General features: G+C 34.3%; 5 protein-coding genes, 1 long non-coding RNA gene and 1 pseudogene across 6 annotated transcripts; 3 read left to right on the top strand and 4 right to left on the bottom strand.

Moving 5' to 3' along the window:
• The first annotated feature begins 5930 nt into the window (after positions 1–5930).
• On the top strand, positions 5931–7382 carry LOC115972927. Its single transcript, XR_004087571.1, has 3 exons — positions 5931–5961; positions 6464–6517; positions 7350–7382. It is a non-coding gene; the product is annotated as an uncharacterized LOC115972927 (long non-coding RNA).
• Positions 7383–10479: 3097 nt separating this feature from the next.
• On the bottom strand, positions 10480–11321 carry LOC115972968 (protein RSI-1-like). Its single transcript, XM_031093184.1, has 3 exons — positions 11167–11321; positions 10977–10998; positions 10480–10853 (listed from the first exon to the last, which is right to left on the bottom strand). The coding sequence occupies exons 1-3, from the start codon at positions 11242–11244 to the stop codon at positions 10672–10674; spliced, it is 282 nt and encodes a 93-aa protein (XP_030949044.1). The 5' UTR covers positions 11245–11321; the 3' UTR covers positions 10480–10671.
• A 12210-nt stretch (positions 11322–23531) lies between these two features.
• On the bottom strand, positions 23532–30688 carry LOC115972954 (transmembrane protein 214-like). The gene is made up of 10 exons (XM_031093170.1): positions 29896–30688; positions 29625–29762; positions 28979–29167; positions 25904–26041; positions 25655–25776; positions 25381–25513; positions 25167–25296; positions 24979–25058; positions 24736–24870; positions 23532–24178 (listed from the first exon to the last, which is right to left on the bottom strand). Exons 1-10 carry the CDS (start codon positions 30430–30432, stop codon positions 23954–23956), a joined length of 1827 nt encoding a protein of 608 aa, XP_030949030.1. The 5' UTR covers positions 30433–30688; the 3' UTR covers positions 23532–23953.
• Positions 30689–42526: 11838 nt separating this feature from the next.
• LOC115972953 lies at positions 42527–47664 on the top strand. Its single transcript, XM_031093169.1, has 5 exons — positions 42527–42592; positions 43887–43987; positions 46319–46400; positions 46503–46576; positions 47400–47664. Exons 1-5 carry the CDS (start codon positions 42551–42553, stop codon positions 47599–47601), a joined length of 501 nt encoding a protein of 166 aa, XP_030949029.1. The 5' UTR covers positions 42527–42550; the 3' UTR covers positions 47602–47664.
• A 5746-nt stretch (positions 47665–53410) lies between these two features.
• Positions 53411–54269, bottom strand: LOC115972951. The gene has a single exon (XM_031093167.1). The coding sequence runs from the start codon at positions 54191–54193 to the stop codon at positions 53411–53413; it is 783 nt and encodes a 260-aa protein (XP_030949027.1). The 5' UTR covers positions 54194–54269.
• Positions 54270–63558: 9289 nt separating this feature from the next.
• Positions 63559–71174, top strand: LOC115972971 (pentatricopeptide repeat-containing protein At1g66345, mitochondrial-like). The gene is made up of 3 exons (XM_031093187.1): positions 63559–63644; positions 68745–68893; positions 68972–71174. Exon 3 carries the CDS (start codon positions 69018–69020, stop codon positions 70668–70670), a length of 1653 nt encoding a protein of 550 aa, XP_030949047.1. The 5' UTR covers positions 63559–63644; positions 68745–68893; positions 68972–69017; the 3' UTR covers positions 70671–71174.
• On the bottom strand, positions 64796–68524 carry LOC115972950 (annotated as a pseudogene).
• Positions 71175–72089: the final 915 nt, after the last annotated feature.

Raw genomic sequence — 72089 nt, 5'->3', positions numbered from 1 at the left:
TAAAATCCATATTGCAAAACACTTTCCACAAGTTTGATCACGATCAACTCGGGTTTGACCAATTATCTGATTGTTCAATCATGATCAATTCAAGTTCATATCAAAGATATTTGAATTCAATTTTAAAATGACTACTCAAGAGATCATATCAGACTTAAAATGAGCACTATGTCACGAAAATACTAAAAAAAGTGCTCAACACTTTGTCAGTTTTGAGAATAGGTGTTCATAAGTTTGATAATAATTTAATCTTGATTAAATTATAATAATAAAAACCATCAATTGGCCCAAAGAATGAGTCATTGGAAATATCTCATGATGAATCCAAGTTTGGCATACTTGGATCGGAAAATTTTCCACTTGAACAAAAAGAATTTGCAAAAATATCAAAATAAAATCTGTGAATAAAAACTTGATTTTGACAGTATATCCAAAGCATCTAGAGGGTGTTTGGTCATTGATTTCAAAACATATTGTTTAGTGTTTAAACACTAAACACTATTGTTCAAAAATAAAATAAAAATATGTTTGGTAGACCATTCCAGAATAGGGGTGTTTGAAAAATATTGTTCAAAACATATGTTTAAAATAATGGTTTTTGAAATCACCTTCAGGCTGATTTTAAACAACAAAAACTAGTGCTGAGTGGCACTTTCGTAATTAGATTGAACAGTATTATAAGTCCACCGGTCAGCTTTTTGAAAGAATGGGTCCATCGGTCAACAAAAACTACTCTCTCACCCACACAGACAGGCGGGACAGCAACCTAGTAGCATTTAAAAAATATTTTATATTTATTTTGTACTTTGCTGATTTAAAAAATATTTATTTTGTATTTTGTTCAGCTTTTTTTTTACCATCTAACACACACATACCAAACACATATTTTATATTTTTGAACACTGAAACATGTAATTTAAACCATGATACCAAACACATTTTTTTGTTTTATAAACACTAAAAACATGTATTTCAATAACATTTTTTAAACTACAATTTTCACATCTTTTTAAACAACAATTTTTGAACACTATAACCAAACGGGCCCCTAGTTTGCCAAACATGAAAATCGGAACCAGAAAGTGGATATCTTTAGAAAATATACGTCATGATATTTTCAACGAAGCCTCACTTGAACAAACATACGTGGAAAAGACAGAAAAGTAAAGTCACTAAGGCTGTGTTTGTTTCATGTAAGTGATTTTCCGGAAAATACTTATTTTCCGGAAATGCTATTTTTCGGAAAGGAAAATATTTTTAAGTGTTTGGTTGCATTACGGAAAATGTTGTGAAAAATATTTTCTGGTGTTTGATTGTATGGAGGAAAATGTTATTTTCCTACAAACTCCGCCAAACTCACGGCAGCAAACTCCGGCAATTAAAAGCCACAACCACCAAAACACCGCCTCCCCAACAACACCAAAAATCAAAATCATACAGAACACCAAAACACAAATAAAACCCAGAAAAAAAAAAATCATATTCCGGTCAAATTGAGAGAAGAAGGAAGAGAGGGAGGACGATCGGTTTTGGGGTGCGACCATCGCGATCGGGGACGACGAATCGGTGCTGCGACTGCGGCGATCAGGGACGACGAATCTGGGTTCGCGATCGGGGACGACGAAGGGTGCGATTCGAATGGCGACGGCGCGATCTCGCGATCGACGCTTCGCGAGATCGCGCCGTCGATCGCGATCAACGGCGCGAGATCGCGATCGACGCGTCGCGAGATCGCGATCGACGCGTCGCGAGATCGCGCCGTCGATCGCGATCTCGGTCGAAGGCGAGATCGCGATCAACTGCGCGATCTCGCGACGGCGCGATCTTCGCGCAGGTGCGTTTGAATCGACTTTCTCTCGCTCGTTCGCCGGATCGGAGCTCTGGGTGTGAGGTTCGATCGCGGTTTGGGGTGCGTTTGAATCGACTCTCTCTCGCTCGTTCGCCGATCGGAGCTCTGGGTGTGAGGTTCGATCGCGGTTTGTTCTTTCTCTCTCGCTCGCGTGTTGTGTTTCCTGTTTTTTCTCTCCCTCTCTCTGCGTTTTGCAAGCCACGGAAATGAATTGAAGTGAAAATCAAGACAGAAATTCATTTCCGTGGTCAAGGCTTCAAATTTTGGTCAACAGGAATTCGATTTCCGGAAAATAACGTTTTCCGTCACAGCCAAACGCTTCATTTTCCGGAAATTGATTTCCGAAATTCGTTTGAAGTCGAATCAAACGCAGCCTAAGATAGGAAAATTTTTGCAAAACCCAAGAAAATTGAGTAGAGGTGCTCTCTTTGTATTTGGATTTTTCACGGCTCATGAAAACTGGATCCAAAATGTTGGTACTTTCTTGAAGTAGAAGTGACTATCTACATCCCGGAAGAAACGACATCTTAAGATTAGGTCCAAATTTTGGGGAAATGGACATTTGTCCCTAATTTACAAACTATGAAGTAAAATGCTTATATTTTGAAACTATTTAGTAAAATGCTCTTATTTTTGAAACTCAATTTTAACAAAATCAAGTTCTATGTAAAACTCGATATCCCTAAAATTGAGTTTTATGTATATTTTTAAGTAAAACTCGACATTAGCAATGTCAAGTTCCTCTTAAATTTTCAAAAAAATTTAAGTGACAAAATATGCATAGAACTCGACATTGTCACCTATAACTTGATTTAAAACATGGGCATTTTGTTGCATAGTTTGCAAATTAGAGACAAATGCTCATTTTCCCCCCAGATTTTAAGATAACGCTCGTACAAAATTTATAAAAATCAACTTTGAGGACCCATTTCATTTGAACCAGCCAACATTCCAAGACTATTAACTTTTTGCACAATGCACTAAATGAAATAAATTCGGGTCCTTTGAAAAGTATGCTGTATGAAGAACTTCATGTGGAAAGAAGCACATGACACATTCCTTAGAACTCTCTCCATTTAAGCTTTTGCCTCACCAAAATTTATGTCAAAGTATTACTAATTAATTGTTGTCATGTTTTAATGGGATAAATGCATTTATTATCATTTATTAATTGTCAACAAACACATATAACTAGAAACCTCATATAGGAGAGCATGAGGTTTTATCATGTGACACATTCCTTAGAAATTTCTTCATTTAACTTTCCACCTCACCAAACTTTGCATTTATGTCAAAGTATTACTAATTAATTGTCACGTTTTAATGGGATAAATGTATTTATTATCATATACTAATTACACACATACACATATATATGGGTTGAGTTCAAGTTACACATGGAGTAACTTTAAACAATATTACACTACTCAATATTTTTTAATTGGATGCAAATTTTGACAAATTCACCGTTCGATTATATTATCTTCGTATATTATCTATACTTGCAAAATTTCAAGGTGATCAAAGATTAATAGTCATGTCATCAATCAATTGTTTAAATTCAAGTTTTTGTAATTAAAAATAATGTATAAAAGATGAATTTATAGATTGAATGGTAAACAACATCCAATAGACATGAAAATTGGCATGAATGTTAAAAACATATAGATCATCGAATTCAATGGTAGGATTTTCAAAATATGAATTTTATAACAAGTTATTAGGTGGTGTAACATTACTTAGAGTTACACTAATTATAACTTGAACCTAATCCTATATATATATATATATATAGAGAGAGAGAGAGAGAGAGAGAGAGAGAGAGAGAGAGAGAGAGAGAGAGATGGATTCAAGTTACACCTAGTGTAATTCTTTTAAATTTACACATTTTTTACACCGTAGATTCATAAGAGATCTAACGGCTAAAAAAAATCATTAAATGTTGTTAGTTTCCACCTCATTCATAATTAATACTAGCATTTTCTCTCTCACCTTATTTATTGTTTTTCACTTGATTAAAGGGCATACTGTCATTTTTAACAACTTGCATTTCTATACTTGAAAAAAAAAAAAAAAACTAAAAAAAACTAAAAAAAAAAAAAACTATACGAAACATTGTCCATTTGTCTCAGAGTAAGCCTTTGACGTATTGGGTACACCCTGCTAAGCTCATTTGCATTCTATGACTAAGAACATAAAAACAAACCTTTTTATGTGTGAATCTCATAGCCATTTAGAAGTTCAAGTCCAAGGCTTACAAAGTTACAATACCAATAGTCAAAATTGCTTTATCTAATTGAGTTCCATTTCAATAGATCACAAGGATTTTATAAATATGTTAACTCTTGGGTTTTTAAAACTTTGGGTAGTGATCAGAGCTGGAAACATAGCAAAGTATGATGTCGGTGACGAAAGTTAGGATAATGCGCACTACAGGCAGCCCACTCCTCCTCTAACTATATGACACGCATTCCGAAAGACATTCCTCTTTTCCTTGGTTATGGAGGAAAGGACATGCTTTCTAATGTAAATGACGTGCAACTCTATTATATATATATATATATATAGAGAGAGAGAGAGAGAGAGAGAGCTCTTTCGTATCCCATACATACATAATCAACTCTATTATATAATTGAAAATATTTTTATTATAAGACTAGTTAAGGATATAAAAGTAAAGTTAAAAATTTTAAATTGAAGTTGAAATTTAATAAAATTAGGACACACATTTTATGCTAAAGAAAGAATGGGTTCCATGCTAGTGACTCTCTCAAAACCAACTTTGATGGGGCAATTTTTGAGGATTCTGATGAAGTGGGTATCAGAGTGGTGATTCAAAATTGTCACGACAATGTTATGGCGGCCTTGTCAGAAAAAATTTCAAAGTCTTCTTCTGCGGTTATCCTGAAATTTAATAAAATTAGGACACATTTCACAAGCGCCAAACTACACTGTTTGAAACTCACAAGATACTTCCTGGCTTATTCAGCAATTATATCCAGAGGCACAATCGATTCATTTATGCATTTAGAGAGAAATAAGTAATTATTTGTCTAATCACTCAAGCAACAAGTTCAAAATTTTTAATTATTTTAATGTTAAATATCTATGTTTCCTCTTTATTCTATTTTTTTTTTAAGCAATGTTTCCTCTTTCTAATCTATATATAAAATAATAGGTGAAGCAGAGAGAAACTCAAATTGCAATTTCAAATTAGATCTCTAATTTTGTGCCACGTGTCCAGATTACAATTTCAAATTAGAACTCTAATTGTGTGACATCTGTCTTTCCTCAATCTGTCTAAAATTAAGTGGGATCAGATTACGCTGTGCTCTTTTTTTTTTTTTTTGGGTGAATAAAACATTCTGCTCTTCACACCTGCGTAGTGCAGAAGCCAATGAGATGAAATTAATAACACATTAAACACTCATGCTTTGGGAATCAGTAGTACCAATCTAAATCCATTGGACCTGCTTCGTGATAATACAACTATGAAGCATGTATAAAAACACAAACCCATCTCTCTATGGTCAGGTTCTCTCTCTCTCTCTTACATTCATTACCCTTAATAAGTAATCTAAAAAAAGAGATTGGAGAAGATTTTTTTTACCAGCCATACAATTTCGGAGGTTTTTTCTTCAAACAAATGGCCATCATATTACAAAATGACCCACCATAAAACTACAACTCTGAGGGTTTTTTTTTTTTTTTAAATAAATTTTTTAAGCTACGAAAATTTCAATCACTAATAGAGATTGAAGATTCAAAAGCGTGGATGGATATTTTGGATAAACATCCTCACCAAGGTTCATCTTTCTATGTAATTTTTCCATTTAGTTTTGATTCCCTTAATTGATATAGTGATGGGTTTGTGTTTATGCGCCTACATTGAGTCAATATTAACATTTTTTGAAATCCTTTGGTCCTTGCTTGATGATTGACTTCTCTTGCAGATATCATTCTTGCACAAAGATGGCTTTCAACCTATTTGGTGTGACATCCTTTGAATAGTAAGCCTCCTCCTCTACCTTTTGTAGATTTTACTGAAAACAATATTTAGCACATGGGAAGAATCTAACATCTTCCGGTCAAGCCGCCAAAAACCTTTATCGGTATTTTTTTTTTTTTTTAATATTACTTTAAACGTTTAAGTTCTTAAAATTTTCTATTGCATGTTAACAATGTTCTATTCAATTTTTATCTATTTTAGATTAGTTCTATGACAGATTTTGTTTGATCCACTTCAATCTTTGTTTCCAGAGATTCCAATCAAGAAAAAAGAAAACCATTTGTTTCCAGTTATGCTAAACCGACCTTTTTGATTTCTGATTTTTCTAAACAAAGAAGCAGGAGTATGAAGCCGACTAAAAAGAGTTCCCTCTAATTTTTATGTGTTACTATTCTTTCTTTGACTTTTTTCCCCCAAATATAAAGTTAAATTAGTTCCGTTATATGTTTTCAACTTTTACAATTGCAGTTGGATTTTGATTCCAGTAATTAGGTTTAAGAAAATCAAAATTATGATGTGACTATTTTTTAAAAATTATTTTGGTAATCGGTTTTTTTGAATTCTTCTCTTTTTGGATTTAAATCATTCAAATTCTTTTTCTACAGAAATGAATTGGAATATTTCTACAATCTAGAGTCTCTAATCTAATCAAAGCAAAGGTACTAATTTCTTTTCCTAATATTCTTTTCCATTATGGTTTGCTGTCAATTCAGGAATTTAGATTCATAACCCTTTTTGTTTGTTAAAATCAAGGAAAACCCTTCACAATATGAAAATCTTGCTTCAGTTTTAATGGCCTCTTACCTGTGTGTGTGTGTTTTTTTTTTTTTTTTTTTTTTTTTTTTTTTTTTAAGGGTGAGTGAAATTGTAGGATTTTGAAATCTGATAGTATAACTTTCTTTATACTAAGTTTATTACTTTGTAGATTTTGGTTGGTATTTTTTTAAAATAGACTTTTTATGTCTTGATTTGGTTGTTTTTGATGTTTCGTTTTAATGGGTTTAAATTGTGAAATCTAAAAGTATAATGTTCTTTGTACAAAGTTGATTACTTTGTAGGTTGTGGCAAAGATTAATTTTATAAGAGTTACCTAAGCTTTGGTTTCAGTATTTGGTCTTTTGGCCTTCAATCCAGCCACTTTCCCTTACCCTTTCAGCCAATTATATATCATACTCAAGCATTACTCCTTCGATGCCATTCTACTTGGAACGTTTTATCTCCTTCTCATAGCTACTTTCCCTGACTCAATTGGAGCATGCTTTGGTCACATTGATTTCACCTTCTAATTCAAGGTTTGATTATTTTCTATTCTATAGAGTTTAATTTGTTTGTCTCTCTGCCAATCACCCCCTTTTCTCAAAAAAATTTGCTGTTGCAGTGGTGGACCTAACTAACAAACTTTTTATTACATGCACGAAAATTGTTTGATAGAATACCTGAATGTTTTCTTCTTTTTGTAGAATCTAACTTTGTAAAATTTCCATTTTGCAGGTCCATTACGTGGACATGTTTATTTCTTCCTACAGTATATAAAAGATTTGGTAAGGCCCAACAATTTAGCTCCGGGTGTTCTTCCTTTTTTTCAATTTTGTATCAACTTATTTTTTATCTTATTTTTATGTAATGTACTTTTATGTTAAAAAGTAGGAGCAAGCGTGGGCAAGTTAGAAAAGCTAAGGTCTTTCTCCCTTTAGTTGATTATATGGACACTCATTTGCTTGGACTCAAGCTTAATGTCTAACAAGCAGTTCACACACCAATTCATGTTCCCTGTTTTAGAGATAACCAATATGAAAATTGATTTGCAATTTTCTGTCAACCCATTTTATGTATAGCGTTAGATAAAAGCTATTTTATTCTTGGTCTCAAGTTTTTAAATAGTTCTTTGAATTGTCTATATAAAATATTTTTGTAAAAATGCTCTCTAATTTTATAAAGAACATTCTGGTTTGCTTGATCAGAGTTGGGATATATGTAGTCTGATTTTAATCTAACAAGCATAGGTTAGAGGTTTGTGATGATGCCTTCTTTGTTCTTAGTGTCCGTCTATTATTTTCTTTGGAAAGTAGAGGAGACATCTAGGCTACAGGGATTAGTCTTTTGTGACAAGGACCAATTATAAGGCACCTAAATGAATTTATGTGCTTCAAGTTGAAGACACCACAAAGTTGAAGACCAAAATGAATCTGGTGAAGGTTGTGAAACAGTTGATGCCTTATAAGTTGTAACTTAACAAATTTTATCCTAGAGTGATGATGCCTTCATTTTTCTCTATGTGTGTTTAATTTGATATCCTTATTGGGCACATTATTACTAGAGGTATATTACTAGAGGCATAAGCACAAGTCTAATGATGGTTTCCTGATCATTGTCATAGCTTTTGTCTAGATGAAAAGTAGTTTTCTTTTTTCTTAATATGCATGTATTTTAATGCGTTTCTACTTTTAAGTTCCTGCTTTGTATTTGCCTTTGAGAGGCATTGAGTAGAGTTCAATATTGTAGTTACTTTGAATTTAGTGACGGTATTAACTTGACATTTGATTACTTTTGTCCAACATTTAGTTGATCTATTCTAATATTATTTATTCACCTTTGTCTTTGGATATCAGAGCACATTGAAGATGCTACTCTTTACCTTGATGCTGCATCTATATAAAGTTTCCAATTTGTTGGGGCATTCCATGTGTTGCTGGACCTGGGAGTTTGTGTTGTTTGCAATTTAGAGAGCATGTGTTTTGTTGACGCAGTAAGCTAATAGTGTCATGTATATCTTGAAATATCTTTTATTGCTTCTTTCAATCTTCTATGGGTAAGATTAAATGACTTCACATGTGAACATTTCATAAATAGATATGTTTGTATCAATATGTGTGTGTGGCGTACATGCTTGCAGGTGTCTCAGCTTTTGTAGCTAACTTATTCAAGCCATGTCAAGCATGTTGTAATTTACTAATTTGAATTTGCTTTGAATCCTAGGTGGTAGTTTGGAACTAAAAATCTGATGCTGGAAGGAAAATAGTGGTCATCATCTCAACATATGTTTGTTAAGCAAGATTTGTAGGTAAGTACTACCTGATATCTCATCAGTCTTTCGTCTACCACTTGAGCCAAGGCCCAATTGCAACATCTTACCTACTATTTTTTATTGTTATTTTTGGTGAAGTGTAGTTACTTTTTTTCCCCTTTGGATAAATTAGTCAATTGTAAGTATTACATTACTATATTTCAATATATATTGTTGTCATTGTTGAACGCATTACTAGGACTTTACTCTAAATATAACTTTGTGTTTCTAGATACTTAATTTCTGAAATGATGCAAAATTAAGTAAATGTTACATGTGTTTTACATGCAAGCCTCCTACAGCTTATTATTGTTTGGTCTACAGGTGTGTTTTGAGGATAGTAGGTAGGTTATATTAAAAACTAAATAAAAAATATTAAGGATTAATATAACTAACTAGATAAGGCCTTGGGGAGAGATGGAGAGACACAAAAATGTTGTAGATTGTTAAATGAAATGCACTGTTTCATTATTACTAAAATAAAAGACTTGAGATTAACAAAACATTTGTAAGAGAATGAAAGAGAAAAATCTAAGAGACCGCTACCAGCATCATGTAGGTGTTTGTAATGTGAAATACACATTTTATATCAAATTTTATTCTATAATATTCCTCCAAAGATTTTCTTTGTCTTCTTCTCATTACTTCAATAGAATAATTATAATGGGTATTTATATGCAATTTATAATTGTTTCTTCTTATGATGAACTCATTATTAATAAAGTTCTCTAAAAATTATACTATAAAACGCAATATTTTAGAAATGTATGGTTTTAAAAAAATGTAAATTAATACCATGTATAATTTGAATCTCTTCTAAAAATTTTAATTGTACATGTGCATATGCACGGGGCCACGTACTAGTGAGATATACTATAATTGAAGTTGATTTTTAAAATATACTTGGATTATATAATAATTTCTTACAAAAAATTTTCAAAATGTAGTATGCATTGTGCGAGATATTGGCTAATAAAAATTGAGGATGGAAATAAGTTTGTTTTAGAGACATTGATCAATAGGAGAATGTCCTATTTTGTACGTATTTTATGTGGAGTTTGAGATATATTTTTACTATGTTATCCCCAAGTTTTTTTTCCCTATTAAACATATTCTAGTAATATTTTTGAACTACATAAAAATCCAGTCCAAAAAGGAGAATCCTGTTAGAAGAGTGTCCAATTTTTTAGGCATTTTACATAGAGTTGGAGATAGTTTTGTCCCTATTAAACATGGGGTCTAAAGAGTATTTTTAAACCACATAAAAATCTAGTCCAAAAAGGGAAATCCTGTTATAGATAGTATAGATTGGTTGATTAACAGGTTCCCTAAGTGCATTTGTTAATTAAACATTTTAGGAAAATTATGATACTATTTTTATGGAAAATATAAAAAGTTGTCGCAATTTTTTTCCCCATAAAAAGTTTCTAAAATTATTCTTAAATCAATACTCTTATAGAGTCCATTGTCTTTCCACGTAAAGGTATGCTAGGTCCAAATGTCATAGAGAAATAATTAATTAAGTCTTTTATAAAAAAAAAAAAGCGAATATAAAAATGAGGTGGCAACCAGGTATACATCTTGCAATAGTGCCCCCTTCACAACAGATGATGGGAACAAAAACTACATCACTATATGGGTAAAGATCTACTACCATACAGATCTTAGGTAGCATAGATTTTCTCTGCAAGAGAACAATTGTGCCATTACTGCTATCCGATTATGCTATTACTATCGTGTAAAAGAATTTCAAGGGCACTTGGGTCCTCCTTCCTTGGTCTTCCAGTTATTGTAGCAAGGGCAAACTTGCTTGTTGCCATAAGTGCCAGGAGGAACACAGAGGCACTTGGAGCAGCACTTTAGGCAGAAAAACATGCATGGCTTCTTGTGTGAAGTTGCAGAGCAACGATAGGTACACTTTGGCTTGCAATCTGTATGTCACAATTAGAGAATTACTGTTCATCAGATCACTTAAAATCATGTACTTCTTCATAAGAATAACAAAATTAGTAGAATGTGTTTCATTTGAGCACAAGAACTGTACAAATATGTACCTGAAGGACGAAGCTTTGTAGCCTGTTTCATGAAATATATACACATTAGAATTTGACACAAGCATAAACCATTTAGAGTAACAAAATATGAAAAACAAGAGGCTGTGTACGGACACACAAGTATGCAAATAACTAAAAACGTGAGTTAAAGACATGATTTCAAAAAACAAAAGCGAGAAAATTGTTGTACCTCAGCAATATCAGAGAATGTGATTAAGAGAAGTAAAGAAACCAGCAACAAGAGAGAGGTGTACGGACGTCCTGCCATATCTATATTAGAGGCTGCTTAAACTCTAGTGCTAAACTAATGAAGTAATAATTTTCTCACAAAGCACAATGAGAGATGTTGAAGCAATGAAATTATAAAGGATATTTATAAGGGATATTTGGGAATGATGAATCTGCAATTAAGGAAAGGAATAGAAGTATAGAACGCGTTATTTGAGGCGTGAAATTGGGGTGATTTGTGTGGGCACCTAAAATCCCATGTGGGGGGTCCTAGAAATATTGTGCGTTATATGCGGCGTGTTTGTCTTGTTTCTTTGGTTTGCTTTTGTCAACTTTAACGTGTTATTACTGTCCTTTCAACTAATTTCTTTCCTTTCTTGATTCTCTAAAAAAAAGTTTTTTTTCTTAATTTCTTTTAGAAATGTGCTATGTCCGTAATATATTTACAACAAATCATAAGTGGTTAGTTATTATTACTTACAAATATCAATTTATAAGCTTAATATAATGGGACTTGTAATATCTTAATCATTTTCGAACCCTTTATTAATATTACTTTATTATATACTAATTACAACACATTAATCACACACACACAAAAATTATAATAAACCAATGAACATACTGTGTTGAAGGTAGTTAAAGAGTAGTGCTGGAAGTTTGGTTGAAAATGAGTTTAGATTAGGTTTTTTCTTTTAAATTTTTTTTTTTTTTTCATCTGTTTAATTAAGAACAGGTTTTTTAAAAAAATTATATTTTTTAATCGTTTTTCAACAAATAAAAAATTCAGATTTCAGAGAAAAATAAAATAAAAATTCTAAACGTGACTCTCTCTATGTGCTGTCTCTTTTTAATTTAATTTTTGCGTGTGCGAGGTTTGTTACTTGTTTAACTTTTTTAATAGTATGTGATGTGAATGTGATCTGTGTATCTTATGTTCGACGTCGTACGGTTGCTATGACATGTGAGGGAACATGGCCTTCAATCCTCATGATTGTATATCACTCACCCACTAATATTGTAATCATAATAAAATGATAATTAAGTTTCTTTTTTTGGGTAGAAAATGATAATAAAGTTGGGTAGCGACCGCAACACCTTTGTACTTCCCCGTATTTTTTTTCTTTTTTTTTTACTTATCACGGGATCGTGTACTATTATTGGATTTTTATTCATGTCAGAATCATTCAAGAGGCTAATAAAAAATTTGGAGGTGATTACTTAACATTAAATTGGCCAATTAAAAAAGTCTATCATGAAGAAAAATTTGGCAAATGTGCCAATGAAAGTGTCAATGTCAACTAGCTACAAACCACAAAGAGACTTGATTGATTTACTTGAATGGAAAAATCTTTCAATGTAAAAACTAAACAATAGGATCAACAAAGATAGTTTTGACTTTTGTCACGGAAATGCAAGATATAAGCTTCTTATTTTGAATTTTTGGTAATACATAAATCCATGTTTCTTTTCTTCTTTCTCTCTCTCTTTATTTTTTGGGCAGATCGTTGTCGTCTAAATTTTATGGGTCTACTTGACATTGAGATTTTTCTAGTTTCTATAACCAGCTCAAGTCTAATGTTTCACGAGAACAATCAATGTTTTCCTAAGAAAGCGACAACACACTTTTTGCTTATAAACGCACTTGTTTCCAAATATGCTTATAAGCAATCCCTTCCGTTTGGAGCATAATCAGGGAATTATGAAGCTTGAAAAGAGGCAGACAAAAGCATATAGCAAAACCTGTTGAGGTGCACGGCACATAGAAGTCCAGCCCACATGGAATCCTATTTCATATAGAAATAGGTGCACCAATTGCACACAAGAAGTCAAAGACTTCTATTCCTAATTATATTAGGAATGTTAGGTGGCAAAAGCTTTTTTATAAAGCTTGTCTATGTAGGTTGAGAGAGAGAGAGAGAGAGAGAGAGAGAGAGAGAGAGAGAGAGAGAGAGAGAGAGAGAGAGAGAGAGAGAGAGAGAGAGAGAGAGAGAGAGAGAGAGAGAGAGAGAGAGAGAGAGAGAGAGAGAGAGAATAGTAGTTTTGAAGCCGACTGAAGGAAAAAAAAACAATGCTTTGTGCGGCACTAAGGGAAAAATGAAAATGTGATTTTTCTTTTGCTCAAGACACACAAGGAAGATAAATTGGGGTTTTTCTCTAGAACAATTATTCGGCTGCTACAATCACAAAGAATTGAAGTATTCAATGTGAAAGATCTTGCTACCGACTTTTGTGGCGAGGTTTTATTTGTTTCTAAAGGTATTATTGTATGTTCCCAATTCATTGTGAACTCAAGTTTTGGATGTAACTTGAGTGTTGTAATCTCTATTTTATTATAGTGGATTGATCAAATTTGCCCCATGGTTTTTCCCTCTATACTAGAGGGTTTTCCACGTAATTTCTTGGTGTTCGTGTTGATTGATTTTTTTATCGCTTCCATAGATTTCTATTTTCTCTGTTGCTTGGGTTGTATTTAATTTAATTCACACATAGACGAGAATTTATCCCAACAAGTGGTATCAGAGCTCAGGTTGTTGGACGTGATTTTAAATGGAAAATATGAATATGAGCACTATGATTAAACTCTTGGCATCAAATTATTCAATTTGGAAGCCAATGATGAAAGATGTCCTTTACTGTAAGGATTTGCATGACTCTATTGAGGGTGATAGTGTTAAGCCAAGCAAGATGTCTGATAAAGACTAGGAGAAGTTAAATAGAAAGACCATTGGATGTATTAGACAATGCATCGATGTGAGTGTGTTTCATCATGTATCTCAAGAGACTAATGCAGAAGCTCTTTGGGAAAAAATTGAAGGGTCTCTATGAAAGAAAGACAACTCAAAATAAAGCTTTTGTGGCTAGAAAGCTTGTGAATTTGAAGATTAAGGAAGGGGGATCCATTGCTGAACATTTGAGTGAGTTCCAAGACTTGGTGAATTAGATGGTTACAATGAAGCTGATAATTGATGATAGGCTTCAAGCTTTATTACTTCTGAATTCCTTACCTGACAGTTGGGAGACTTTGGTAGTATCACTTAGTAACTCTGCTCCAAATGGTGTGCTACAACTTGCAATGGTCAAGGATAGCTTGTTCAATGAAGAAATAAGAAGAAAAGACATGGGCAAGGATAATGCACGGTCTCTTGTCAAAGAAAACAAAGGGAGGAATGAGATTAGAAATTCTAAGGGGCATGGTAAATTCAAAAGTCAATCAGAATCGAAAGGAAAATTCAAGTGTTTCTACAATGACGAAGAAGGTCACATAAGAAGAAACTGCAAGGCTTGGAAGAATAAACCGAAAGATGAGAAAAATCAAAATAAGGTGGAGGAACTGAATACCACTACTACCTCGACAATTGAAGATGTGGTGCTCTCTATAGAAGATGATGAATGCTGCAATGTTTCACATCCTTATGTTGAATGGGTGATTAACTCAGCTGCTTCCTATCATGTCACTCCAAGAAAGGAGCTCTTTACTTCATACAAAGCAAGAGACTTTTGAAAGGTGAAGATGGGCAATAACAGTTATGCTGACATTGCGGGAATTGGAGATGTTTGTGTTGAGACTAACACTGGATACACCTTGGCATTGAAGGATGTGCGACATGTGCCTGATATGCATTTGAATATGATTTCTACCCATATTCTAGATAAAGAAGGCTATGGCAACTATTTTGGAGATGGTAAATGGAGACTCTCCAAAGGATCATTAGTGCTTGCTAGAGGGAAGATTTGTTGTACACTTTACAAGACACAAGTAAAAGTGTGCAAAAATGTTGTTAGTGCAACTTAGGAAGATTCTACGCCTAACTTGTGGCATAGACGACTGGCTCACATGAGTGAAAAGGGGTTGTAGATTTTGGCAAAGAAGTCTCTCATTCCTTTTTCCAAATGTATGTCACTTAAACCTTGTGATTATTGTTTATTTGGAAAAAAAAATAGAGTGTCTTTTCACATTCCCTCTACTAGAAAGCCCACTGTGTTAGATCTCGTTTATTTTGATATATGTGGTCCCATTGATGTGGAGTCCTTAGGTGGTAATAGGTATTTTGTTACTTTTATTGATGATGCTTCACGAAAGGTGTGGGTGTATTTTTTGAAAACTAAAGAGCAGTTATTTAAGCACTTCAAGAAATTCCATGCCATGGCGGAAAGAGAGAAAGGGAAGCCTTTGAAGTGTCTCTGTACTGACAACGGAGTTGAATATATGTCTAATGAGTTCAAGAGTTACTGCTCCGACAAAGGTATTAGACATGAGAAAACAGTTCCCAGTACCTCACAACAAAATGGTGTGGTAAAAAGGATGAATCGCACTATTGTTAAAAAGGTTAGATGTATATTAAGAATGGCTAATCTGCCTAAGTCATTCTAGTGTGAAGCTATTCAAACTGCGTGCTACCTAATTAATCGATCTCCATTAATTCCATTGGAGTTTGATATTCCAAAGAGAGTTTGTACTAGGAAAGATGCTTATTACTCTCACTTGAAGGTATTTGGGTGCAAGGCATTTGCACATGTGCCTAAGGAACAAAGATTGAAGTTTGATAGCAAAGCCACTCCTTGTATATTTTTTAGATATGGAGATGCAGAATTTGGCTACAAGTTATGGGATCCTGAGAAAAAGAAGATGATCAAAAGTCGAGATGTGATTTTTCATGAGAATGAAAATTTGGCAAACCTTGAGAAAACTGAAAAGACAAAGGATGTTATTGTAGGTGTTCCCGACCTTACACCTACCTCTTCTTCCTCCAATCATGCCATAAATAGGGAAGAGGTGCAAGATGAGAATCTTGGTGATGAATCAATAGCAATCGATGGTGATGAGCCAGTAGGAGTTGATGGTGATGATGCTTAAGATATTGAAGATGTTGAATAGGAGGAGCAGCCTGTTCCACTAGAGATGGAAGAATCTCAAGTGAGGAGGTCTACTAGGAAGCGTCATCCATCGACTAGATATCCCTCTTCTGAGTATATTTTGCTTACTGATGAGGGGGAGCCAGAATGTTTTCAAGAAGTTGAGTCTTATAAGGACAAGCATAGCTGGATGAAGGCTATGCATGCATAAGACTTATAAAAATTCATCTCTTCTTGCGCAAGAAGAGATGAATTCTTTGCACAAGAATAAGACTTATGAGTTGGTTGTGACCAAAGAGAAGCTTGACCTTTGTGCTGAAGCAGCCGGCATGAATTCTAACTGAAGAGTTGGGATGAAGATCTCTTTCATTGATGGGTTGGAAGGGGAGATTGTTGGGATGCACGGCACCTAGAAGTCCAACCCACATAGAATCCTATTTCATATAGAAATAGGTGTATCAATTACACAAGAAGTCAAAAACTTCTATTCCTAATTATGTTAGGAATGTCAGGTTGCAAAAGCTTTTATATAAAGCTTGTATATGTGGGTTTCATGAGAGAGAGAGAGAGAGAGAGAGAGAGAGAGAGAGAGAGAGAGAGAGAGAGAGAGAGAGAGAGAGTTTTGAAGCCGATTGAAGGAAAAAGAATAGTGCTTTGTGCGGCATCAAGGGAAAAAAGAAAATGTGATTTTTCTTTTGCTCAAAACACACAAGAAAAATAAATTGGGGTTTTTCTCTAAAACAATTATTTGGGAGCTACAATCATAGAGAATTGAAGTATTCAATGTGGAAGATCTTGCTACCAGCTTTTGTGGTGAGGTTGTATTTGTTTCTAGAGGTATTATGGTATTTTCCCAATTTATTGTGAACTTAGGTTTTGGGTATAACTTGAGCGTTGTAATCTCTATTTTATTATAGTGGATTGATCGGATTTTCCCCGTGGTTTTTCCCTCTACACTGGAGGGTTTTCCACGTAACTTATTGGTGTTCGTGTTGGTTGATTTTTTTATCGCTTCCATAGATTTCTATTTTCTTTGTTGCTTGGGTTGTACTAAATTTAATTCACACATAGACGGGGATTTATCGCAACATAACCAGTAGCCTAACTCCAGTCCTAAAGGATAATTGTTTCTTCGAAAATATCAAACAATTTTAGGAAAAATGAAAAGAACAGAATTATCTGTTTCTTGTTTAATTTACTTATTCACACACAAGACATTGTTGGGATTAATCACCCTCTTCCACTTGTTATAAGCATAAACAAATAAATAAAAATTATGCAGTCCCACACCCATTACACGTGCTAGTTATCAAAACTTCATAAGAGTTTAAGCTATAGAGACATGGTTGATGCTACCTATAGTATGGAGATGAATAAAAAGTTTTTGAAATTTTGTAAGATTTAGATATGGAGCCTCTTTCAAATATACTAATGGTGACTTATATCAACTATTAGAGATGCAAACAGAAAATGCCTACAACTGTTAGCCAACAAAATAGATTTCCTCTTCTACAGCTGTTAGCCAACAAAACGGATTTCCTCTTCTACCAAGCTTTGAAACCTCAAACTTTAGCTCTCTCTTTACGTTATTTATGTTGGAAAAATATAGCTATGAAGAACAAGTTTTGATTCTACAGCAGAAAATTCAAAAATTAGCAATTAATAGGAAAAATTTTAAAAAAATATTTTAGAAAGATCTCACAAAAGTATAGAATCACATAATGGCATTGTCCATAAAAGTTTACTTGTGCCGCCTAGAGTAGACTTAGGTGGGAATGGGTCTCTTGGCCAAACAACCCCCAGAATTAGAAATGGATGCACTCCCAACCACAAAGAACCAAAAATAACCTTAGGGTATGTTTCGTAGACTATAATAAGCACTGTAATATAATAATTATTTATATGGTTTAGCTATTCAGTAGTTTGGTTATATTTTTATTACAGGGAATAATCATTCCTTATAAATAGTTATTCATATGTATTAATTTCTAAAATTAATACATTTCCAAATAAACAAACTTTCCATATGCACATAACAATTATGAAAAAAATAATTTAAAAAAAAAAAACTAATCTCTCTTTCAAAAATAAAAAATATTATTTTTTAGAAAATATAATTATATAAGTAAGATGTTTCCTAAAATAAATCTTAAGTTTGATTTAAAATGTTTTCATTCAATTGTCTCCAAGGTTCTATTATTGTGTTGTCACCAAACAATTGAATAGTAATAAGTATTACATTACAACGTCTTGTATTCCTTATAATACCTATTCTTATTCCTATGTAATTACCATTCCAATCTACCAAACGTGCTCTTATATTTGCCTTTCCTTAAACCCAAAACCATAAGTAGAAAAATCTATGGGAGAAGAAGAAGAAGAAGAGCAAAATAGAGAGGCAGGGAGTGAGAGCAGAGCAAAGAACTTAAGAGAAATAAGAGATTTGTTAGGGTTATGAAAGCCAAAGGAGAGGGCTACATCGAACGGTTGCTTTGCATTCCAACAGGCCAAAGCCCAATGGCCACTAAGCATAACAAATGACCAACAGGCTAAAAAGAAAGAAAGAAAAAATGAGAGGGCTGGACCAAATGGTCATTGTGCACTCCAACGGGCCAAACTCCAACGTCCACTAAGCACAATAAATGCCCAGCAGGCTGAAAATAAATTCAACAATAGAAACCCTAAAAATTAGCAATGGAAAAAATTTAAAGAGAGCGTTTAAAAAGATCTCACAATGTTATAGAATCACACAATAACGTTGTCCTTAAAGGGTTATTTGTGCCACCCAAAGTACAAAACTCGATGTGAGTGGCTTTCATGGCTGAACAACCCCCGAGGATTAGACTATAGCAACAATTTTTAAGATGCATGCACTCCCATTCACAAAAAACCAAGAACAACCTTATATTTGTCTTTTTGTAAACCCAAAACCAAGAGTAGAAAAATGTATGGGAGAAGAAAAAGAAGAGCAGAGGAGTAGAACAAAGAGTGAGAGCAAAGCAAAGAGCTTAACAAAAATAAGAGGTTTGTTAGGATTATAAAAGCCAAAGGAGAGGGCCAGACCAAACAATCACTATGCACTCCAATGAGCCAAAGCCCAACGGCCATTGAGCACAACAAATGCCCAACGGGATAAAAAGAAAGAGAGAAAAAAGGATATGGTTGGACTAATCAATCATTGTGCACTAGAACGACCCAAAGCACAATGGTCACTGAGCATAATAAATGCCCAACAGACAAAAAATAAATTCAATAATAGCAATAGCAAAAATTTAAAGAGGGAGTTTAGAAAGATCTCACAAAATTATAGAATTACGCAATAGCATTGTCCTCAAAGGATGATTTGTGCTACCCGAGTAAAACTCAATGCAAATAGGTCTTTTAGCAGAACAACTCCCTAGGATTAAACTATAGTAACAATCTTTGAGATGGATGCACTCCCAACCATGAAGAACCAAGAACAATCTCATATTTGCCTTTCCTTAAACGTAAAACCAAGAGCAAAAAAAATTTGTGGGAAAAGAAGAAGAAGAACAGAGGAGCATAATAGAACAGCAGAGAGTGAGAGCAAAGCAGAGAGTTTAAGAGAAATAAGAGACTTGCTAGTGTTATAAAAGCAAAGGAGAGGGCTAGACTGAACAATCACTGTGCACTTCAACAAGCCAAAGCCCAACGGCCACTAAGCATAATAAATGTCCAATTGACTGAAAAGAAAGAAAGAAAAAGGAGATGACTGGGTCAAATGGTCAGTGTGCACTCCAGTGGGCCAAAGCCCAACAGCAACTAAGCATAATAAATGCCCAAGATGAAAAGAAATTCAACAATAGAAACCCTAAAAATTATCAATATCAAAAATGTAAAGAGAGAGTTAGAAATATCTTACAAAGCTAAATCAAGCAATGCTATTGTCCTTAAAGAATTATTCGTACAGGGGTAGAACCATGCTTGACATTGTGGGGGGCAAGGCCCCTACAAAATTTTGAAAAATTAAGTAGTAGTAGGTAAATATATGGACTCACAAATATTTTATGAAGACTTGGCCCCCACAAGAAAATAATATTTTATAAATACTTGGCCTCCACAAGAAAATAATTGGACCCTAGTATACATGTCCAATCTCTTTCCCCTTTCCCAAATCACACTATTCATTTTTTTAGCTTTGACTTGTACTCTTTTAGCATTGGCTTCCTTTGGAAGCTTCAGCACCAGTTCATCCATTCTTTCTCCCTTTAAAAATCTATGAATTATGTGTGTGGGGGATTGTGTGTGCATGTACCGTGTGGTACTTTGAGGGGGGGGGGGGGTTTGGTTAATTGTGAATCAATGTGATAGTTAGTCCCCCCCCCCCCCCAAAAGTAAAATTCCCGGTTCTACCCCTGGATTCGTACCACCAGGATTAGAACTCGGTGTGAATTGCATCCATGGCTGAACAACTCCCAAGATTAGACTATAGCAACAATCTTCAAGATGGATGCACTGTCATTCACAAAGAACCTAGAACAACATTATATTTGCCTTTCCTTAAACCCAAAACCAAAAGCAGAAAAAAATTGTGGGAGAAGAAGAAGAAGAGCAAAGGAGCAATACAGAGAGGAAATGAGAGCAGAGCTAAGAGTTCAAGAGAAATAAAAGGCCTGTTTGGGTTATAAAAGCCAAAGGAAATGGATAGACCAAATAATCATTGTGCACTCCAACGGGCCAAAGCCCAATGGCCACTAAGCACAATAAATGCCCAACCGGTTGAAAAGAAAGAGAGAAAAAAATGATAGGGCTGGACTAAACAGTCGTTGCACACTCCAACAAGCCAAGTCCCAACAGTCGCTAAGCAAAATAAATGTCCAACGGGCTGAAAATAAATTCAACAATAAAAACCCTAAATATTAGCAATAGAAAAAAAGATTAAGAGAGAGTTTAGAAAGATCTCACAAAGCAATAGAATCACACAATGGCGTTGTCCTTATAGGTTGATTCTTGCTACCCAAAGTAGAACTCGATGAGAATGGCTTGCTTGGCCGAAAAAATCCCTAGGATTAGATTATAGCAACAATCTTCGAGATGGACACACTCCCATTCACAAAAAACCAAAAAAGAACCTTATATTTGCCTTAAACCCAAAACCAAGAGCAGAAAAATTTGTGAGAGAAGAAGAAGAAGAGCAGAGGAGTAGAGCAAAGGTGGAGAGTAAAGCAAAGGGCTTAAGCTAAATTAGAGGTATTTTAGGGTTATAAAAGCCAAAGGATAGAGCTGGACCAAACAGTTACTGTGCACTCCAACAGGCCAAAGCCCAATTGCCACTAAGCACAACAAATGCCCAACAAGCCAAAAAGAAAGAAAGAAAAAAGGCGAGAACTGGACCAAAGATCACTGTCCACTCAAACGGGCCAACGCCCAACTGCCACTAAGCACAATAAATGTCCAATGGTCACCTGAAACAAAACTTTTTTTAATTTTTCACATACCCGTATCAAGCTAGGCCGATCCCACAGGTGTGTGATATGGACAAGGCCAAGTCCAACACTACGCCCACTACTTCAAGATGTTATTTGAGGTAGGGAATAACTTATAAACACTAAAGATTGCTCACTCTTGTTTACCAAAAAAAAAGATTGCTCACTCCTAATCAATGTGGCACAAGAAACAAAAAGGAGTGAGTGTTTGAAACGCATTCACCCACGCCAACGATTTCTAGCACTTTCCAATTTATGGTAGCTGCTTGCACTCTATTAAAGTTTGTTCCTCCATTATGTCCTAATCATCTAGCTGACACTTACTGTACACCTAATTTAAAAAGTTGCAAGGAAAGATGGTTGTCCGGTCCAGAACCCCTGTAAGATGGATTTACATGCAAACTCCTCACTTTCCCTATGGACTTTAATTCTAACCCAGCATTTTATAAATGAAAGACTTTCGACCCTAATTCAATCCTGAGGCAAAATTTGCTTTCTTAGAGGTAAACTAAGGTTTCGATAGAATAAAATTCAATATTATCAAATGAAACCCTCAATAAGATCTATGCCTTGAAATAAAATTTGATGTTGTAAAATGTTGGTATGGAAGCAAGTAGGGGTGTTCGTGGTGCGGTGCGGTGCAGTTTTGAGTTATTTTTAGCACCGCACTTTGCGGTGTGGTTTAACTAAAATCATAACTGCACCGCACCTTATTTTTGCAGTCACATGTGCGGTGTGGTGTGGTTTAGAATTTAGCCAAAACCATAACCGCACCACACCTCATTTTTGCAGTCACATGTGTGATGCTATGTATAAGATACAGTTTGAAGTCGGTATATTTTTCAAATTTTGGACTTTTCCTACCCAGCCCTAAACTAATTTTTCCCTTTTTTTTGGGGCAAGTTTTAAATTATTGAGCTAGTTTTTCTTTATTTTGGGTTGGCTTTTCTAGTCAATACTTGTTAGGGTTATCAAACTTTTTTTTTTTTTTTGGAAAATTAGGGTTATTAGACTATTAATAATATATTTAATATTAAAAATAAATAAATATATTAATATATAGAGAATGTGCAATGCGGTTTTTGGGGTTTTCTTATTATAAAACCGTAAACTGCACTGCACCATGCAGTGCGGTACACTATTACTTGCGGTGCAATGCGGTTATACCATTTTGTGGGCGGTTTTGATGCAGTTTTTACGATTTATGCAGTTTGATGAACACCCCAAGAAGCAAGGCCAAGTGAATCAATGACTCAGCATCTTCAAATACCATAAGGAAATTTTCTTCCAAGTTGCAAAAGCTTTGATACCATAACCAGAAGTCCAGTCTGAGGCTCTTGGGCCCAAATTCCAGGATTAAAAGATGGCTTTACCACCGCAAGAAAACCAAAATCTTACTCATCAACTCCCACAAATCCCGGAAGGCACACTATAATGCTCCACAAGGACAAGGACTGCCTGCAATCAGGTCGGACATTTTGGCCGCTGATAGGCCAAGATAATTGTCAAGTACTCAAGCATTTGATTATCACTGGCTCAATATTTTAGCAAATAGCCTAAATGGTAGGGCATGTGTCCCAACAGTGCTGCTAAGAAAGGCCTCAAGGCTCCAATGAAAAATTTGTTTCCACCAAGGAGAAAAGCAGGTTGCCATAGATGGCTCTAGTTTTGCCGCAAACTAAACTCAACCTTTCCTTGAAATTGAAAGTGTAGGTGCAGGTGCAGCTAATTGTTGTCCCAGCAAGCTGCCTAGAAAGTGATACCTCTTTAAAAACCATAGACGCATCTTTTGCATCTTTAATTGTATATGTTAGGAACGGAATGAGAGAGGAGAGAGGAAGAGCGAGAACTTTTTACTGCTCTTCTCCAGCTATCTCCCCCCAATCCAGACATAAAAGGTTAATGTGCTGCCAAGAAAGTATAACCTTGTGTAAAGTTATACTTCCTTCACACAACCCAGGATTTTCACAAAGACCTCATAACAATCTGACAGCCAGAAATTTAACCAAGAAAGAAGTGTATGGAATTGAAACTCATGTCAAGCATATATTGATTTCACCATTAATTTCCATCTGTGTATAGGCACTTTGCATGTTCAAAATTAACAGAAAAGAAAGCCACTATAAATTAGTCATTATGAAAGGAAAACAAGTCATTGACCTGTCCCACAACTGAAAACCAGACACATCAACACTCTGTAAATGATCAGCCCACCCACGCATGTTGGGGGGGTGGCTGCTGCTCCTATTCTGATTTCACTAAAACCCAACAGAATTTAGTCACGATATTGAAATAAAATTACTCATTCTTGGGCCCATTTTGTTACAGGCCATCCTGCAGAACTGAACTATGCCGGACATAATTAAACCTACATGGCAATAGTGCGCACCATGTACTGCCTGTAAATGGTGCTTTTAAACTCTGCATGAATGAACTCGGAACATTTCAAGGGAAGTTTAACATTTCTGACAGTTTCTTGTAGTCCCAAGATTCCAAGCTTTGGGACATAATAGCAGCACCTACAGCCAGTACAACTGACACAAAGACCATGCTCTTCATGCATCCATGTCCCTGAGACAATTGCCTCAAAATCACCTTGCAGTACTTGTCTGCATCCTTCAACAATTCATGGTGAGTAGCAGCATCTCCCTTTGCCAAAACTTTTTCATTCTAAATAGCCACAAAAATGAAACAAGTGAGCAACAGTACTAGTTTACTTTCACTTACATGTAATCAGCCATTATTATAGTGAATTACTTTTAATCAGCTAAATCCCAAAGTCAAAAGACCTTTCAAGTCAAAAAAATAACAGATGAACTCAGTATATGGAATCATAGCAGAAGAAATTTGGACTACCCAACATAATCCTTAAGATGGTAATCACAACAACCAAGGTTGATATAAGGCTCTTATTTATCCAAAAACATAAAGAAAAAGGAGGTTGATAAGAGTCTTAAGTGCTTTTTACTTCCCTCAGCCTCTTTGGGTGAAGAGAGGGAGAGCCATGGAGGTCTGCTTGGAGGTTGAAGGAGAAGATAAGAAACATGCTGCTACTCTAGGCCCATATCTTTAGAGTTTACTATGTTTTCAACAAGCAGAAAAAACATAGAATTATGTGACAGGGATTTCAATGTCCTCAAACCAACATACTATGAATTATGTGACAGGGCTTTCAATGTCCTCAAACCAACTTACTATCCTCTCTATAATATCTGAAAAAGGTTTACCTTCTGCTTAAAGCTCTGAAGAGTTTCCCTCAAAGTGTCCCAGGTAGGATGTTTTGCAGACCGCTCCTTCCATTCTTCAGACAGCTTTCTCAGAATAACAACACTAGCTTCAAGATTATCCAAATAAAGAACATCCTGTTTCCAAAGCAAAGACACAAGATTCAATAATATGTGCATAATTAGGGATAACAGTTTCGAATTAGAAAAGGAAAAAGGCATAAATGATAAGATTTAAATGCTCACCCACTGCTTGTAACATTCAGGGTTATGGGTCAAACACCAAAGAAAAATATCACCTGCTTCCCTTGATAGCTCAGGGATGCCTGCAGGTGAGTTTCTAAGTCAAGCTCTGGAACAAAGTCATAATCCTAGATTCATGTACTTTTACTAGTCTATATAAATAAATTTGTCTATTATGAGTTTGTCGCTACCTTCACCAGCAGCCTTGAGTGTAATTTCCAAAATCTGCTGTACAACTTGCCTCATTGCTTTGCTTCCTGGAGAACCAGCAAGGGCAACCTCTTTCAAAGTTGGATAAACAGCTTCAAACCTGTCAGTTGCCTAAGCAAAACAAAGATTACAAATACATTAAAAAATTACATACCATAAGGAAATATGCAGCAAATCTCTCTTAAAAATACCCACCTTTAGCCGGGCTGATGATGCTGGGAAGGTGAATCTCATCAAAAGCTCAAGAGATAATGGTGGTACCACACGCTCCCCTTTTCTGACAGCACCATTTAATAGAATGGTCCGAGCTTTTGGGGAAGATAAAATTCTAGTTTCAAGGGGTGAAAAAAAAAAAGTGAGGAGAAGATGAAGCTCCATAATTAGGAATGTAGATATGGTTTAGATCCAAAAAGGAAAATATGTATAAGATAACAAATAGATGTTATTTTCATTCTCAAATGTGTCTAACCTCTCCACCAATTGTAAAATCAAGTCTCTGGACAGTGGATTACAGCCTGACTTGCTACACAGTATAGGCAAGAGAAAGTAAACCCACATGTACAACCCAACAACTATATCTCCTTGAGATGCCTATAAAAACCAAAATTCAATTCCTGGCTTAAAATTCCTATTATATTAGTTTAAAAAATAATAATAATAACAAGAATGATTAATATTAATAGTAGGAATATTAATTTTCCACTGTCACCACATTCACCTGAGCAATAACCCAAACAGTTACTGGAAGCTTATCCTGTCCTTGATATTTTGGACTTTCCTTAATTATAGGCAATAGACTGATCAACACATCTGGTTTTCGTCGCAGTGCCATTGCTAGAACAACAAACATGGCAACCTGCAGTTCCAATATCATATAAATTTTAAATTAATTACTCACTAAGCCGACCATAAGATCTATAAATTGTTAACAGCATCTAAATAAAAATCACAAGCTCAAAGTATAGCGTAGACCTTTTAAGAGTCATTTCATGTGCACTGACACAACTCAATAATAAGGGGATAAGTCACCATTTCCAACCATTATAAGGGTCCTCAAAATCACTATTGTTTTGAGAAAGAGAACCTCAGGAATATTAATTTTAAAGAGAAACATGTGACAGTCAAAGGTGACTGAGTCAAGTATTGAGTCTCCAAACAACACAGACAGGAAAAAATAACTACCATATTTTTGTGGATACTTTTATGAAAAATTATAAAATTGTTACATAAACTTTAATGAAATAAAGAATCAATTTCACTAAAGGGATGAGAGGAAAAGGTAGGGGCTAGGAGTATTTATTTTTGAGAATTAGAAAGCCAAACATTGCCTGTCTACTTAAGTTGTTCCTTTACCATTTTTTTTTAAAATAAATTCTGCCAAAATTAAAAGCGGCAGAGACTAGAATTTGAAGAAGAAACAAGAAACTGGACCAACCACCAACTTGACCCTATTCTATTCTTTGTTTAACCTTAGAGAAGCCAGCATAGATGTGTTTGAGTGATTCAGATGATAAAGGTTATGTAAATCCAACTGCAACTCTATGCAATAAACATATTTTGAAGCAAGGTAACATATCAAATAACTACTTTATGTGATGAATATTACGGAGAAATTGTTGATTATTTAATTAAACATATATGTTATCAAACTAACCATTTAACATATACTTTTTTTTTGTTGATAGGTAATAGATATTTTCATTAATAAAAAAGTACATCATGTTCACGATGATGAACAGACTGTACTTGAAACAAATACAAATACCAAAAAAAAAAAAAAAATCCACAGAGAAACAGAAACAAATTGCTGGAAATCAAATACGGAAATACATCGCGTAAAACCCCAAATACAAGACCACCCAAACAATGTCCCAACTAGCAAAGACTTCAAAAGATCAATAGATTTCTCAACATCCTCAAAAGTGCGGGTATTTCGTTCCCTCCAAATTAGCCACATCAAACAGGCTAATTTAACATATAAATTAATATTGATGATGATGATTATAAGAAGAAAAACATGAGCTTTAGATGCTACTCCAAATCACAATTGTTGACAACTCTAGCCAAAAAAAAGGGGGAATGCAACACAACCAAACCACATAACAGTCCCACTCATGGAATAGCAATTTTGTTTGCAATTCTAATTTGTGAAACAAATATTCCCATCATTTACAATAAATATCAGTGCTATTAACTTATTATTAAACATATTAGGAATAAAGAAATGTTTTGCTGCAGTGTAAAGATATAGACTATCATGACACACAAATCCTGTTGTGACAAATCAGTCTAACGAAATCAGTAGCCTAACATTCCTGTAAGAAAGGTCTAATTGATCTTAAATTCATAGATTGCAAGGTTGGGGGAAAACAAAGACTCTTAATCTGCATTATCACAATTTATTCATGATCCATTAGGTAGTTTCATCAAACACTTGTAGTCTTCCTTCAAAAACTCTAGTGAGGTATGGGCTTGTGGGGTCTTGTGCTGCTACAACTATGAACACAAGTTAACCATCCTTCTATAACACTGTATATGCTTACTTGTGAACTTCATTTGTATTTAGATTCGATTGAGACTGTGGAACTAAACATTTACTTCAATTGCAAGTTTAGTAAATCTTTGAGCTACAGGCTTACAGCACTAAACCAAGTAAGCTTAAGGCAAATCCCAATATAAGAGTAACCTGTGTGAATGATTTCAATGCTTTAACATCTGAAGCTGGCACATAGCATAGGACAGAGCACACCAAATGATCGACTGAATGGGTTTTTATTTTGGGCAGGGGAGATAGAGAGGGAGGCTGACCCAACCTTCTCTCCCTTCCCATACAATTGGGATAGTTAGGTAACGAGTCTAAAGTCAAGAAATCAATCTTTTCCTTAATAAGTACATTAATGGGTTAAACGGTTAACACATAGATATCTAAATTAAGATTCCTCATTCTTGATTGAGATAATTGTAATGTCAATTACCTAATTATAACCAACATAGATGTGGTTTCCACTTAATCAGCATGTGCAGTGACATAGTTGGCAACTTCAGTTTAAACAATCAAAGAAACCAGAAAATCAATGTAAAGACTACCACTCTTTTGCCTAGTAATTGCATACGAATACAACTGCTTAAAGTCACAGATGCCCTAATAATGCCATTTAGTCTGACTACCAATATGACAACAATCAATATGGAATCAAATGAAGGGAATTTGGACAAAGGAATCCCTATTCCCACTTTATAATCTTTTTGGAGTTCCTATTAAACCTTAAATTAAGGTAGCTTCCCCAAAATGCTACAAGACAACTGGCACATCTCCTAATAAAATTTTTAAAAAGGTAAATGTTGTTCAGCCACTTACAATGGCTTTCATCATCAACTAAAAAAGGTCGTACCTAATGCACAAAGCTTCCATCATCAACTAATTTTCAAAATTTAGCACAAGCCTCATGTGTTCTATTAAGAGCACCCCTTAGAACACTAACAGAATGCTCCAATTGAGAACTGGGGAAACATGTGACACGTCAAATTGCTTGCATAATGGGCAAACATCAGTGGTTTGTCCAACAGAAATCCCCCCAGATTTGGGGATTGTAAGGTCCAACATCTCATGTCTTTGTGGAGAGATAACTCTGATGCCGTACTCTTAACATTTAGTACATTTTCTCTCCTACAATTTTGTGCAAACCAAAGCAGTTGATATGCAAGAGTTAAAATAAACTACAGAACACCAAGCTCTCATATGCAACAAGCAACATAATTGAATCAAAAAGGCCGGATCTGATCGTAAAGCTACCTGGGACTTTGATGATGCTTGCTGAACCGCCTTTTTGGATCCCTTGGCAGCTGCATGATGAGTAATAAGTTCACCAAGAATGTTATCCAATGACCATAACACAAAGGACCCAAGGGCCTCAGAAGGCTGCTTGCCGATCCAATCAACAGATGTCTTATAAACATCTTCGGATATATGGGAAAGGGGAATCTGTTGGAAAACCAAAAATGAAGAATAATATCAAATATACCATTTGAAATTCCAGTTTAGACAAAAGACACAATGAATAGTAATGATTAGACAGTTCAAAAGTAAAGGAAATCAGAAACCAAACAGAATCATAGGAAATGGACAAATAGGGATTAGAAAATACATTTGAGATCAAGCCAAAAGAACACTTTTACCAAGCATCAAAGAATATATCTCAAAGAGCAGCATCATCACACACTCTATCATTATAACTTCACATCCAAACTTAAATCCAACATGCATGCACAAAAATACATCATAACATACCTTAGTTCCATCATCTAATCAAATCTCAAATGAATAGTTCATCATTTTCACCACAAAGCATATTCAAACTCACATTTTTATTGTTATCATAACACACAAATTTAAAGCGAATTAATACAATAGTGAGAATCAAAGCGAAATGAAAACTCACATCAACGAGCTTTGCAACAGTGGACTCTTTGAACGTCTTCAACCACGGAAATTGAGCCGCGCTCACCGATGAGAATGCGCGCCCGAAGTAATCAGCTAATCGCATTAGCTGTATATCTTGTTGCGATTCGTACGAAGCCTAAACAAATTTTTGAAAAACGCTTTCTTTTATCAAATCGTGCACGAAATTGAATTCAAAATCTACGAATCAACCAACAGATCGCAGTGTGTGAATCAGAAAAGAAAATTTTGAACAATTTAGTAACACTTACGGAGATATCAATGAGAAAAGCACTGAGATCGGAGGCGTCGATCTTCGACGCGGCTTCAGCCACGGTCACCTTAGGCTTCTTTGGCTTTTTCGGCTTCTTAGGCTTCACCTCACCATTTTCCGCCACGGCGGCGCCGGAGACCTCTCCGTCGCTGTCGTCGTCATCGTAATCAGAATGCCGCTTCGATCCGTCGACGGCAACTGCGGCATCGGCGGCGAGCTGAGCCTCGGCCAAACGTCGACGGCGCTCCTCGGAGTGCTTCTCGATGGACCGGAATACATCGCCGGAGGCAGAGCCGTTAGGTCTCCGGGAAAGAAGATCAGCAGAATTAGTATCCTCCGGCGAAGACTTCGTCGGTTTCTTATTCCGCTTCTGATACGACACCGTTTTCCATCCGAATTCGTCGTCGCTTTGACTCTTCTTGGTGGCCGCGGCGGCGGTGGTGGTGGTTGTGTGATTTTTTTTGTTCCTTAAGGCTTGATCTTCTTCCTCTTGTTCTCTGAGAATCGCTTCGATTATAGCTGAATTCTCGTCCATAGTTTCAAAAAAAAAAAAAAAAAAACAAACACTCTCACTCAGTTTCTCTCGCTTTTCTTCGCTCTCCTAAATGGTGAGTTTTGGTTCGGTACTGTAGGTCTCGTTCACATCGACGACAATGAGAGCGAGAGAGAGAAGTGTATATGTATATATAATGAGTGAGGGGTAAGGCGGGTGGGTCGGCCTTTGCAGAAGAGGACACAGAAAGGGAGTCTCTGCGTAAAAGGACACGTGTGTTTCGGACTTCTCTTTCCTTCTTTCCCTGTTTTCACCTTATCCTCTTCTTTAACAACCAAATTGCCATCAACTCACCAAATTTCTATATCTAAATCCATATCCAATCTAATAATCAATTTACTAACATGGATATGTGACAAGTGTTTGACATGTTTTCGTATATAAATGAATGTGAAAATGTGATAAGTGTTTGACATGTTTTCGCATTTTAACGAATTTGAATATGTGGCAAGTGTTTGACATGTTTCTGCATTTTAACAATTCGATCATTGGATTTAAGTCATTTCCATCTATAGCTATATTAATATAAAAATGGAAACTCTTTATCATTTTATTTATCTTTGTTTTTCAATTATCCAAAAAAAATGACATTTTTCAATATTAGAACTCTTTTTTTTAGAAGAAAGACATCAAAACTTTTATTAAGATAAGCTGAACAACCTAGAATACATAAATAAATTATGGAAAAACATTTTCCATCCAAAAAAAAAAAAAAATCTGGAACATTTATTGCATGTGGAGCCAAACAATGAGCAACTTTGTTATGAAAATTTACATTTTTCCAACTCATTATTCTAATATATCCCTTCAAGATAATACTTTCTATAATTTATCCTCTATTATAATTTATTTATTTTTGTTAGCAAGATCCTCCCTTACTAGAACCTTACTATATCATATATTAACATGCACTGTATAATAAAATTTGGGCCTTAGGAATATACCCTCATTAATTATCAAATTAGTATAGTAGCTACTATCTAAAAAAATAGTAGTATAGTAGCTTATTAATTGTTAGGTTTTTTTTTTTTTTTTTTTTTTTTTTTTTTTTTTTTTTTTATAGTAAAACTCTAATACCTAATCAAGAAATTTAAAACTCTACTCCCACTAAAATTTTATTACCAAAATTTTCAAAAACAAAAAATATTTATTTTAATTATTTTGATCATCTAAGAGGCACCTTTTTTTATACATTAAATCAAACAAATTTATATAAATGATTGAATAAATAGTCTAATATATAAATATAATCATAATAAATATTTAATAGTAATAATAATTGATATAATTATCAAATTTCATATTTAGAAGAAAAAAATAGACAGAATATAACAATATTTTGTTAAGGATAAAGTTTAGCTCCAAATTAATTTAGAATTATCTTTTCCAACCATGTCAATTTATAAAACCATCTATATATAATATTATTTAAACAAATCACTTGACACATAATGGATTAGAGAAATATAACTCTAAAAAATTTGGAATAAATTTTTTTCTTTTGTTAAACTTTACTTTGTCAGCCGCGGTTACCAACTAATTTAGATTAGAATTTTGCAGGATTGTCTTTTGACTTGTGTTATGTTATGTTTAATTTGATCATATAAGTGGGGTCTCATTGTCTTTGGCCCTCACTGAAAATTGCATGATCCTTTTCACACACACAATTTGATGGAGAAGATATTCTTTTTATTTAATTCTTTTTCCTGTCATATAGTTAGTGATAAAGATGAAACATGAAAGATTGAAAGGAACGCGTCAATGAAAGATGGATTGCTTCAAAATATGACATGTTGATTGCCTGTTCATATTTTAGGAAATACTGGCTGGATAAGTAACATCTTTTAAAAATAAATAACAAGTATTAAGTAACATTTATTGCTTTCTAAAAAAAAGCAACATTTATTGGAAAATTAAACAACCTATTGAAATTTTTAGTTCCCGTTTTCTAAATTGATGGATGTAGATACCAACTGTGATAGTAGTAATCAATGTCATGACTAGGCTCCCCGGATAAATATATATAAAAATAAAATATTGACATGAAAGTTATGTGAGCATATGTTCTATAAAAAATGTCATTTTGACACACCAAAAATTTATTTTATTATTTTACCACATCATTTTACAACATTTCATTTATCAAATATTTTATTATTCAATTCTATACATTAAAATAATATTTACTACACATTAAAATAATATATTAACTCCTCCCACCAAACACCAAGAAAGAGAGAGAAGAGAGAAAGTCAAAAAGGATGAGAGAGAAATGAGTAAAAAACTTTTTTTTTTTAGCATTCTTGTCCGTACCGTTCCAAAATGGAACGGTACTGTTCACCTGTGGCAAAAATTATGAGATTTGAAACATCTCATAAAGGGAATTTTTTGGTGTTTGGTGTGCCAAATATTTAGCATTTGGCACATTTGCTGTGGATGCTCAAATGACTATCCTTCTCTTTTTAACAGTCCATTGGCAGGTTTTAGAATTAGTTCCTTCCATTCACAATGGACCATAAATAATTCTTCCCTAAAAGATTGGATTTGAAGTAAGATCATAAAAGAGGGACACGGGTGTTAGAGAACATGACAAGTTGAGAATGCTAACTGCTCTATTTTGATCTTTGAGAAAAATGACAAAACAATTTTTGATTTTTTTTTTTTTTTTAACTTGGGATTTTGATTTTGGAGTATAGAGACATTGGAATGTGTCCAATGTTAAATAAGTTACAAGATGCAGCATTGTTGACATTTATGACATATCATTTCATAAAACACTAATGTTTTAAGGGTCACTTTGACGAATGCCTTAGAACAATTGTTAATATATTACAATAGAAAAATTTTGACATCATTTTTATAAGAAATATAAAAAGATGTCAACAACATTTATTATTTTATCATTTTTTAATAAAATATTTCTAAAACATGAAAAATATTTTAATTGTAGATAAAAAATGATGTCAACATTAAAAAAAATAGTAACAATTTACCACCAAAAATTTGTTATGAAATTGCACCGTACCATTAATCTCAAATGATGAGTATCTCATAATTTGAAGAAAAAAAAAATGGAGGGTAAAATTGGAATAGAAAGAAGTAGACCCGAAAAGATTGAGGATTTTTCTTTGTTTTACTTGGGGCCCACCAAAGCCCACTGGAGAGAGTTTCTTTTTCCTGTTGGCTCATGTCGATCTAACTACAAAGATCACACTCCCTCTCGCTCTCTCTGTCTCTCATAACTCATAGTCGGAAGTCATAACTCAGATCTGTTTCGCAACACTACTGCCTGTCCTGATTCCCTCTATTTAATGCTTAGGCCCACTTATTACAAAAATGATAAAACCCCACCACCGCAATACCAGTTTTTTTCTTTATTTTTGTTTCCTGAATAATGTAATATCACTTTTGTTGAGTATCTAGATCCTAGTATCCTACCATGCGATTAAAGTTTCGTATTTAATAATAATGAAACGGAAGAGTGATTAATATAATATAATATAATTAATTAAATCTAAACATATAGACTTAAGCCTTTTAAATTAGGTACCATCTTTATATATTTCTAAAAAAAAAAAAAAAAGTATTATCTTTATATATTATGTAATTTATATTAATTACTTAATTAGAGAGTTCCAAAAAGTGGTGTTTCTCTCTCTACAAGGAAAGAAATTATAAGGTCTTCATGTTGGACAAGTGATGTAATCTATTATTCTAGTAAAAGACTCCTACTTATTTAAAATTGCTGAGTCATTATTTAGTTTTTATTTAAAACTCTACAATTTTAAACAAGTTGGAATCTTTTACGGTGGACAAATGACACGATCCACCATGAGAACTGTATAATTTCTCCAGAGGAGAAAATATATCATGTTTTAGCAATACCAACTCATCATCTGTTTTGGTATTTCCTACTCAATAAATGAGTGATATATGTTTCAAAAAACTACATCAAACTACTCCAATAAATGATTAATTTATCTTCCCAATAGTATAGAAAATTGTGATTAATTTATTGAAGTAACCTGATGTGGTTTTTTGAAACAGGTATCACTCATTTATTGAGTAAGAAATACCAAAACAGATGCTGAATTGATATTACCGAAACATGATATACTTTCTCCCCAAAGATAGGTGATAAGTGGTAACAGAACCTATTCTCATAACGACAATTCCGTTAACCATGCTTACCAAGCTACTCAATCCAACGGTTTGAAAATGGGTACCGCTTTTATATTACATTATTACTGAACATTGGATTAGAATTTGGATGGGATGGTGTCGTGCTATCTAACATGGAAGAGTTATGGACACAGATGGCTGGTGAGACCGTGAGAGGGGCCATGTATAAAACTATTACCATGTTATCTACTGCTTTAAGTTTCTCAAAAAAAAATAATAATAATAATCTACTGCTTTATTAAAAACACAATTTACACCACAAATTTCTCTTACCATGACAAAATGTTGACATCAAACAGACTTAAAGAAGAATAATGAAATGAAAGAAAGCAAACTGGTGTTTGTTTGAGAGGAAAGTAATGGAAGTAGATGAAGCAATATTTCTTTTGTTTAGTTGAAACAAAGGGAGGGAGAGGGCAGGTGCAAGTAACACCAACTTGAGATCCACCATTAAAAATATATATTATCCCATCTGATTTGGATGGAAACTAGGAGGAACTTGTAAAACTTTTTTAAAAATTACTCTTCTAACAGTTCATATTATACCTCAAGATTATTTTTCCATCTTTTTTTTTTCTTTTGAAAACCAAATGAGTGAAAGATGTCCCACCCTTTCCCCCCTTATTTTTGTCTCTTCCCTTGTTCTTATCTTTTCCCTACTACCCTCCCCCAAGTGCAACCAGAACGTAGAGCTTTCTTTTTTGTTCTCGCATACTTTTTGTTTCTTATGCAGCTGGAGAAAACCACCCCCACCCCAAAAGAGAGAGAGATAGAGAAGGAAATCGGGGTTCATTTCCCAATCCCAATATTTACATTTTAATTTTATACTTCATTACTAATTTTTTGATGGAATCTATTGGTAAGTATGAATTCATATGGGGAAAAGATTGAGGAATGAATCCAGAAAAGATTAAAAATTGAATCCAATCATGACATTCCAATATTGGATAAAATTAACATATCATTCACAATTTAATTGGAGGCTGCTGCTAATTAAACCAAGTCGCACTATTTCCTTTTGCCATAATATAATAATTGCAATTTTCTAAATCCTTTTAAAAAATTAAATACGGATGGCAGTGTTATAGGTAATCCTGGAATGGCTGGTGCAGGCGGTCTGTTGTGCAATAGTGCTTGTGCATGAATTTCAGGTTTTTCTTTAAACATGGGTATTACTTCTAATAATATTGCGAAATTAGGAGCAGTTCGACAGGGCCTAATGCTAGCATGGGAGTTGGGTTTTAAATTTATTCGTCTTGAAATTGACTCAATGAAAAATCTTTCCTGGTTAACCACTAAAAATGATATCTCACCAAATGCTATTCCGTTACTCTTTGATTGTAGGAACTTTATGGAATGTGGCTGGACTGTCCAAGTGTGTCACATCTTTCGTGAAACTAATGGCTGTGCGGATGCTTTAACAAAGGGGGGAAACCAACAACAGTGTCTTTTGGAAATCTACGATACTTGTCCCGATTTTGTATATGTACCTTTTGTATGGGGTATGGAAAACCTTGGAACTAGTAGACTATGTCCTTTAAGACTTGAGCTGCCTATTGTTGTATAAACTCTTTTATATATATAATGAAATAATACTCCCCCATTTTATCCAAAAAATAAAAAAAGTGATAGCCTAGTAATAATTCCTAAGGGTGTGTATGGACTAAGTTGAAAGGTGTTTTCAATCTAACCTACCACGGTTGGGTTGGAAAAAAAAAATGCAATCCAACCTAATCCATGTGGGTCGAGTTGGAACTTGGATCAGGTTGGAACCATGGGTTGGACTTTTTTTATTTATATAAAAAAAAAAAAATTGAGCATTAGTTTGAATACCTAAAACACTCTCAAGTTTTTGCTAAATGACAAAAACACCAACTAGCAAATAACCTCACTGGCCACCCTCAAGCTTGCTCTCTGTCCAATGGCGGACTGTTGAGGCCGAGGGGGCCATGACACCCCCCCCCCCTCCCAAAAAAAATTTCAAGCTTAATGTAATTTTAGCAACTTACCTAATTTCCACCACCATATAGATGTAGACAGCACTAGCTTTTACTGGCAGATGCATCTGGGTAGGCACTTACTAAATAAGCAGTCTTCACACTTTTCTTAACTCATCTCCTTTAAATCTCTAGCATCCTAACTCTTCTATCTTTTTTCCTCCAGTTCTTCTTTCTTTATTTCTTCTGTTCTTCCCTCATATTTATGAAGCATAGAGAGTGACTTTTTGATTTTACAAAAACAACATTTATCAATTACCCATCCTACCTCCACCACGTGTATGGTTGAAACTAGAAGTCTCAAAATTTAGAGTTCCTAGGTGGTCAGGTAATGGTATATTGGTATGGGTCATAAACTCTTTTATGACTTTTCTTTTTCATCTTTATTTGTTAAATGAACATAACAAACTATTATTATACCTAATAAAAATATACAACAATTCATCATGTAATTGGTTGTATTTAATTATATTTTTTTATATATTGAAATTTGGATGATGATTTAGTAGACAAACTAAATAGTATACAAACCAAATGCTAAGCCCTTTTTGGTAATTTGAACCAAAACAACAATTTTAGACTAATATTCTTCACAAAGTTTGCCAAACGTTTTATTGTGATTTTCAAAATTGTGTTTTCAAAACGCTTATTTTAAAAACGCTATTTTTGAAAACGCACTTTTTTAAACCGCTTATCCAAATGGAGTCTAACTGTTTAACACCTCATTGAGGTAGGTAGGAATTGTGGCTATCACACAACCAAGTGGCCAAATCCCATCCACGTGGGATCAATGGCCCACATCCCACATTTTTTCACAACATTATTCTATTGCATTTTATTAATCAAGTTTAAATTATATAAGGATTCTCAATAGAACCTCCTATTTTACACCCTCCATTAGAATCTTACCACATCATATTGTATGTAAATGATAGAATAGATGGTTACATATCCAAACACAATTATAATAAATGTCTATTAATAACCATCATAATTATTAAATTCTATATTATAATAAATGCATAATCCTAACTACCATAATTAATAAAGAATGTCATGCTTTATCGAACTTTTATGTGCTCTGCATAACAGGCTAGCAACAATATATATAGAACCAAAACTTTTAACTTTTTATTAGCTTATTCCAATGTTTCTACACATGCTTTTGAAAGTCCATGTTTTTTCACATCATCATTTAAATATATTTTATAAATGAGTTTAAATTAGATAAGGGGTTCCTTATAAAACATCGTATATTTATACCATGCAAATATATATATTTTGGAGGAAAACCATGCAACAGAATCTTGTCACATCATATTTTATTTAAATTTTAAAATAGATAGTTATATATAAATATACAAACATAGATATGGCAAAACAGATCAAAATTTTTTGATCCGATTTGACTCGACTTGAAAAATACCTGACTTAAACTCAAATTTTTTGACCTAAAGCAAAAACGGGTCAACACATGACCCGATCCTTTTTTTGCAAGTCAACCCGACCCGACCTGGCTAACCCCTGATCCGACCTATTTAATTTTTTTTTTTTTTTTGGTTTTCACTAAAAAATATTTAGACTACACCCTTGGGTAGTAGGTGCATAAAGCACAAAGCATGGCAAGCCAACAACCTACTGCCTTGCTAGTAGCCAATAAGAGTATATAGTGACACGAGTCACATGACAACCTATTTATTTTTTATTAAAAAAAAAGTTAAAATGAAAGGAAAATAAGTAAACAAAGCAAATAGAAAAACATTAAAATAGGACTAGCAATGAGAGTTCAAGACATTTGATTTGACTATATGCTAACAATAACATTATTAAGTTACTAACACTACTTATCTACTTACACAAAGTGACAAAACTTAAGTTGATGTTACTAAACTAAAAAAAAAAAAGTCCAAACCAACAACCTAAGAGTTTTCCATCCTCTTACTCAGTGCTTCTTGCCTCCACAGGTCCAACTCCTCCTAAATAATCTTTCTAAATAATCTAACTTTATTATTATTTTAAATACAACAATAACATGTGCACCTAAGGAGACTGATAACTTGATATGGTCCATGACATTTATTTATTTTCATTTTTTAAAACTTTTGTGGGAATGATATATTATTAGTGGTATAAACTTAAAAAATATACTTTTTGGTGCTCCTTAAGATCTATCTCTCTTTGAAGTTGTAAATTTGTAATTACAAGCATTTTGGTAGTGAGCTATTAACATTGAAGACTTTGTCATCATGAATTTATAACTATAAAGAATTTTACTCATGTTCAAAACTATCAGAATTGGAATGATATTAACAAGTGGCATTAAGTACAATTCATTTCCTTTATTGATTTTATTCATTCTCTCTAAAAAGGTGGCCATTGATTTGTTTTTGTAATTTAAAAAAAAAAAAAAAAATACTTTGTCTGAAAAATACAAGTCAACTTTACCCGACCTAAAACCAGATTGACCCACAACTTGATTGACTTGACCCTACTCACCTGTTTGCCACGTCTATACAAACACAATTATAATTGAAAGCTCAAATAGTGCAAAACACTATTGCTTGTTAAGACCCCCCAATTTTAAACTTATGGCTAAATTGTTTTTACTCTACTTAACTAAGTGAGGAATAAGAGTAAATGAAATGTAATAAACCGGAACAACTCTCTAGTGCATAAACATAAAAAATAAACAATAAATGTAAAGCACAAAGAGTGAGGGAAGAGAGATACAAACATAAGATAACACTGAAACGTGTTATCGAAGAGGAAACCAAAGTACTGGGTGAAAAACCCTTTTGTGGCCTTCCAAACCAAAATGATCCATTAGTGCATAAAGTTTGAGTACAAAGATATCAAAAAGACCATCTAAGCTTAATCTACCCACTGTACCTGAACCCTCCAAGTTCCAGCTCCCAATGGACTTCATCAAGTCTTGTCTTCACTAGTTATTCAGATCCCGCAGTTAGCTCCTAATTGCATCCGTCAATTGATGGCTTCTTCCAATGCTTTGCACATGCACCAAAACTTCTCTCAACATTCAGATTGGGTGATGTAAGTGTTTAAATTAAGAACCTCTCAAGGATTTGTAATTGGAGAGGTAGGAGTAGAGGAAAACTAAAAGAAATTGTGTAGATGATTGTGGGTTTACAATCTCTAACTCTCAAGTGTATCACTAGAGTTTTCTCTTTGAAAGTCTCCTTACAATTTCGTGGGTAATGTGGGCTTATACAATATGTGTAAAGAAATAAGGAAAACACTATTTAAAATCATCAAGACAAAGAGTTTTGTGGGTCACTCGCGGGTTGGCCAAGTTGCAAAGTGACTCACGAATTATAGCTTGGCAAAAAACTGTTCAGTATCTAGCATGTGCTTCTCACGTGACCTTTCGTGGGTTGTCTACTCGCGAGTTAGTTGCGAGCAAGTTGCGAGCTTTACTCTTTTCACAATTCTTCACCAAACTCTCACACTCAACCCTTACATTAAATCCCACAAATATATAGGGAAAAGATTGAAAAAATACAATCAAATTTGACACTGAATTAAAGTCAACAAAACATAGTTGAAAATCACAACTCTACAATAATAATTTCCCATTAATAACTATAATAATTATTGTTGATACCTATTTTTGCAATACATTTTTTACAAGCCTGATTCGACCGAGCCTGACTTTTTTATGGGCTCAATTCATGTATTATATTATATTTTATTCTTTTAAGCATGACTTAAGCCCATGCGACATATTGGAGAAATTGAGGAAGTGTGATTTGGAGTGTATGGATTGGTTTCTTTCGGATTTTTATCACGAGCTAGCCCGTGCATGCTATCAAGTAGGCAAGGGACACTGGTAGCACCTCAGGCTCATGGAAGAGGTCATGTACCCAAAATTTACACCCCAAAAGAGTTTTTATTCTCTAGCTGACTGTAGCCCAAAGTTTTTGCCTTAACCCATTTTTGCTTTTAAACATAGTTGACTCTCATTGGCCAACTCCAACTGCTAGCCCTTACTTAGGTGAGCCTCCCAATGGTTTGAAACAACTGAAAAGGGAAGTCAATGGGGCTAAGTCAAGCCTTTCCCTGAATAATGATAAAAGTAAGCCTTTCTTTTATCCAAACAAAAGCAAACCTGAAAATTACTACTTGCTTAACACCTTGGGGTCCAAAGCCTTTTTTACTGACCAAAAACCAGTGACTAAGAGCACCTAAAACTCAATATAAAATCCCACAATTAGATTCAAAATGAATAAGCCACGTTCTACTCTTAGAGCAACGCCCCAAACTTAAAATACAACTCTTTCTTCTGCTTAAAAACCAACAAACCATGTTTGACCCACATAGCTAAAACTTTAGAGTAAAAGCCCATTTAGCTAGTTGACATTCTCAAAATCCCGGAGTTTAGGGGTGGAAATATGGGTACAAGGAAACCTTTCCTCTCTTTCTCACAACCTCTCTCAATTTCCTCTTCTTGCTAACTGTGAATCGAAGTTTCAAACCTGTGTTTTTTTTATGCATTTTTTTTGTATTTCAGTTATGATATTTTGATTTCTCTCTTGTTAAAACAACATTAGCCTTTATTCATGAACAAACTATATTTGTTGACACATATGGTTTAAAAAACATATTTATATACACTTAAGATTCGTTGTCCACATTTATAAATAACTTCATAAAAAATTAATGTATCTAATTAACTTAAATGATATAATCTCAATTAGTATATATATATATATATATATATTTTTTTTTTGAGATCAAGCCCATGTTTAGGCTTGATTATTAAACAAACCAAATTCAAACATAATAATGTACTCATGACTCATGAGTAAACTATATTTGTTGACACTTATCATTTTAAAAATGTACTTATATAAGCTAGAGATTGGTTGTCCACGTTTGTAAATAGCTATATCTAAAAAAAAAAAAAAAAAATTGAACCTTTTCTATTTAGGTGCTTACTTTCATTTTTTGTATAAACTTAGTTATGGAAGCCATTCAAACACTAAGTAATTTGCAAAATATTTGAATGTTTTAAAATGTTTCCAAGAAAAAGTTTAAATTATTTTCTAAGTCACTCTACTATTGAAATCATATCTTCATGTGTGATTGTGTTCATTTTTTAGAGCAAGCCTCATGACACTCCTATTGTATTAGTAATTTTCAAATGCATAACATGATTGAACATATAGCATAAATCTCAAATTAGAATGAATAAAAATTTATAACATTATTAAACCCAAAAAAGGGTATACCATTAAATGAACCTCTTATTTCTAGCACAATATTTTTATTATGATATAGTCAAGAGTGTGAGGCTAACTTCAAAAAATGAACAAATCCATATATGAACATATGGTTTCAATGCTATTTTGATTTTCATTCTTTGCAGCTAGTCTCATTAAACTCCTTGCTGTATCAATAGTTCACAAATGTGTAAACTTCAAATTATGCTGAATGAAAAATTATGACACTAGACTAAAAAAAAAAAAAAAGCCTTACCAGAGGCACTTAAATAATATTAATATATTAAGATATTTTCATGAACCTTTTATGTAATATTATTAATTTAAATAATAAAAATAAAATTAGCAACGGCTGGATTGGAAGCAAAATCAACAATTTTTTTTTCTTCATCAAGAGTATGACTTTGTTTTTGTTACATAATGTTTTAAATAAAAATATTTATGAGTTTGCATGTCACAATAAAAAAATAATAATAATAAAAAAATAAAAAAAAAATCTTAAAATCGGGCCTATCACTTCTGAAATCTAAATCTGAATTCTTGGCAGAACAGAACAGAGAGAAACCCTGCCTTGTTTCTTCAACAGCATTGAGAGAGAGACAGAGAGACGTCAAAGTTAATGTTTTGTTTTTTTGTTTTTTTTTTTATAATTTTTTTCCTGGTGAAAAGCAAGGAACTCAAATGGCCAAGCGCGAGCTTTCCAGCACCCTGAGGAACTTGAAGGTAAAACAAGATTTTTTTAAACTTACACCTTTTGCTGTATTTTATAGACAGTCCGTAGTGCACTAGCTTCTATAAAATTGCAAACTTTTGGAAATTTCACTCGAGATTTGAAGTGGGTTTTGCTTAAATTTATCTGGGCATTCTTTAGTTTTTGATGTTTGAGATAGAATTCAAGCACTGTGCTGTAAGCGCGAAAATGTATGAAAACATAAAAGCTATTTAGACTTCCAAATTAAAGTTACGGCTCGATTAATTTTACTCTAACTTAATACTAAGTGCGAAATAGAGTAAATGTGAGCGGATAAACTAACTACTCTAACCCATAAACATTATAACTCAGCAATAAAAAGAAAGGTAAAAGAGTAAGGAAAAAGAATGCAAACACAATATAATACGTCGATGTGTTATCGAAGACGAAACCAAAAAATTAGGCGAAAAACCTCTCTACCGCCCTTTAAGTAGTAATCGATTCATTAGACAATCAGTTGGGATACATGGGTTAGCAAGAGACCCTCCAAGCCTAATCTACCCGATGTACATAAACTCTCTAAGCTCCTACTCCAACAAGGTTTCTTGGAACCGTGTCTTGTCTAGCTCTCCAGTTCCCGCAACAAGCTCCATGTTACATTTGCCATCCTTGGCTTCGTCCAATGTTTCTCGGCAGTATCAAAACCTTACTAAACACTCTAAAAGGGTGTGATAAGTATTTGAACTATCAACTTCTCAATGATATGGAAATAGAGAGGTAGGAGTTGAGGAAAATTCACAAACAATTGTATTGAGGATTGTAGGTATAATAATCTCTAACTCTCAAGGTTTGTGGTTAGAGTTTTTTCTTTGAAGCACTCCTCAACTTTTGTAGGTAATGTGGGTATATATAGTGTGGGTACAGAAAGTGTGTATTAGATAACACAGTCTGGCAAAACAAAATGTTTCGTGAGTTTTTCGTGGGAAAGCTTACCCATGAGCTACTCGCGAAACACAGTTGTCTCCATCTGTCTTGACCCTTCGCATTCCAGTCATATGCAGGGCACATGCATCATTTCGCGGGATGCTTAGTCGCGAGCTACCTGTGAGAACTCTTCTGTCTTCAATTACTTGAGTCTTCACACTTTCTCTCTCTATCACACAACCTTTACAATTAAATCCCACAATAAATACAGGATACAAAAGATTGAGTAAAATTACAATCAAATTTGGCATGGAATAAAAGCCAACAAAACACATAGTTGTAAATTACAACTTTACACCTATGTTCTTCTTATATAGGGTATTTTTTTATTCATTTTTATAGTTCATGCAAAGGGCAGCACTGAGAGAAGAAAATACCAAGAAAGATGAAGATGTCAAGCCTGATGGGAATTTCTGTTCCCCTAGTACCTTTAATAGAAAGTGGTAGTTTTCTGCCTTCTTTCTTCTTTGCTCTGATTTATATAAAGAATTTCTCTATTTTTTTTCTTCTTGAGTTTTTGTTGGATGTGCATCTGTGGATTTATTTCAGTTCATATGTGCATAAAACTTTGCTTGACTTAGCATTGAAGTACAGATTGTGTTTTGCATTGTTTCCTTTTCTTGAACTGTACTTATAATATGGTTTCTGAAATCTTGAATGATTATAGGATTTGTGGTTGCTGGTTGTGTATTATGGACTTGATCTGTTTGATAATTGCACTTTAGCAGGGTTTTTTGGTGCCCTGTGGTTTCTTTAATTTGCTATACTTTGGAAGGAGCCATGCTTGCTTCACAAAAGATGCCTTTAGCATTCATGTTTCAGATGCTGTAATTGGGACATTTTTAAGAGCTAAAACCAGAGGTCTTTGTGTTACCAATAACGATGTTTTGTATGCCCAGCTAAGCCTCTTGACGTTGTACACTAGGGACCCTTATGGCATAAACCAAACACATATGTTGGTGCAGAGGCCATATGCATTGTACATTTAGGATTCATAATGTCTGATGCAGTGACTCTGTCTTCTGTTTTAGAGGCTTGCCATGATATTGAGCATATAGACAAACAAAGCATGTTAGATTATATAGTTGAAGTGATCATGATGAATTGAAATCAATATGTGATTATACAACAGCATAAACATCCACAAGAAAATTGCTTCAATTTTGTCAATATGCTTGTTCAATTCTCATTACAATCTATAGGCTGTATAGGTGAGATATCTTTGCTAGTTGACAACCCTATCTTGCACCACTTTCTGGAAGGTTGTATCAGGCATATAAGTTCAATTACAGCTAGAAGCTTAGAGAAAAAAGCTGAAGAAAAATTAGATATAAAATTATAGATTGTCTTGACTTCTGAATCAACTTTTGTTTTCTGAATTCTTGAACCATATGGGCAGTCTCAATTAGAAGTTTTGTATGTTACAAATGTTTCTATGGGGCTAGATTATGTGGATATGTGGGTTACAAATATAATTAACCTTGATATACATAAGTTGCTAGAAAAAAACTCTCATTGTGTAACATAGAGTGATAGAGAAATTGATGAGAATGTTAATTTTCCATTAACTCTTCTTGGCAGTTCTGTCTTATTTCAGGGAAGCAGCACCTGCTTTCACCTTTTGTTTTAACATTAGGAGCATCCATAATGTCTAAAATTATAAAAAGATGTCATTTCATTTCTCAACTAGTAAAAAGATGAAGTTGATAGCTAGGGCTCTTTTTTCATGGGTTCAAAACGGGAAAATTCATACATGAACATGTTCAGAAATTTCAATCTCCACTAATACTTATTAAAAAAAAAAAAAATTAATCTCCAGTACCTAATCGCTGACAAAATTCTCTGGTTTATGTTCTTAAAGTTGTTATTATTTAAGATGTGTGCACCCACATCTGTGGATGGTACCGCAAATTTCTTAGTATATTTGTGACATTTGTAGTCTTCTCAACTAGAATTTCTATATAACATATCAGTTGAGCTCTTTGTGGATGGTGTAGAACAACCATAAGAAAGAAATTGCTTGGTGTTGGGCTAATAAAATCACTCAGATGACTTTTGATTGATATAGGTTAAGTTCAATTTCATAATAATGTTCTTGAGATTGCTATGGACACATGTTACAGCAATGCAGACTTTGAATGGCCCTGTGGTATCTATTTGAGCTTTTAATGTTATAGAAAAAGAGCAATTTGATTACCTTTTTTTTAAAGAGAAAAAATAGGGTTTGGAATGTAGTTCCATTGTGTGTTATTGGGAACATTTGGAAGCAAAGAAATAGGAGGTCATTTGAGCCACGCACGCTTTCTGTTGAGAGAATAAAGTTTGCATTTGTCAGTTCTTTATTTTCATGGATGTTATTAGATGAGTGTTGGCCTTCAAGTATTTGTAACTTTCTGCATTCATTGTATTTTTTTCCTTGGATTGCTCTCCTTCAGTCATTGTATAATGATTTTTTATTAATATAAAATTTCTTATTATTAAAAAAGGCTTGGTGACTGTCATGAAAGATGTACAGTACCCTTAGTAAAGCAAGAGCATCCTGTTTACCCATGTTTCAGGGCTTCATCTTCTGTAAAAATCATTTTGATGTCTTGTTTATCCTTTAATATTTAACACTTAAATGGAAACTTGGATATAATTATATAAATGGATTCTGTGGAAAATAGAACAACTGCAACTACCTGCTGGAACTGCTCCATTTGCTTCTATTTTCGAACCTAATTTTGTTTGTATTTTGACTTGTTTCATTTTGATGGCTGTCTGTATAATTGCAGCGTGGTCATAATGGAAGGTGATACACATCCTGGAGCAATTAAAGGCCGCATGTCATTTCAAAGTTTTAATCCTTCTATTGATGTAAGTATAAAGGTCAAGTGACCTAAAATTTACAATGACTATTCCCCTCCTCTGCTTCTCTTTTGGCTTCTGTTCTCCTCATGCAAAGCCTTATCATGGTAGAAACTGAATGAAGCAGCATCAAACCCAGTGTCTGCCACTTCTACTGGCAGTCAAAGTGGAGGAATATCCTTGAGGTGGGTTAACTTCTCAAATTATCTTATGTTTTTGTTGTGTCTACAATTATGTAGCAAAAATGAGTTGTTCAATAGCAGGTCAATATATATATATGTACTGACCTGCTGTTGAACAACTCATTTTTGAAGTTTAGAGATTATTGTCATAAAAAAATTTATATTTTGCCCTTAGGGCACACATTTATTTCTATTTTTGGAAAAAAATTTCTTGAGAATTGAAAAAGTAATGACAGCTTTTTCAATTCCTGAAAAAATATTTCTAAAAATAGAAAGTTTAATATGTGCCCTAAGGGCACACATTAACCGAACTCAAATTTAAATACTTGTTTGTCTGTATATGACATTTTCCCCCCTCAGAAGGGCTGTACAGTCTTATTTTGGGATTGTATTTAGTCTGCATACTTTTTCCAAGTTTGGTATAATTTCATGGGTAATATATGGGTCTGATGATATTTGAGGATATATGTCTAATATTACCCATTTTAATTGTTATACAGAAAGTAGTTTCTTAAAAAGACTACATTTCTTGTTTTGGGTTCACAAGGGGACTGGGGAGAATTTGATGCTGGCTATCTTCTGTACAACTTACTGATTAGATAAATTTGTCAATAGTAAGTAAAAACTGAATAGATCCATGTGGATAGGTAATGAGGGATGTGAAGATAAACTTATGACCATGTGCTTGCATGCATATCTGGAGAAAAATGCATTTCCGAGTTGTTCTTATTTGCACTGATGACACATCTGATATTTTTCCTTTGATTTTACTTATCAAAAAAGAAAAAAAAAAAAAAAAAAAATTTCTTTGATTTGGATTTTACAGAGAAAATGGATCATCAATGGATGGAGCAGAGAGTTTGAACACTAATAAATCAAGTTTTAAGGCCAATGGAGACCTTAAAAGAAAACAGTCTGAAGTAGCATCTGAAACACAATACCCAAATAAATCACCAAAATCCGTACAAGGTAATCAACAATCATCACCAAGTAATAGTAAAGGCTCCTTCAAGAAACCAAAAGGTTAAAAGCTGGACTGGAGTGTTCTTCGACTGTCAGTGTCATAACAAAAGAGGGTGAGCACTGAGCATATTCAATGTTCACATACACAATTCTGTGAATTTCTTTTCAATTTGCTTTGAGATCCCAACATTTGAATCCATAATCTCCTCTTTGATTTTTTCTTAACCAGTCATTAATTTTAGAAGGTGGAATTCAGTTCTTTTGGCTCTTTTCAGTCATTTTAGTGTTTTACTTTTTGGGTGTTATATAATATTTCCAGTTTTCCATCAATGGTACAGTCAAATGAATCAGATCTAGATGAACTGTACTAGTTTGTTCCATTACATCTCTAGTGCTCAACACCAACACAATTTTCACTTACACTTCCAATATATTTGAAGGTCAATGTTTCTAGTTTTGTGCTATTCCTAGTTTTCTAGCATATAACTTCTTCCTTTTTCCTTGTTTTCTTAAAAGAGCATCATACTCATGTGTATGGTTCTTCAAGATGGCTTGGAGACAATTTAAAATTTTCTTGCTTTGGATTTTGAAACCCTAATGTAGTTTTCTGGTAATTTGACTTGATATATATTAGCAGCATGGTGTGTTGGGATGATCAGCTAAACAGCTTGGTGTAGTTCTCAATATTGGTTGTTCATTTTGTTGCTATGAATGAGGTCATCTTAAACCTTCCACAACTTTGTTATTTTTTTCTAAAAGAAATCCTGACGGTGAATGTGCATCATTTATGGAATTTGCCACTCCTGTTGCATCACTAAATGACATGAAAAACTGTTTTCAGTCTAAAATTTAAAGGTTACCCTTTGCCTTATATCTTGCTTTTTTTGCTCCTGAGCATGAGCATATATTGCTTAGCCCGTCAAAGGTGAATGCTTTTGGATTATGCGGTAACTGGTTTTGGTGGATGGGGTTAGTTGCCCATAGATTTTTTTATTGCCTAGAGGCGAGTACAAATGACTCTTCTTTAGTAAGGTTCCCTATGTTGTGTGTGTGTTTCTAAATATATCTTTCGTGGTATTAGCACGAGGTATCTTGCATTGAGAAATAATTTACCATAGAGGAGGGTGGAAGGTTTTCCGGAATGGCATTTGAATGATAAAGCCTTTATTGACAATGTGGGAGATTAACATAGTTTTCCTAATCTATCATCATTTCCCACCTCATACCCAATTATTATTTATTTATTTTTGGGTAAGAAAGAGATATAGGGTTTCTGATGCAATTTGGATGGAGCTTGCTAGTCAGATCATCATATCTTATTAGGTATTAGATTGGAAAATGATGTAATTTGGATAGAACTTGCTAGTCAGATTATCATATTTTATTAGATATTAGACGGGAAAAGAAGGCTGTCAAACGAGCAAGTTGCTCTTAAAAAGACTGAATATGTCATAGCCTGTATTAGGATCCTCTTCATTTGAATATGGATGTATTTCATAGTTTGGATTAAACATTGCAAATTAGAAGGTATATTTAATACTACATCTATGATAAAATGTCTATGTATGATACTTTTTGACTTTTCAACGTATTCTTCACTTTTTTGAAGAGTTCCTGGTCTATATTGAGAGTTGTCTGAACCCAGCCCTCATTCTGAACAACTTTGGAAAATAATTTAAATGCAGTAACTGTACTGAAAAGTGATATACTAGACTACTATTAGTAGCCTCGTTTTAAAATATCCTAGTCTAGAAGTCTTTTTTTTTTTTTTTTTTTGATGTTAGGTAAGGGTATTGTCATGGTCCTTGGGTCCGCATTCTAAAGTCTACTCCATTAATTAGTTCCACAACTAGATGAGATCATTTAAAGTCAACCCTAATTGTCCCACCTAATTCATCCTTTTGAGAAAAATTAAAAAAGTTATAAGGATGATAAAATAACTAAATGAGTGGAAAGGGCACATTCACAGGCACATCATTGTTGCTAAGACCAATTTCTCTTGTTATAAATTATTTACAAACCCTGGGTGTGACAAGCAGGTACAAAGTACAAATACAAACAACGTACTGAAAGTAAAGGTTTGTTGGGATGGAGCAAATGAAAATAACGAAATTATCGTACTTTTTTTTTTTTCGGTTGGATAGTTAATAGGAAATAATTAGGAGGTAATATCAATTCCATCTCATTTTATTTTCCTCAAACGTTAAATTTGGGCTGAATAGAAGAGAAAAGAATGCCCTTAGCATTGGCATTGATGGAGTTGTATTGCCAAATTGCTATTTTTAGCACCATAAACAACAAAAATGAAGCTACATCAATGGTGCCATTGTTAAAAATATTAACAAACTTGTTACAGTAAACTACCATCTTTGGTAGTCTATTGTAGCAATAAAGGGATAAAAAAATTATTTGTTTATTCTTTGTCTCTCTTTTCTCTTATTAAAAAACCATTTTCTCTCTCCAGTCTTCTCTCTCTCTCTCTCTCTCTCTCTTTCCCTCTCTCTCCAACGCCTCCCTCTTCTCTCCCTTGACTGAACCAAAACTTTCGTCTCTTCACTCTTGCCTTTGGGTTCCTTGAGATCGTCGTTTGGGTTCGTGGTGGTGGGTCAGTGTAGGTTCGTGCTAATACTATTTCTATTTCTCAGCATATCGAATCAATCTCCTCTACACAAAAGGATTTTTGTGGCAAGCACATTAGATTTGTTTCATCAAGCTCCAATGACGATGAAAATGGTGATGATCCCAACAATGCTAATTCGCCATCACAAAATGTTGCAAGTTTTGACCAAGTGACTAGTTGTCCTTGGTTGAAATTGAAGAGATGGCATGGCTTAGGTTCATGCTGGTGGGTCAATTTTGTTGCGGGTGGGTTCGTCCTTTGCCTCTGTCTCTCTCTTAGTTTTTAATATCAATGGTCGGGTTGTGTTGGTTTTGGCTATGGTGGTGTGGTTGGTGGGTTTGTGGTGGGTAATGATTGGGGAAGAAAGGTTTGGTGGGTTGGCTTGTGGTGGAAGAGAGAGAGAGAGACAGAGAGGAAGAGAGAGAAATAGACGAAGAATAAAGAAAGAGTAAAAAATGATAAAAAGAATATTTAAATGAAGTGCTAAAAAAAATAGAACCATTGATGTTGAGTGTATTATAAAGTGATGTGTTAAAATAGATAAAGTGAGTTTTTAAGAAGCTAAAAGCTAAAAAATTTAGCTCCATCGATGCTAATGCTTATGTTCCTAATTCCTATCTTGTTAAACATGTTCTTAAACTCTCAACTCACCCATTGCCATTGGCCATTGCCTCATTCACATCACCACAGAAAATGCATCCGCGGCAGTCACACCAAAAAAAAAAAAACCATCGTCGAAGTTAGGAGTTGGGACTAATTATCTTATGAGCTCGCTAGTGGGCTCACAAGATAAAGATACCGCCTCCAAAGTTAGGTCTATGACCATTATGGTTCGTGTGTGTGTGATTTATCTTTCATGTTTGTGCTTGCTTGGGTTTAATCCGTATGGATCTAATTTGGGTTTGTTTTAATTTTTCATCCCTTTCAATTCTATTATGAGTTATGACCCATAAAACAAAAGGTAAAGAAAAACTGTGCTAACTTCAACGGGATGTATCACCTACAATTTGTTCAATTAGCCCAATCCCAAACTAGGCCCTATGCGTAGGCCCAACTTTGACTTTTTCCATTTGGGCCACGTGCCCTCACCGGCTTCAGCCTTGGCCCAGATGAAGGCTCAAGTTGCCTTGTATTGCGTGTGGACTTACAAAATGTGCATCTACTAACCACTATCCAGCTTAAGGCCTACGTCTACGTCCAGCCCTAATTTCCACAATAGAAAAGGGCAAGACTAAGATACAGTACTAATTTCCACAATAAAAAAGGGCAAGACTAAGATATAGTACGTATTGTTCTTTAAGTTCATTTTTTAAAATTTTGTTATGTGAATTTTTCTTATGGGATGAAAGCATATCTTTTAATTAAGTAGACACATAACTAAATTTTAAGAGAAGAACCTAAAGAACAATACCTAAACTAATCTAAACTTTGTCCAACAGAAAGGAATAGTTGAAAAATTAGTGTAGGCGTACACTGTTCATGACAACCTAATAAAACCTTTTTAAAGAAGAGCCATTTGATTCATCTCTAGCTCGTAAAAGTGTAAAACTTTTGGACAACTGACCCCACGACCTTTTTAAAGAAGAGCCATTTGGATTCATTTCTAGCTCCTAAAAGTGTAAAACCTTTGGACAATTGACTCCACCACCAAAACCAGTTGCAAAGGTAATCCAAGGACATTCACCCATTTTTTAGGTCTTTATTTATTTATTATTATTATTTTTTTCATGAAAATGGGATCAGAATGGTCAGGCTTGTTGCGGGACATTAAGCTCAGATGATTTCGAGCTTATTTTCCGTCATCGGCTCAATCTCATCGAATTTCATCTATTATTTTGGACCTTCATTTAAAAAAAAATATATAAAATGGGATGTCAAACAAAAGAAGAAAAGAAGAGGGAAGGTTGAACTCCGAGTTTCTTGGTCAATTTGGCCATTTTGATGATATATAAGCACAATAATAACAATGACAAGATTAGGTCTCATTTTCATTGATTGTTTTTCCTCCCCATTTTCCTGAGGGCACACAGGCGGCCCTGCCACTAATCTCAGGAATGCAAGGTAATGAACCAAGGGCAAAACCAAAGGTATGATCTATGTTTAAGATGTTTAGCTAAAGCAAATGAAGCATCTAAGTCAAACCCAACGATTGACTCCGGTTGTCCTTCTTCTTGCAGATAGGCAATGTACCCTTTGATATAAGTCATTCTGTGTAAAATTTCCTCATGAAAATTCAAAGGATTCTATGGATTTTCAAACTACATGTTGCTAAATGGTAAAAAATCAATAGTTCTTATGTAATTTTCACCATGCTACACATTTCGACAAATAAAAGATAACGCGAATAGTGGTCAAATGGCTGGATGGTGGTTTGTTTTTGCAAGTTTAGTGCATTAACATCTTTTTCTCCATATTAAAATTGGCAGGTTGAATTCCAACATCTTGATCCCTCTTTCCTATTGAAAATGTCTTTGCATCGATGTTTTCATGCATCTCACTAAATAAAATTACTAAAATATTCAGACCAACCAAGCACACCTCATAAACAGAAGTTACAGAATTAAGAGGTTTAAAAAAGGAACTAAGCTCATCAGGTTAGCACTTACTAGAGAACTATTCAAGAAATTGTGGTTCAAAATGGCCTCAATGTTGATTCTTCCCAGATAAACCCTAACCCATTTATACCTGGCTTTACATGCCTTAACTCTGAAGTACAAAATTTCTTGTAATTCAAAGGGATTCACAACAACCCCCCCCCTTTTTATCTTGTGTTTTAATTGTCTTAAAATACACATCGTTTGAGAATTTCACTCACAGTCAGAGACTCAGTATATTTGAGAATCAATCAGTCAATTGCACAATCTGTTACAAAATTACAAAACATGTAACCGGATTTACGCACTGTACTACAATTTATCAGAACATGAAATAACAATGGATGATTGAAAATCCACTGTCTGGATTTTCTTCATTACAATTTCTGCCTCTCTATCTAAGATCAAATTAAAACCCTGCTCTAACACAAATCTCAAATCTCTCAAACTTCACATTTGAATCAGAAATTGAAGTAAAATAAGCACGTTCAATCAAATACATTAATAAAGAGCAATATCCATTAACAAGATATCAACACAAAAAGCTAAGACAACCTATCTACAATGACATGTACAAATCACCAAAACACCCCCCCCCCCACAAAAAAAAAAAAAAAAAAAAAAAAAAAACAGAGAAATGAAAGAACACAAAACCGATACTCATTGCCTACGAAGAGAGTTGTCGAGAACCAACCTCAATCGGCGAGCGAAAACGTCCAATTCCGCCACCCTTTGCTCCTGCCACCGCCTCTCGAAGTCCATAGCTTTCGAAGAAGACTTATTATTGTCCGACAGAAGCAGCCCCCGGCGAAGGAAAACCGCCCGAACCTCCTTCAAACACTGATCAAACACATCCAACACGGCCTTTGCCCCCACCACGCCCATTCCCAAACCACCGCAAAACTCCTCGTTCTCCTCCTCATCGTCGGCATTGGCATCATACGATTGGATTTGGGGGCTCCAGAGGGACTTGGAGAGGTCGAAGAGAGCGCGATCGTGAGGTGAGAGCATGGAAGGGTTGAGGCCGCGGGCGAGTCTGGCGGAAATGACGCGGAACTTCTTTCGGAGGCGGCGGAGCTTCTCGGAGAGCTGGGATTTGGTGTAAGGCTGAGACATGGAATTGGAGAACTGGTCGAAGAAGAGGTGGAGGTCTTTGGGGAAGGAGAGACCCTGGGAATTGCAGTGGAGGAGGCCTTGGAGGAATCGGATTTCGTCGGGCTCGGTCCATATTCGGTGGAATTTGAATGGCGGCGTTTTGGCGGCGGAGCTTTCGTCGTCTCGTGGGGATTCGAGTTTGGGGGAGAGGAAATTAGGGTTAGGTTTAGAGGAAGAGGAGTCAGGGTGGTGGTGGTGGGGGGTTTTGCGTTTGATGGGGAGTTTGCGAGGAGAGGATTTGATGGAGAGCGGAGGGAGAGGTTGCGGGGTCGTTGGTGTTGAGTCCATGGCTTTGGCTTTGGGTGAAACCAGGGCTAGAGTTAGGCACTGTCTGGGTGCGTCGCTGATTGAGTGAGTCTATCACTTTTTGTTGTGTCTCGTGGTTTAATGGTTTAAGGGTGTGCCTGCCCCTGCCCCTGGTTTTGTTTGTTAGGTGTTGTTCAGTTGTTCTTATGCATTTTTTTTTGGGATAAATCTTATGCATCTATTTTGGTGATAACATATTACTTAAAACTTTTAAATCTATATTTCTGAATTTTAGTATAACATGATTTGATGAAAGAATAGTGCTATATTTCAATCAATTTTCATCAAATATTTTTATATAATTATAGTTAAATTATGTACGACCTCACTTACCATCTAATTTTCTATAAGAGTCTATTTGGTTAAGTGATTTGAGCGCTTAAAAATGTATTTTTAAAATCTAAAATGATGCTTCGCAACAACAACTCATTGTAAATTTTTTACAAATGTTTATTTTAAACCCAAAACGTTTTTTTTCGTAAAAGCTTATACAAGCATATCTTAAATTAACTATTTTAGTCCACATAAAAAGTTTTGTAACTCAATTTACATGTATCTCTCTTTGAGGAGGGGTTGGATTTGCTGAGTCCATTAAGGATTCCAAATTTTGTCAACTTACCTTTTTGGTAATGACCAATTGGGGGATGCCTTTCAATGTTGAATACTTTAATTATCCAACTATCCAACCTTGTTGTTTCCAATTATCCAACAAATCAATTAAGGGGGACGTTTCGACATCTCAAAGACACAATAACTCAAGGTAAATGCTCTAGTTTGACCAATTAGGTAATAAGTGACATGCATGTTAAAAATATAAGGGGAATTTTTTATTTTTACTATTATTTTTTGCAAACTTTGCACACAATGCTAAGCACACTGATTGAAATAAAGAGCTTTGTTGAGTAAAATATGGAATTCCAAATTTCCAATATTTAGAATGGTTTGCTGGACTCAAACGAGAGAGGAGTAGTTTTTATTTGGGTAAATTATATATTTGATCCTTATCTTTTACATCATATTTTAATTTGGTTCATAACCTTTCAATTATGTCAATTTGGTCCATAACATTTTAGTGTTGTATCATTTTAGTCCATGTCGTTATCTCTTGAATGAAATTGTTGGCGTAGCAAACGGTCAAAATAAAAAATTAGTTTATTGCCATATTGATTGCCACCTCTAACATGTCAGAATAATCTTAAATTAAAAAAAGAAAGAAGTTAAGTGAGTAATTTTTGGGATCAAAATCCCTAACCCATGATTACCTTATGTTTTTTCTTTTTTCAAACCCTAATCAAATATTTTTGTTTGATAAGAAAGCTTCATGATTTCATTAAAGAAGGGTAAACCTAAATTAAATCCAAAATCCCTGCATCCCTAAAATCCAAAATCCCCAACGGTGAGGACGACAACACCTTCTCCCTTACATTAGTGTCTTCTCCTTCCAACAACACCTTCTCTATTCCAACGACACCAGGCCTTCTCCTTGCCAGTTTGTTTTCAACCTATCCAAGCCATTCAAATTCTATCAGTACACAAACCCACCTGCTATTCTTACTCCTTTGCAATAATGGCGAGCCAATGAATAGTGGCCTTGGCAATTGGCAAAGACATTCTTCCTCGTACTTAAAAAGTGCAGCACCTACACTCCAACTAAAAAAAAGCATGTCTCCCCTGCATAGAATACCCAAAAGATGAAAATATTATTGTGAAATTAAAGAAGAACCCATGAGTTTCAAAAAACCATAAATAACAAAAAGAATGAAAGAAAGATAGATACAAGTTTTGATGTACATAGCATACTTGTATATGTAGATGTGTTCTCCAAGCAAAGAAGTTTTGGTTTAAGAGAAAGCATTAGACCAGTGGGTGGGTAGTCACCAGAGAACAAAAGGTTGAAGGGATGTCGACGGTGAAAACTGGGTGGAGATGTTATGGTGTTCTAATTTAGTTTAAGTATTTTTAAAATCTTAATGAATACTTTAAATTTGACATGTTATTGTTTTATGTGTATTTTAGTATTTTAAAAAGCTGATGGGTATTGTGCCATATCAAGAGTTTGTAAAATATTTGTAAAATAGTTTGTGTTTGTAGTTACGTCAGCGATTTCCATCCAAGAGATAACGGAATGACTAAATCGACACAATACTAAAAAGTTAGGCTTCGTTTGGGAGTTTAGAAGGGAAGGGAATGGAATGGAATAGAATGATCGTAAGGGAATGGAAATGAATGGAATATATTTAAGTAAGGGAAAAGAATGGAATGGAATGGAATTAAATAACCTTGATCGGATGTTTTAAAATAAAAGAATGGAAATTAATGAAAATGAATGGAATGTAAGTAATCTTATTTGAGGGCAACATAAAGAGAATGGAATTGAATCATTTTATGACAATATTACTATTAAACTCTTATTTTAAAATAATGAGTTGAATATATAGGGGTATTTTGGGAATTTTTATAAAAAAAATCATTAAATCTAATTCCATTCCCTCCCATTCCTCTCAATTTCTGGGAGAATGAAAATTTGAGATTTTAAGAGAATAGAGAGGAATGAGTGTTCCTTTCTACCAATTCCATTCCCTCTTACTTAAACTCCCAAACAAGGGAAGAGAAGAATATTCTAAAATAATTCTTTTCATTCATTTCCATTCCATTCCCTTCCCTCATTCCAAACAAAGTATAGGGACTAAATTGACACAATTGAAAAGTTAGAGACCAAATTAAAATATGGTGTAAAGGATAGAGATCAAATATGCAGTTTACCTTTTTTTATTTTAAGTCTCAATCTTTTAAAATGAGATATCATTGATTGGAAGAGTTTTCCTTTCTTCTTTATTTTTAGGGGCTAGGAGACAAATGTACCTTACTATGATATCATGTACTCATAAAGGTGATCTGGGCCAGAGGTGATATTTTGTGTAATAATTGCATATAAATATCTTTATATTAGACTAATCACCTGCACTTTGCGCGTGTAATAATGCTCTTCTTTATTATTATTATTATTTTAGTTTAGTGTTATAATATTTAAAAGTGATATATAAATAATCATTTGTGTTTTTTTTTTTTTTTAAAGAAAGAAATAAGGTGACGTTGTTTAAAATTGAGATAAAAATAGTGTTCTAAGTTTTAGGCTGAATGGATAAGATAAAAGAAAAGTCTAAAACTTAGGAACAGTAAATTATTCTTTTAACCAATTTGTGTTTTTTAATTTAAAATTATTTAACTAAAAGATAGGGTTATTTTAGAGAGTTTAAGAATTTGTATGATGGATGCAAAATATTGAAACCCAAATAAGGAATCATGTTATTAATAATATAGATGGGAGATTAAAAAAAAAAAAAATTTCTCTACATGCGAGAGGTGAGTCCCATGCTTGTGGATTTGGTGTCCATGAGAAATTGTGAGAGAATTGATATACTTATACATACAATAATAAGGGTAAAATGAACAAAGAACTCTAAACTTATTACTTATATGTTGTTGGAGTAATATCATTTTAACTTCTCCCCATATTTGATACATAAATTTGGGCATAGTAGTAAATAAATTCTTTTTATTAGAAATCGGTCTATTTGCTAATGAAAAAGTAATGTATCAACTCATAATTAAAAGGGCATATTACAACTTACCTATCTGTGGTTTGACCAAAATTTAAGTAACCTACCTGTAATTTGAAATTTGACACTTTATCCACTTAAGGTTAGCTCCGTTAGAGTTTCGTAACCAACCTCTGTTAAAAATAGGGCTAAATATATAATTTTACTTCACTTTTATGTTTCTCTCTTCCCAAAACAAAAAAACACATAAAAAAACAAGACAAAACAAAATAAAAAAGGGAGGGTTTTGTAAAAAGTAATATTTTGAACCTATATTCAAAACTTCTAACAACAATTACAAAAAAAGTAACAAATCAAACAAAAATACCAACAATAAATCTGAGCACTTAGCAATGAAAATGTGGTTTTGGCATCTCTCTTAACTCACATAGATGTTAAAACCCTTATACAAGTTTTGATGTACATAGCATACTTGTATATGTAGATGTGTTCTCCAAGCAAAGAAGTTTTGGTTTAAGAGAAAGCATTAGACAAGTGGGTGGGTAGTCACGAGAGAACAAAAGGTTGAAGGGATGCCGGCGGTGAAAACTGGGTGGAGATGTTATGGTGTTCTAATTTAGTTTAAGTATTTTTAAAATCTTAATGAATACTTTAAATTTGACATGTTATTATTTTATGTGTATTTTAGTATTTTAAAATGCTGATGGGTATTGTGCCATATCAAGAGTTTGTAAAATATTTGTAAAATAGTTTGTGTCTGTAGTCACATCAGCAATTTTCAACCAAGAGATAACGGCAATGACTAAATTGACACAATACTAAAAAGTTAGGCTCCGTTTGGGAGTTTAGAAGGGAAGGGAATGGAATGAAATAGAATGATCATAAGGGAATGAAAATGAATGGAATGGAATGTATTTAAGTAAGGGAAAGGAATGGAAAAGAATGGAATGGAATAGAATTAAGTAACCTTGATCGGATGTTTTAAAATAAAGGAATGGAAATGAATGGAATGTAGGTAATCTTGTTTGAGAGCAACATGGAGGGAATGAAATTGAATAATTTTATGACAATATTACTATTAGACTCTTATTTTAAAATAAAGAGTTGAATAGTAGTAAATAAATTCTTTTTATTAGAAATCGGTCAATTTGCTAATGAAAAAGTAATGTATCAACTCATAATTAAAATGGCATATTACAACTTACCTACCTGTGGTTTGACCAAAATTTAAGTAGTCTACCTATAATTTGAAATTTGACACTTTATCGATCTGAGGTTAGCTCCGTTAGAGTTTCGTAACCAACATCTGTTAAAAATAGGGCTAAATATATAATTTTACTTCACTTTTATATTTCTCTCTTCCCAAAACAAAAAACACATACAAAAACAAGACAAAACAAAATAAAAAAGGGAAGGTTTTGTAAAAATTAATATTTTGAACCTATATTCAAAACTTCTAACAACAATTACAAAAAAGTAACAAATCAAACAAAAAAACCAACAATAAATCTGAGCACTTAGCAATGAAAATGTGGTTTTGGCATCTCTCTTAACTCACATAGATGTTGAACAAGAAGAACATATCGACTCCACAAATCTCATATTACCCTTCTCTCTCTCTCTCTCTCTCTCTCTCACTCACACACACACACACACACAAAGCTAAATATGCATTATGATTGTTATTGTCTTGTCCATTGGAACCCTTTCAAAGCCTTAGATTGCAGATGATTTCCCAAATTAAATTTTGTTTTGTTGCTTCTTTCCCACTTGTCATATGACCTCAATCTTATCTTTCAGACTGAGGTTCATTATAGTGTTCTACATGTAATAATGTTAATAGACTTCAATGTGGATTAAAAAAATTCTAATCTATTAAAAATTGAACTTAAGCATTTTTTCTTTTCTTTTCAAGGTTAGTTACTTACAACTTTTGTTTCTGCAATTCTGTTTTTATTTGAAATATTACAGGTGAAATTGGAGCAGGGTATTGAGATGTTGAATATTTTCAAGAATTTTGAAACTAATATGCCCATTTTGGATGATTTTGATTACTATGAAGAGCGGCAGAGAGCCATGCAAGAAAGGAAGGCCAGACAGCGGCCTGATGGCTGTCAAGAGTAGTTGGAGACAATGAGCACAGAAATGCTGTTGCTTTACCCAGTGATTTCATCAAGCAGATGTCACAGAATTTTGCTCAAGTTGTTCGCATGGATGAGGGTGGTAAAGAAGTCCCCCTCACTGCCTCACGGAACGAGCTACTTTTGCCTCAAATGTCAAAAACCCTCCCTTTTTTTATCTTGTTTTGTCTTGTTTTTGTATGTGTTTTATGTTTTGAAGGGAGAAAGACATAAAAGTTAAGCAAAATTACATATTTAGCTTTATTTTTAATCGAGGTTGATTACAGAATTCTAATTAAGTTAATATTGGGTGGGTAAAGTATCAAATTTTAAACCACATGTAGGTAATTTAAATTTCAATCAAATCATATGTGAGTAAGTTGTAACATGCCTTAATTAAAAAAAAAAAAAAAATTTGAGAATCATAAATATTAGAAACAAAATTGAAAATAACAAAGGGTAAAACTTTTATGTCATAACAGTACACATTATTCTTTTAGTAATTTACCATTAACAAATTGATGGAAGAAGTCCATTTTTAGAGGGGGAGCTTGTGTCCGACCATTGTCATTGGACATATTGTGATGCGAACACACGTCCACTCTTGAACATGTGTCCGTATCTTAACATGTATATGTGTTTGGTGACGATGGGTCACTGGACACAAGCCATTCCTTTTTTTTTTTTTTTAGAGACCATATTATTGAGTTAATGTACCATATTATTGAGTTAATGTACTAAATTGACAAAATAGTAAAAAAAAGAAAAAGAAAAAAAGAAAAAAAGAAAAGGTGTTTTTGTCGGTTGTGGCAAAGGTGTGGTTGTTTGTGGTGCCAGCAGTAAATTCCAGGTCTACTCCTCTGAAGTCAAATCCATTCTGGGTAACAACCAGCAGCTGCTGACTCTACTTGAAGTGGCCAATGATAGCAAATGGAGAGAGTATGGTATTGCCTGTAAGTTACAGGCAATACCATACTCCCAAAAAATGACCAAAATACCTTCAAAACCCAAAAAATGACCAAAATTCCCCCAAAACCCAAAAAATGACCAAAATACCCCCAAAACCCACAAATGACCAAAATACCTCCAAAATCTCTAAAATGAGCAAAATACCCCCAAAACCTCTCAAATGTCCAAAATATCCCCAAAACCCAAAAACTGACCAAAATACCCTCAAAACCCAAAAAATGACCAAAATACCCCTAAAACCCACAAAATGAGAAAAATACCTCCAAAACCTCTAAAATGAGCAAAATACCCCCCCCCCCAACAAAACCTCTAAAATGTCCAAAATATCCCCAAAACCCAAAAATTACCAAAATGCTTCATAAACCTAAAAAATGACCAAAATGCCCCCTAAACCTTAAAAATGACCGAAATACCTTTGAAACCTTAAAATTACCAAAAATACCCCCGAAACCTAAAAAATGACCAAAATACCTCTAAAACTTGTAAAATGATTAAAATACCTCAAGACCTAAAAAATTACTAAAATAACCCCAAAACCTATTACAATGACCAAAATACCCCAAAAACCTAAAAAAATGACCAAAATATCCCCAAAACCTAACAATTACCAAAATACGCCCTAAACCAAAAAAATTACCAAAATACTCCTTAAACCTAAAAAATTACCAAAATACTCCATAAACCTTAAAAATGACTGAAATACCTCTAAAACCTAAAAAATAACTGAAATACCCCAGAAACCTAAAAAAATTACCAAAATACCCTGAAACCTAAAAAATGATCAAAATACCCCCAAAAAACCTAAAAATAAAATGACCAAAATAACCCCAAAACCTAAAAAAATGATCGATAAAACCCATGAAACCCAAATTATGACCAAAATGCCCCTAAACATGTAAGATGACCAAAATACACCTGAAACATCTAAAATTACCGAAATAGAGGTTTCAGGGTATTTTGGATGTTTTAAGGATATTTTTGACAAATTAAAGGTTCTAAGAGTCTTTCATTCATTTTATAGGTTTCGAGGGAATTTCGATAATTTTTTAGGTTTCGGGGTTATTTTGATCATCTTTTAGATTCTAAGGGTATTTTAGCCATTTTTTAGGTTACGAGGGCATTTCTGTCATCTTTTAGTTTTAGGGTTATTTCAGTAAATTTCTAGGGTTCAGAAGTATTTTGGTAATTTGTAGGTTTTGGGGTATTTCGGTAATTTTTTAGGTTTCGGTGGTATTTTGGTCATTTTTAGGTTTCGAGGGTATTTTGGTATTTTTTGAGGTTTTGGAGGTATTTTGGTCATTTTTAGGTTTTGGGGGTATTTTGGTAATTTTTTGAGGTTTTGGGGGTATTTTGGTCATTTTTAGGTTTTGGGGGTATTTTGGTCATTTTTTGGGTTTCGAGGGTATTTTGGTAATTTTTAGGTTTCGGGGTATTTTGGTCAGTTTTTTGGGTTTCGAGGGTATTTTGGCCATTTTTTGGGTTTTGGAAGTATTTTGGTCGTTTTTTGGGTTTCGAGGGTATTTTGGTCATTTTTCGGGTTTCAAGGGTACTTGGTATTTTTTGAGTTTCGGGGGTATTTTGGTATTTTTTGAGGTTTTGGGGGTATTTTGGTAATTTTTTGGGTTTCGAGGGTATTTGGTCAGTTTTTGGGTTTCGGGGGTATTTTGGTAATTTTTTAGGTTTCGGGGTATTTTGGTCATTTTTTTTGGGTATTTTGGTATTTATAGGTTTCGGGGTATTTTGGTCATTTTTTGGGTTTCGGGGGTATTTTGGCATTTTTTGGGTTTTGGAAGTATTTTGGTCATTTTTAGGTTTCAGAGGTATTTTGGTAATTTTTTGGGTTATAGGGGTATTTTGGTAATTTTTAGGTTTTGGGGGGTATTTTGGTCATTTTTTTTTGGGTTTTGGGGGTACTTTGATAATTTTTTGGGTTTCGGAGGTATTTTGGTCATTTTTAGGTTTTGATGGTATTTTGGTCCTTTTTTTGGATTTTAAGGGTATTTTGGTCATTTTTTGGGTTTTGGGGATATTTTGGTCATTTTTATGTTTTGGAGGTATTTTGGTCATTTTTTAGGTTTTGGGGGGTATTTTGGTAATTTTTAGGTTTCGGGGGTATTTGGTCATTTTTTGAGTTTTGGGGGTATTTTGGTCATTTTTTAGGTTTTAGGGGGTATTTTGGTCATTTTAGTGGTTTTTAAACATATTTGGTGATTTTAGAGATATCAGGGGTATTTTGGTTATTTTAGTGGTTTTTAAGCATATTTGGTGATTTTTGAGACATCAGGGGTATTTTGGTTATTTTAGGGTTTCATGGGTATTTTGGGATAATTTTAGAGATTTTTGGGATAATTTTGGATGTCCAAGGGTATATTGGTAATTTTGGAAGATTAGGGGTATTTGCATCATTTTAGGTATTTATGAGTATTTTGGAAGTCAAGAGGGTATTCAAGTAGTTTTAAAGGTATTTGGGTCATATTAGGTTAAATGGGTGGGTTACTAATTAAATGGGTTGAGTTGATAATGGATAATTAATTTATATATAAACGGGTCATAAATAGATAAATGAGTAATTATACACCCAACCCATCTATGACTCAACCCATTTATAACCCAATCCGCCCATTTACCACCCCTACCTGTAACAAGCTCCCTCCTTGGTTTCTGCTTTTGGTTGGTACATTACTCTGCTTCTTGTGTTTCTAATTCTTGGGGATTTGGTGTGCTCTGGCTCTCTGTTAGCCAGATGTCAGACTGTTCAGAACTTGCCTTACTGGTTGGTGATTGGTGAGTGACTACTTCATCTCTCTATGAAAATCTAGTTTTTTCTTTATTCATTTATTCCAAATATGAACTTGATTGCCTCAAACAACTGGCTTGTGAGTTAATTTATCCAGGAATTGAAATTTGTGCATACCCACTTGTGGATTCGATTGTTTATTTTTTTTTTTTTGCATTATTGTTTGGTGGGTTCAATTAATTCAGTTGTCTTTTTATGCATGCCCGCTTTTGCCTTGTTTCTTTTGGATTTCTATGCATACCATCTGAAACGATTGTTTGAAAGAACTGTCTGGTGAATTAGTATAATCCAAAATTGAGTTTTTGCACACCCATTTGTGCATTTGATTGTTTTGAAATTTTTGCTGATTGGGTTCAATTTTTATTCTGCATATTTTCTTTAGGATTTGGTTTCTCTGTAACAATTATCTTTCAGGGTTTATTTCTTTTCTTTTTTTGGTTGTAAAAGTGTAAATCTTTACATAACCTCTTGTGAACTTTGTTTTAGAATAGATTATAACCTAGAAACTTGACAGGCTTCGAAGCTGGTTCTCTAGAACTCTAGAAGATCTTCAGTAACATATTTCATTGAAGTTTCTATGTTTATATAGGCACGTGTGCTAGGTGGTCGAAGAAATGACTAAACAGATTGCAGCTATATCAAATGATTTTTTTTATTGTCAATAGCATCATCACCAATGACAATGAAAAACATATTGCAACAAAAGCTAACACTGAACACATGAGGAATTTCGTCTCTGTTAAAAAATTAGTATAATACACTGTTCCATGCCAGGTGGCTGTAGGAAGGTTTCAAAACTATACTGCACTATTTTATGAGTTCAAATTTTGGGGTCTCACCAAAGCTGACCACCTCAGAAAAATCTCAGCCTATTGACATGATAACTGATCATTCTGGCCATGACATGGAATGGAAAATGAAAATTGGCGTTTAAAATTTCTGAATAAAGTTAGAGCTTTCAATTAAGACTGGTGAACTTGATCACCTACTTTGCAATAGCCTCAGATAACATCCGAGTACCAGCACCACTGAATGCAATCTTAAAATTTAGACTAGTATGAGGTTTGTAAGCACAACCAACTTACAACATAAAAAATAAATGAATAGCACTCAAAATTCCAGTTTCATGTTTGCTGAATTACCCCTTGGCGTTGGAACCCCATTTCCTGGCAAATCCACTTACAGAAAGAAGCCTTGACAGAAAGCCCTGGTTGCTGTCGCAATTGTCCTTGTCACTGAAATTGCTTAAATTGCTTATAAGGGACCAGTGTGTCTCAAAGTCTGACTCATAAGTCATAACCCCTTCATTGCATCACTTGAATGAATTCTGATGCCTTCTTGAGATTGTCTTCTAAGCGATACCTATTAATTACAGTGGAGTACATCTCCCTCGTTGGACTTTCACCAACCTGAAGCATAGAAATTAGAAAATCTTCAGCTTCTGCAGTTCTACCATTTTGGCAGAAGGCATGGATGAGCATGCCCGAAGTGTTAATGCTCTACTTAAGATTCTTACACAACATTTCAGTATAAAAATCCATAGCTTCATCCAATCTATTCTGGGTACAAAAACCTTGAATTACTGAATCCTAACTAGTAGAATTTGGAACATTTCATTTCTTCAGCATCGTGTTCATAAGATCAACAGCCTTGTTCAGTCTCCCATACCAACAAAATCACTTAATTAGATTATCATAATTGATATTGTCAGGAATTAGGCATTCTCTACCATTCTGTCCAACAGATCTTCTGCTTCTTGAAGCTTACGATGGGAAAGAAGGCCCCCAACAATTGTGTTTTGGATGCTTGAATTATGAACCCAACCTCTTGATTCCATTTCTTGACTCAACTGCAATGCTTTTCCAATATCACTAACATTACACAAGCTGCTAATTACTGCTCTCAAGCTCTGATTACTAGGCCTAATTTCATTAGAAATCATCATAGACAGCCAGTGCACTGTACTCGATACATCTTTACACTCAGAAATTATAAGTGATTTCATTGGCTTGCAGTTCCTTCTCTTGCAATTCATCTAATATTTTATTTACAAGTGAACTGTTCCCTGTTGCAAAAAGGGAGCATATCAAAATGTTGTAGATGATGAGGTCATTTGAATATCTTTGTCCAAGCATAAGCACCTTCAGACTCAATGCATGAAGGACCCTACCCTCCAAAAGCATCAAGCGCACCAAATTCCGGTAACTTGAGATTGAGAGGCCTAAATTTTTTCTTATAATAATACCAAGTAGCTCCTCAACTTTCCTCATGTTTTTCACTTGACAATGCTCTTATCAGCATGTTATAAATTTCTGCATCTGGAAGTAGCCCCTTCAAAAACATATCCTGGAATAGTGTGGATACTTCTTGAATGTTGCCTGTCATACAAAACCCTTTCATTAGCGCACAATGTAAAGGAAATGAATATGAAGATTGCTCTCGTAAACCAATCTCTTTTAAGGCAATGGATTTCTCATATCTGCCAGCCCTGCACGGCTCGGGAATTAGTAAAACAGAAATATCCTAAGATGGAGCCAAATTTCAACCCAGCATATTGTCCAATATTGTAAAGACAACTGAAAAAATTTTCTCCTTACAAAACCCTCTTAAAACATGGCTAAAAGCCGTGTGATCCAAGATGCAACCATAATTTAGAATTTCATCCAACAATAAATGTGCAACTCCTGTAAAACCTCTAACACAAAGCGTTTCAAGGAATTCAGAGAAAATATCTAACCCTAAGTGAGGGTTATAAACTAGCATACATTCTAGAAGCTGTAATGCTTCCACAAGCATTTCTCGCTGGCAAAGACACCCCACAAGAGCTTTACAATCCTCCAACCCTGGTAATCATTTGTTTCTTTGAGCAATTTCCCAGCAACCATGAGGGTCCTTCAAGTTCCCTTTCTTACATAAACTCATTATTAGAGCAGTGTAGGCCTCATTCTTGACAATTAAATGCCGTTGGTGTATCCTGTCCAATATTAGCCTCCCACCATTTGTCAATCCTTTCTTGCTGTATGCTTGGACAAGCAAATTGAGAGTTTCTTGGCCAAGCTGATTAACCAACTCTGGGATGAACAAAGCCCTTTAACTAACACTGAGAAAACAGGCAAAGATATTTCTTGTCCCCATCGAATCATTTCTTTTACCAGTTCCAATGCAGCTCTAAAATTTCCATGATCGCATTTCTGCATTACTAGTGAGCTAAAATCAGGTAGCATGGAATCTTCAAGAACCCTGGTGACTGTTTTACCATACTCATCCAGGTCTGTATCTAGGTAGAGACCATTCCCAAGATTACAGAGAAACTCTGTTTTAGAAAATCCTGCATCATTGTCCCTTTTCAACCTCACAGCTGATGGATTGAACCTCAATACCATAAATGCTTTGGAAAGTGGATCCTCCAATGAAGAGAGCTGAAGAAAACCATGGCTAGCCATCTTGCAAACTATCATTTTCACTTCATCAAATTGTCTACCTTCAGGCGGTGTCCCCTGATCCACCATTATAGGAACATATATTAGGTTTCAGTGATTTAGTCAACATTTCTGACATATAGACGAAGGCATTTTTCAGTTTCCCTTCATGACAATTCCAACCAATCAAAATCCCAAAGGTTATTTCATCAGTATTGAAACCTAAATCTTCCAATTCTCGCAAAAACAAGTCTGACCTTTCTGTGCCTGAATTGCTACAATAACAGTTGGGGCACACTTCATCTCAGCAAAGAAACTCAGCAGATCCTCAAAGTCCTTCTTCTTACAGTACCCACGAGCAATTTCATTAATAACTAGGCTACTAGGCTCCAAACTAGAAACCACAGCCCTCTTGACAAGATTTCTTCCTTCTTCAATCTTTCCATCCCTACAAAGTAGTCTAATGACATTCTCCAAACTAGCTTTCTCTGCACCACTAAAATTAACATTCATCTCCAACATGTCCCAACAAACTTGATGCGCTAATTGAATTTTCTTCTTCAAACCAAAATATCAAGAACACAACAACGCATCATGGATGGCGCTAAACCTTGCATACACAATAACATCTCTCTCTAATTCACCCCACCAACATAAGCTTCAATCAAATTACTGAAAATTTCGTGACTATCCAATGAAATTCCTTGACTTTCAATTTTACAAAGCAAGAATTCAGCTTCCCTAAGCATCCCCACATGGACAAGCAACAAGGCCATGACTTCACATGGCCAAGGGAGATGCTTAAAACCCTTATACTGTTCATTAGCCCACTTAAAAATTTCCTACAATTTGTGATGCTGGTGCAAGCTGTGATTGCTGATATTATATACAGGGTTTTTCTGGTGCAAAAATGTGAAATCTAATTAAAATTTTAGTAGGATCTTTTCTGTTTGTGGAGGATCCCTGTATCAGTTTTTGATCCTAGTTATTTGTTGCTAGGTTGTAGCTCTTGCTTTGTTGTTTGTTGATGTTTGCAGCTAGTTGCTGCTTCTTGTTATGTTGGTCTTTTAAATAAAATTTTTCTTATTCATTAAAAAAAAAATATATGGAGAAAAACCAATTCCTCTTGGGGTGTGGGATTTGATGAATTTCTTCCGTGCCCAATTTGTAGTGTACCCTAAGAGTTTTGGATTTATGATGGAGAAGGCCAAGAAGCCCTTTGTTATAATAACTTGGAGATAAACTCAGAAGAAACTTTCAGTCCCTTACTCATATCTGTTCGCATTCATTGAGTTTATATATTGTTGGTGGACAATTTCACCATTTTTCTATTCCTGTTTTAGATGGATTTCCTATGCACAATAGTATTTTTGTGAGAGAGAGAGAGAGAGAGAGAGAGAGAGAGGGAGAGAGAGAGAGAGAGTCATGACCTCGAAATTCCCTAACATGTTACTAGTAAAAAAAAAAAAGTTGATAGTCATATTAATTACTTAATAGTGAAATATTTTTATTGAATAAATAAATTTAACAATTCTGCTTTGGAAGATGTAGTTTAGTAGAGGCTATGTCAAATAATAGGAGAATGATTCATATAATGTTTCCAAAATCATTGTGGTAAATCTTTGACTGGTTGCTTGAATCTTGATTCTGACTTAATGTTTTTGGCAGGTTTGTGTACTATTAGAGGAAAGAGCAATACTGTAGTGCATTCTCCGTCTTGCCATTACTTTTTCATCATAACAGAAATCAAACTTTGATGTTTTGGTTATCTGTTAGTTCTTGCCAGATGCTGTGAATCTAAGTGGTGTTTGCCCAAGGTAAGATTACTATCCTGAGATTGACAATGTTAGAATGTACTACCTATATGCTTTATTGATTTCATTGGTAATGTGCAGAGACATAAAAAAATTGCCTCTTAATTGAATCCATGATAGCAAAATCATGCTTTCAGTGTGTCGAATTATACCATCCTTGGTTTCCATATCAGTCAAGAATTCCAGTAGCCTATGTGTTCATAGTCCTCCGTCAGTGGTAGCTAAATTCATTCATGGTTGTACAGAAGTGAACATTGATACCGTAGTCAATTCCATATGTGGTTCATTCAGGAAGGGCTGTAATTGGGACATTCTGGCTCAAAATTTTGATTCTGTTCGCTTAAATGATTTGATTGTTGAGAAGGTACTGCTGGAATTAAAGGAACCAACTGATGCAAAACGGGCTCTGGCTTTCTTCCATTGGTCAGCACAAAGGAAAAAGTTTGAACATGGGAATTGGTCTTATTGTATCACAATTCATATTTTGGTTCAAGCACGACTGCTTACGGATGCTCGAGCATTGCTTGAATCAGTTTTGAAAAAAAATGCAGGGAGCCATTTGAGATTTTCAGTTGTGGATTCTCTACTTAGCAGTTACAAGATTACAGTTTCAACTCCATTTGTGTTTGATTTGTTAGTACAGGCTTATGCTAAACTCAGAATGTTTGAGATTGCTTTTGATGTCTGCCGCTATTTGGAAGAACATGGCTTCTCTTCAAGCCTTATAAGTTTCAATACTTTAATTCATGTTGTTCAAAAATCTGATCAAGTCCCTCTAGTTTGGAAGATTTATGAGCATATGATTCAAAATAGAACGTATCCAAATGAAGTAACAATCCGAACCATGATAAGTGCATTGTGCAAGGAAGGGCATTTGCAGAAATATGTCGACATATTGGACCAGATCCATGGTAAGAGATGCTCTCCTTCAGTGATTGTTAATACCAGTTTAATCTTAAAGATTTTAGAGGAGGGAAGAATTGAAGATGGTATGGTATTATTGAAGAGAATGTTGCAAAGGAGTATGATTCTTGATACAATTGCTTATTCACTAATTATTCATGCTAAAGTAAAACTTGGGAATTTGGAATCAGCGTGGAAAGTGTATGAAGAAATGCTAAATAGAGGTTTCCAAGCAAATCCTTACATCTATACTTTGTTTATAGGAGTCCATTGTAAAGAGGGAAGAATAGCAGAAGCACATTGCCTAATGAAGGAGATGGAAGATCTGGGTTTGAAGCCGTATAGTGAATGTTTTGATCTTCTCATTGAGGGGTGTGCTAAAGCAGGAAAATTGGAAGAGAGTTTAATGAATTGTGAGAAAATGTTGGAGAGGAGACTTGTTCCTAGTTGTTGGGCTTTCAATGAGATGGTAGGAAAGCTCAGTGAAAATGGGAATGTGGAGCAGGCCAATGCAGTGTTAACTATTTTGTTAGATAAAGGATTCCTGCCTGACGAGATTACATACTCTCATCTGATTGAGGGTTATGGCAAAAAAGGTGAGTTTCATGAAGTTGTCAAACTCTACTATGAAATTGAAAACAGATCACTGTCTCCTGGATTATTGGTCTATGTGTCAATGATCAGGAGCCTTTGCCTATCTGGGAAAGTGGAGGAAGCAGAAAAATATTTGAGGATTATGAAAGAACGTTCACTGGCCCCAACTGCGTGCATTTACGAGACATTGATTGCAAGCCACTCTAAAAAAGGTGATAGAACAAGGGCTCTTCACCTTCAGGATGAAATGTTTTCACAAGGACTGAAGCCTAGTTGTTCGTAGCTTTCTGGTTAAAGTGCAAAGAACATTGAAGACTAGTGTCCACTCGGGATACAGAGTAACTCCTATTGACTTTAAAAAGCTAGCTTTAGCGATTCTTAAACTATACTGCTGACCTGGATCCGAATTGCACCAGCTCAAGTTGTTCATGTAAGTACTACAGGTGGAAAGGATTCCATACACAGAGAACGCTAATAAACGCAGGAAGGATGGTTTTGTCAGTACCTGATTGGGCTTGTGCTGAGTCTGCTGACCACACATATGCACACACACAAATAGATGATTCTGAGTCCAGATAGGTGCTGATCATCCTATAACTTTTTGCTCTTTTCTATGATCTCTGTCCATGTAATTCTTTTATCATAATTTAGTGGATTCAGTTTTGCAAGGCAATGGATCTTATTATCTATTGGTGCTAATCATGTAATTTGATACTAGGAAATGGTGATCCTTTACTGATTGATTTAGTGGCCTGAAAAAAAAGAAGAAAGAAGAAGAAATAAAACACGCTTTGGTTATATGTTTTTGTTACTGCAGAAGTTTTAATGTAGTTGTTGGGGGCAAGCGTTTACTCTTTCCCTAAGTATAAACGGATTACACTTTTGGTACATAGAAAATAATTATGGCTGCAATTTTCTTTTTGGTATGTAGTACAATTACAATTTACTTATCTTCTATTCAAGTCAAAGCTCAGCTTACAGTTTTGTGAGTCCTAATTCACAATTTCACATTAGTAAATTACAGTTTCTTTGTCTTATAAGACTAGGTGGAGGTTGAAGTCATGAAATCAGTAATTATAATGGATGAGTGTATAGTTTCCCAATAATTAGAATAAGAAAAATGGAGGGCCTTTTTATGATTCGCATCAAAGTCAAACACCAAAGGTTTAGTGCAATTTTTTTGTCCTTGCTTTGGAGTGTGGAGACAAATGATTATAATACATTAACAATTGAAATCGTTTTTGTTTTTTAGAATGATTAACAATTGAAATCATGATTGTGCATAATTTGGTCGAATCCAACTGAACCTAATGAATTCTTTATGATATGTTCAGTTCAAATAAATTTTGTAGAGCCGTCTGGGTTTGTCATGTATTCCAAATTACGAAAGAAAATACTATATCAAACAAAGAAGTTCAGAAAATACAACATTTTCAGTGATTTATTTGTACTTTTTTTTCTTCATATCTTTAATTTTTTATTTATATAAATAAAATTCTATGGATAAAATTCATGCATTTTCCAAATCCCAATTATCAACCACCATATAAAAATAGAAAATATTATTTCACACTTATTTACCTTCATTATTTTAGATTAGATTCATAATTAACATACAAATGTTCACATTTTAACACATAAAAGTAGATGTGAAATAGTGGATGTAGAAGAATCAAAACCAAAGGAGAAGATATTACTATGA

Source organism: Quercus lobata, unplaced genomic scaffold (genome assembly GCF_001633185.2).
Source record: "Quercus lobata isolate SW786 unplaced genomic scaffold, ValleyOak3.0 Primary Assembly Scq3eQI_100, whole genome shotgun sequence".
Lineage (NCBI taxonomy): Eukaryota > Viridiplantae > Streptophyta > Magnoliopsida > Fagales > Fagaceae > Quercus > Quercus lobata.
The sequence above is the reverse complement of the archived record's forward strand: the minus strand, read 5'-3'. Positions and strand labels throughout refer to the sequence as shown.

Bases quoted from the DNA above. Each gene is read 5' to 3' on its own strand.
- LOC115972968 (XM_031093184.1), bottom strand. From the start codon at position 11,244: ATGGCAGGACGTCCGTACACCTCTCTCTTGTTGCTGGTTTCTTTACTT. The intron at 10,999-11,166 runs GTACAACAATTT...TTCATGAAACAG, and splicing joins CATTCTCTGATATTGCTGAG to GCTACAAAGCTTCGTCCTTC. The intron at 10,854-10,976 runs GTACATATTTGT...TGTGACATACAG, and splicing joins TACAAAGCTTCGTCCTTCAG to ATTGCAAGCCAAAGTGTACC.
- LOC115972954 (XM_031093170.1), bottom strand. From the start codon at position 30,432: ATGGACGAGAATTCAGCTATAATCGAAGCGATTCTCAGAGAACAAGAG. The intron at 25,059-25,166 runs GTAGCGACAAAC...ACTCACCTGCAG, and splicing joins ACTCAAGGCTGCTGGTGAAG to GCATCCCTGAGCTATCAAGG. The intron at 24,871-24,978 runs GTGAGCATTTAA...CTTTGGAAACAG, and splicing joins CTGAATGTTACAAGCAGTGG to GATGTTCTTTATTTGGATAA.
- LOC115972971 (XM_031093187.1), top strand. From the start codon at position 69,018: ATGCTTTCAGTGTGTCGAATTATACCATCCTTGGTTTCCATATCAGTC.
- LOC115972953 (XM_031093169.1), top strand. From the start codon at position 42,551: ATGGCCAAGCGCGAGCTTTCCAGCACCCTGAGGAACTTGAAG. The intron at 43,988-46,318 runs GTAGTTTTCTGC...GTATAATTGCAG, and splicing joins AGTACCTTTAATAGAAAGTG to CGTGGTCATAATGGAAGGTG. The intron at 46,401-46,502 runs GTAAGTATAAAG...TTATCATGGTAG, and splicing joins GTTTTAATCCTTCTATTGAT to AAACTGAATGAAGCAGCATC.
- LOC115972951 (XM_031093167.1), bottom strand. From the start codon at position 54,193: ATGGACTCAACACCAACGACCCCGCAACCTCTCCCTCCGCTCTCCATC.